Raw genomic sequence first — 59,560 nt, 5'->3', positions numbered from 1 at the left:
CAAATTAATTCAAATTATACATGGTGTGAATTAAAAGCAGATTACTTAAACTGCACTAAATCCCAGTACAGATGCTTTCATTAAGATGTAAGTGGTGTTAATATGATATACTATAATTTACTTTGGGAATGAAATGGAATATATAAAATGTAAAGTTAATCCAGGTTAATCTTCCATGTAGTCTACCTCCATGTCTGTTTCCTTCCTGTCCCTAGTCATTGCTTTTGAACCACGTCACCAGCAAATTGTTCCAGTCATGTACTCTGTCCAGCTCTGCCTACCCCCTACTGAGACAAGAGAAATGAGCAGGGACCTTTGGTTATGCCTTTCTCCCAGCATTCCCCAGGGAGACGTATCCTGCACCTCACAGCCTGGTCTCAACCAGCACCACACGCACAGCAGCTTCTGCTCTATGCCCAACACAGCGGTTTTATCACCAGCACTGCAAGTCCCAGGATGTTAAAAAATAAAAGCAAGTGCTAAACAGGCTAAGGAATAAATAGATGTGAGGACCAAGAAGACAAGAGCTCTTATAAAGACAGAGAGCTTTGTCTCCAGGTCAGCCAAAGACCCTGGTCATCTGAGCAATGTGTGAAGGCAGTGCCATCCACACTGAGCACAGCTGGCTCCATCCCAGAGCTGAAGATTATCTATAAGACCAAAGGAGGGGTTTTTATAAATCTGAGGCCATCCATTTATAAAATGGTTGAAATAGATATTTGGGGGTTGCTCTGTTGCTCATGCTTCTTCTCCAAGTGTGCAAGTGATCCCAGCCAGGATCGCAAAACCACACTAGAACTGTATTCCCCACCTTCCTTAGGGGAGACAGAGCCTCCTGCGGAATAGAAAAAAATAGCAGGATTGGAGAGGGAGTTTTAACAGAGGGCCCTTGAAGTGCAAGGTTGCCACAGCAAGCCACTACCCATAACAGGTCATGTCTGGCCAGGTGCCTGCACAGCCGCTACGCTTTCGTGGTGTCTCTCTGCCAGGTTTCTGTAGAGTCTTTACACGGCACAAATAGGGGTGAGGATTTAAAGTATATATTTACTGTCAACTTGAAAAAGAAAGTTATACTGACCAAGTCTAATAGCATGTATTTGATTTATAACTATTAACGTGCCATTCTGGACTCCAGCAAATGCCACCTGAGATAAATATTCAGCATTTTTGTTCATGCACTGGAAGAAGAATTCAAACATTTTGTCCATGACATATGCAAAGTAACTAATAGTTCTGATCTAGAATTAACAGTAAATATAGAACCTTAAACTTCACTGCAGTATATTAATATATATGATTTTAGGTACTCTACTGGAAAGACAACTCTTCTTTTTCTTTTTTTTTTTTTTTAAAAAAAAAGCTTTGTTCAGAATGCAGTATTTACATTGTCCTTTGACCAACACTTACATTTTTACACAATATATTTTGGCTACAGACACACCGTAGCAAAAGGCTGTGTGAGCCACCTTTACACACAGCTCACTCTTTCGCTTACAACATTACAGCTGTTTATGGAGACCTCTGAAGTCCCTGGTTGCATTTCAAGGCCCTCCTCAGCTTCGTCTAGTTCCATGCTATTGAGTTCATTGCCATTTCGATAACTAGTTAAAGTCAGATCTTTCCCATATAAAGCTGTTGAAGCAACATTCAGACACTGATTCTGCCGCAGTCCTGATTTTTTACTCGTCTTGTATTGGCAACGGATGTAATTGGAAAAAGCCCTGCGGTACGTTTTATTGAAGAGTGTGTATACAAGGGGATTAACCCCAGAGCAAACGTACCCCACCCAAACAAACACATCAAGGAGCTCACTCAAGAGGTCTTTATCGCAGGCTTCCTTGCAAAGGACAGACATGACATTAGTGATGAAAAATGGGCACCACATGATGAGGAACAAAAAGAAGACAATGCCCAGGACCTTGGAGGCTCTTCGCTCATTGTTGATGGACTGCATTGTTCCTTTCCGAAAAAGCACTGCCTCCTTATTTACAGGAGAGTTCAAGTGGGATGCCCCCTCGTGATTGTGAAGCATTGAAACGTTCTCTGTGTTGTTTTCCTTCTTGAGGCAGTTTACGCTGCTCCTCCTCTGCTTGGGCACCTCTCCACACATGAACACTGTTGCCTGTCTCTGCAGCACCTGGACGGTCAGGCAATATGTGATCACCATGATGATGAGAGGGATGAAGAATGCCATGAAGGATCCAATGAGGACGAAGTTCTCATCATTGAGGACACAGGTGCCATTTACAAACACTCTGGAGTCATCCTGCAGACCAATGACTGGAATGGGCATAGATATCCCTAGAAGGACAACACGAAAAAAAAAACTGTTACCTGGATGGATGAGGCTGCAAAGAGGTAGCAGAGATGATGCAGGTACTGCATGAATTCAGCCCGCTGCCTAAAGGTGTTCGAAAGAGAAGTTACTACTCCCAGATGGAAGGGAAAACCTCGTGTAACAACACTTCTGGGAGCACAGTTCCAGGGCATGAACACCCTCCACTGGGAGCAACTGCAGCTTTGTTGTGCTCCACCGCTGACAGTGAATGCAGCATAACTCCTTTATCAAGTTCTTTTTCTAGTACTAATTGTGATTTCTGGGTGTAGAAAAGGCAGTCATTACCCTGCTATATTTCAGCTGGTCACTCCACACCTGGCAGTTTGGGGAGGTTTAAAGTCACTGATATGGGGGAGATAGTAGCAAATTTTAAGGAGGAAGATTATCACAATGCAAAAGAATTACAGCTATGAAGATTTAGAAGCAAGTTTCTTAAAAGACATTAAAATAACACTGGTAGAAAAGTGGCTGCTTTTGCCATGGCATCATGGACACATGGAAGAAATGCTCCTGGCTTTCTGGGTCCTTATCGACTCTCTCGGTGCCAGCAGACAGTGGTCTCCGCAAGCTCTGCCTGCCAAGGCATTTCATCCACAAGCGATGTGAAACTGAGAAGTACCACAGAGGCAGTCTTGTTTGAATTCTTAGAGAAGGCAATTACACAGCCAAATGAAAAGGCTGCAGCACACTTCTGTCTGCTTTCTATCCCTCTGTCTTGAATACAGGGCTAAAAACTGGAACAACAGGCAATGTGAGAGTAGAAAAGGTGTAACTAAAATGGTAATCAGATTGACATGATGGTCTGAAATCAGAACCCCAGCTGGCAGCAATTTACTGTGGGGAGAGAAAGAAGAGAGAATACAGGACTCATGCCAGAGTACTGGATCTCACTTGAGTATTTTTCATGTGTACTGAGATCCAAACTTTGTCCCTTGATCTGTGGAGCTCAGTCCCACACCAGGACAGACCTGAAACCTTCCAGAGAAATCTGTCTAGATACAGCCAAAACCAACAAAAACCACAACATATTTTGGAATACCACAACCTATGTGAATGTGTGAACATGAAAAAGATATGGTGGGCCAGATCTCGTTAGACCATCATGGGCTCATCTAGCCCTGTCTCATGTCTTTGGCAGGTACTATAAGTTCAGGGCCATGGTATAAAATAAGGCAGCTGTCAGCATTACATCTTAGAAAATTCCACAGCAAGAAGTTGCATCCACACCTTGTTTTTAAAATAACCTTTGAGAGACCTATTTTCCATGAATTTTTGATCTCATTTATAACTCCACAATACTCAGTGGCACTCAGTTCCACAACATGTCTGTGAACATGTATTTCTTGCTCATTTTAAATTTGCTGCCTGATAATTTCCTTTGACTCCCCTCAGTTCCTCTACTGTGACAAACTGAATAATCACTCTCTGGTCACCTTTTCCACCTGCTCAGTGATTTTATCATCCCTACTGTCTGACATCTCCTTTGAAGAATGCTCTTCTATTTACTCTCTCCTTGTGCCAAACTCATTTTATGCCATTGAGTACGTTTCTCCATTTCTTTTCAAATTCCTCTCTGTCCTTTTAAAGAAAGGAAGAAAACTGCACATCCCAGCAGTTAGAGAGCAGCAGAATGTCTTTTGTTCTCCCCTTCCTACCCTCTGGCCACACAGCTGTCCATGAGCATTCACTCCACCAACATGTCTGTGGGACTGGCCATGCCCTTCCTTAGCTCCTTCACCCGAGAAATAAATGCTGAGGCCACTGTTGGGTCTGGATTTCTCTTTTTGGGTTGCTGTGAACTGCACAGGTCCTGGAACTAATCCTGTGGGATTCCGAATTTCTAAACAGAAAGAGTAACATGCTAAAGAGATTAACCAGGGCATTCTTCCCATTCTAGCTAAGTGTTTTCCAGGATTCTGGAAAATACATCTGCAATTTGTCATTATCATAAAATTACCATTTGCCAGTAATCTAGTGAAGGAATTTCTTCTGAAAAGTAATGATTATGAATACCATCTGTGACTACAGCATGTGATTCCTTAGCCCAAGTGATAGTTCCAGGATTCAGTCTTCTTTCCTTCTACATGTTAATGTTCATCAGCTTATCCTTGGCAAGGCAGTTGCCTCCTTTCTGATATATTAACCCCTGTTACCTTGCCTGTGCCCAATCCCTGTGACTGCAATAACCTTCATCTCATCAAGCCTTCGACTCTTTATCATTAAAGATATCTTTCTAATGCCTTGGCTCCATCAAACCACAGACATTCAGGAAGTGGTGGAAGATGGACAAAGCAGTTTTTACAGAAAGAATAAATCTGAATTAGATTAATGGCATTATGCTGGGATTATATTTGCATGGGTAATTTTATGCTTTAGAGCCCTCTATAATAACACATGCCCGTTGAAATAAAACTCCAAAATGAATAAAGGTTATTCATGAAGTACTCAACATCGAATTTAATGTCATTGCTTTAGCCGAGGGAAATGAAATGAGGTTTCAGGATGTCTTCATGGTCACAGACATAAAGTATATTTGGGAAGAATAACCTAGTTCTGGGATATGACCAATATACCAACCAAGGGCACCGATGGCAGACTGGAACTCTACATGAGCATGAGATACCTTAGCATTGATGACAAGGAATGAGAAGGTAGCTGCTGTAATGGAAAGTGTCCCTCACCTCTCTCATAACAAAGTGGGATTTCAAACTGAGAAAGTACAGAAGAGAGGTCTTTGTTTGCTCTTTCCTCCAATGCAGGCAAATCCCATCGTTAACAGCAGAAGGAAGAAAGATGCCCTCGGAGGTCCTGCCAACACACATTCATTCAGCTGCCAGCTAGCCTACAGCTCTGCTGAATGGGCAGCATTACCCTCATCTCAAACACCTTTTTCTGACTCGCACTTGTCCTTTGTAACGCATTCTTTAATACAAGATTTATCACTGATCCACCCCACAATCCAGCCCTAAAGGGAACTAAGTCGGTTAAACAACTTGGGCAACAGAGACTAATTCTACTGTACAATTTCTACTGCCACAATCCCAAATGCACAAATACCTGCTTGCAGACACAGCTCATACCCTGGCCCTGATTTCAATAGGGTTACCCTGATCAGTACATACTGTGCTTACCACTAAGCACTCAAATGGTGCCTGGACATGGTTAAACATGAATGCCTGCCTTGAGTTCAGCTGTTTGAACAAGCGTGGAGAAGGCATTCAACTCCACTTGACTCAAGCAACCCACAGTACTAACACTACGGTTGTAACTGTCCATAATTTAAGAAATAAGGTCAGTTGATCAGAAAAAGCCAAACTCACTACACCAGCACAAGGATGGTGAGTGCTAAATCAAGGAAGAGGCTCCAAAGCCTACTGCTGTCCAGTCTTACTGCTGTTCAGCTTCCTGAGCCCCAGCACAGAGCATTTCATGAGCTTTTGCCTCACACCCGGGCTGACACAGTCTTCGTTAACAAATGTCAGGCTGAGGTCTCCATCCTTGGAGGCATTTTCCAGTTGTGTCAAATAACCCGTTCTAACTAAGGCGGCAGCGAATTCCCAAAGAGAGGTGGCGCTGTTCCAAAAACTTGCAAGCTAAAAGTTTTGCAAGCTTTTTTTACATATCATACTTTGCTCTTCAGAGCAAACTTGGTCCTGCTTGATGTTTCAGCAGTGCCTAAGGCAACTGGTTTTGCCCCAAAAAGAAGAGACAACCAGCCACCAACAGCCAGCAAGCCACGAACCAGGTCCCTGCTAGACTCAACACGGGGAGTTCTGTGCACCCTTCTGGCAGATGGCAGATTGAGCAGGACATTCCTTTTCACCACAGCAGTTCACAGGGTAGAAGATGAATGTGATTTATTTCTCTTCTCCCTGCCTTTAGCTTCTGTCTGATAGAGCAGCAGGAAGCAAGGCAGAGAGAGATCCTCCAGATTACAAATCCAATTACAGTTGTCCTAACTGATTCTTGTCAGCTTTAAAGATGTTATTAAGACAGCAGAACAGTTCACCAAATGGGGCTGAGATGATGCTGTGGACACAGAGTAACAGATGCTCTTTACAGATTCTCAATTAATAAAACAAACCCCAAATGTCTACAAATACAGCTTTGTAAAACATTTACTAGCTTGCTCCAGAGAAAAAGCTGCCCAAATTGACATTCACAGCATTTAGACTTAAACAAAAAACAACGATGTTTTTGTGTTTAATATCTTGTTTTCTTCTAAGAAAGCCCACAAGACTGATAGAGATTACTGGAAACATGGAGTCTTTGATGGTTTCCACTAAGAAAGGAAGTAATTTCCATTCTTTCTCACAGTATTCTTACACAAGATGACATCTCATTTCCTTCAGGAACAACCTCACTAAAGAAAACAGGCCTGCATATGGCTTCACTCTGTCTTTCCATGTGTGGGATTCTCAGGGCTGAACACCAGAGGGGTTACATTTTGCTACAGGTACATGAACTTGGGAATGCCATGGCCCACCTCTCCTGGTGTCAGCACTGGATTCAAAGCCTGCTATGGTCCATGGCAAGGACTTTGCTGATGCAGGTGGGCTTTGGACCTCACTACCATTGTCCTGACATTTACACACAATTGAAAAAAAAACAAACCAGCAGAGAGAAAAGCTGTGTGCCAAACAAGCCTGTGGCTGCCACAGAAGCAGTCTACGCTTCAAAACCAAGAACACTGCTGTTCATACTAAACACTGCGTGTTTAAACACGTATCTTGTACCTCATATTTATTATTATGCAAAATAAACATGGGTTACAACTTTAAGAGACATTCTCCTGAATGTTAGCAGCTTCTGTGACTATGCATTAGCATTGAAGTCTGTTAGAGGAAATAGGAAGTGACGCCCATACCCATCTCAGAAAAGGGAAAAGAAAGCTAAAACAAATCTACTTGGTTTCTTAAAAGAAGTATCTCACAAAGGTGCCTGCACATTTGTCTAATAATAACTAACAGACAGCGAGAAGTAAACCCCAACAGACAGTAGCCTCCTGACTAACATTGTGAAAAAAAGGCACCACTGTCAGGAAGCAAAGCTCTTCAGACAAATTGAAGAACGTGGGTCTTTTGAAGTGTTCAAAACCACAAGAATTCCAATTATTCCCCATATGCTAGCAGACTAATTGCAGTGCATTTCATGTGCTAATAGAGAAACAATGCACTTTCAGGGCTGGATTAGGTCTAGTTTTATCTAACTGTTCTAATAAAACAACAGTGCCAGCTTTGTATTCGTTTAAAGTCAAAGATAAAAGGGGTCTGAACTTTGAAGGATCTCCCTGCCTGCAATGAGCACAACTGCAAACAGATCAATGTAATTACCGACCGCACCTCAACAAGCTGCTGACCTTTACTTAAACCTTGCGAGAGCACTGAGCAACTCAAGCCTAGGTGGAAAACCAGCAAACAACAGTAAAAGACAGAAGTAGTAAATTATTTTTCCACCTGCCCTTCTATTTTGCTAAATCACTTCTCTTAGTTTGCTCAGCTACGTTTTTCCAATGGTGCATTTGAACAAACTGGGATGGGGCTACTGCTCCTGCTTGCAGCATACCTCCTACCAGGGCTGGGCTTCTCCAAAAAATCAGAGTGATGCCTGAACTGATGCTAAGTAGCAGTAATCTCAGACAGGAGAAACAAGCATCTCCCTTGCCCCTTGGGAATGGATGTGGTGGGATGGTCAATCCATCTTCTGTGCAAAACCCTTCACAGAATCACAGAATCACAGAATGGTAGACGCTGAAAGGGACCTCTGGAGATCATCTAATCCAACCCCCCTGCCAGAGCAGGATCGCCTAGAGCAGGATCACCTAGAGCAGGTTGCACAAGACAATGTCCAGGCGGGTTTTGAATATCTCCAGGGACGGAGACTCCACAACCTCTCTGGGCAGCCTGTTTCAGTGCTCTGCCACCCTCAAAGTAAAGAAGTTCCTCCTCATGTTTAGATGGAACTTCCTATGTTCAAGTTTGTGTCCCTTACCTTTTGTCCTGTCACTAGGCACCACTGGAAAAAGACTGTCCCCATCCTCCTGACACCCACCCTTTAAGTATTTATAAGCATTGATAAGATCCACCCTCAGTCTTCGCTTCTCTATTCTAAAAATGCCCAAGTCCCTCAGCCTCTCTGTGTAAGAGAGATGTTCTAGCCCTCTAAACATCTTTGTAGCCCTTTGCTGCACCCTCTGCAGTAGTTCTCTGTCATTCTTGAATCGAGAAGCCCAGAACTGGACACAGCACTCCAGATGGGGCCTCACCAGGGCAGAGTAGAGGGGAACGATAACCTCCTGAGGCCTGTTAGACACACTCTTCTTGATGTACCCCAGGGTGCCGTTGGCTTTCTTGGCCACAAGGGCACATTACAGGCTCATGGTCAACTTGCTGTCTACCAGAACTCCCAGGCCCTTCTCTGCAGAGCTGCTCTCCAGCAGGTCAGCCCCCAGCCTGTACTGGTGCATGGGGTTATTCGTCCCCAGGTGCAGGACCCTACACTTGCCCTTATTGAACCTCATTGGGTTCCTCTCTGCCCAGCTCTCCAGCCTGTCCAGGTCTTGCTGAATGGCAGCACAGCCTTCTGTGTGTCAGCCTCTCCTCCCAGTTTTGTGTCATCAGAAAACCTTGCTGAATGTGCACTCTGTCCCTTCCTCCAGGTTGTTGATGAATATATTGAACAGGACTGGACCTAGTACTGACCCCTGGGGAACACCTCTTGTTATGGACCTCCAACTAGACTCTGTGCCACTGATCACAACCCTCTGAGCTCTATCTTTCAGCCAGTTTCCAGTCCACCCCACTGTCCATTCATCTAACCCACACTTCCTAATCTTGCCTATGATGATGTTGTGGGAGATGGTGTCGAAAACCTTGCTGAAGTCAAGGTAGGCAACGTCCACTGCTCTCCCTTCACCTACCCAATCCAATCATGCCCTTGTAGAAGGCTATCAGGTTGGTCAGACATGACTTCCCCTTGGTGAACCCATGTTGACTACTTCTGATAACCTTCTTTTCCTCCACATGTTTTGAGATGACCCCCAGAATGAGCTGCTACAACATCTTTTCAGGGATGGAGGTAAGGCTGACTGGCCTGTAGCTTCCTGGGTCATCCTTCTTGCCCTTTTTGAAGATTGGAGTGACACTGGCTTTCCTCCAGTCTTCAGGAACCTCTCCTGTTCTCCAGGACCTTTCAAAGATGATGGAGAGTGGCTTAGCAATGACTTCTGCCACCTCCCTCAGCACTCATGGGTGCATCCCATCAGGACCCATGGACTTGTGGATATCCAATTTAATTGCTCTCTAACTTGATCTTCCTCAGCCAAGGGAAAGCCTTCCTTCCTCCAGACTTTGTTACCTCCAAAGTTTGGGACTCCTGAGGGCTGGCCTCAGTAGTAAAGACTGAAGCAAAGAAGGCATTCAGTAACTCTGCATTCTCTGCATCCTCCACCACCATGACACCTGTCTCATTCAACTGTTGGCCCACATTTTCTCTCATTTTCCTTTTGCCTCCAATATACTCGAAGAAACCCTTCCTGTTGACCTTGATGTCCCTTGCCAGGTTTAACTCCAAGGAGGCCTTGGCTTTCCTTGTTTCATCCCTGCATACTCTGATAACATTCTTGTAATCTTCCCAAGTGGTCAGTCTCTTCTTCCATTTGAGCTTTTTTGGAAGCTCCCTGGTCAACCAAGCAAGTCTCCTGCTTCCCTTGTCTGATTTCTTGCTCATAGGGATACACTGATCCTGAGCTTGGAGGAAGTGGTACTTGAATATCAACCAGCTCTCTTGAGCCCCTCTACCTTCCAGAGCCTTGGCCCATGGGATTTCTCTAAGCAGTTTCTTGAAGAGGTCAAAGCTAGCCTTCCTGAAGTAAAAGTTTGCAGTCCTACTTGTTTTGTGCCTATTACCCATGATCCTGAACTCTATCTTCTCATGATCACTACAGCCAAGGCTGCTGCCAACCTTAATGTCCTCCACCAGTCCCTCTTTGTCAGTACTAAGTCCAGTAGCACACCTCTTCCTTGTTGTCTCCTCCACCACCTGAGTCAAAAAGTTATCATCGATACACTTGGAGGAACCTCCTGGACTCCCTGTGGCCTTCCCAGCATATATCAGGGTGACTGAAGTCCCCCATGAGAATCCTAATCAGGAGAGAAACTAATGCTACCCTCTCTTAGGCTTTACTAATGTGCAACGATTTCTCTCAGCAATAGTATTACAGTCCTTCTACCAAAGCAGTGCTTGTAGTCAGGAGTTTTTATGCTTTTCCAGGAGGTGAAGGGTGCCTGTCTAATCTTTGCTTTGCCAGCAATAGTTGTCATAACACTGCTTCCTTGTCTCCAAGTGATGAGCCACAAACAGAACCAGACTGCTTGGGGGAAAGGTTTGAGCAAAATCCTGGTAACATGTTTTGACCTTCCATTTGTTGTCTTCTCCATTAGCAGTGTTTTTGCCATTTTTTTCCGTGAAATGTGTCCAAAGGTTTGTTTGCTAACCAGGGCCTCAAGCCTTCAAAGAAAATCATGGGTGTGTGCTCCCATCACAAAGCACCATCTCTCAGGAGTGACTACTGCCCAACACAGAACAGAGCGTGCTCAGGAGCAAACAAGTCTCATCAGAAAGCACACCATAGGAACAAACAAATGCCTTGCTGAGAACTGATCCCAGACACACACCTACAGGCAGAAATGCAAACCAAAACACTAAACATGCTCTAAAACCACGACCTGAGAAAGGCTACATTAATTACTCCAGTCCACCTTTACCTCCATCCACAACCTGCTCTTAGCCTGTAAGGAGACTACAGTTCCTTTTAATATCAGTGGTGCTATTCCAAGCACGTTCCTCAAACTGAGTATCATTTCCCACTGGGGTTATCCCCAGCGAGATAGCAGAAGGCTTAACTGATACCTGGAGGCTCTTTAAGGACATCATTAGGTCAACTCGGATGCATTGGGCTGCTCAGCCTGTGTGAGAAAGGAACATGCAGGGCAGAAACAAAAAGCTGTTAGACATAAGGTAACTTAATCTGAGATGAGCAATTACTGATCCTTGCAGCACACGTCTTTCATACGTCTATAAATAGATCTCCTCAATAAAACAATGAAGTAGTATGAAAGTTAAATGGGGATGTAAAATTCCTTTTTAAAGTTGAATGGTTTATTGGCAAACCCAAGATACCTACCTGAAATCAAAATTATAATATCATTAGTGAGTCAGAGAGAGAATGAAAAGAAAAAAGTCCAATTTTGACACAACACATATCATGGTATTACCATAGTTCAACCTTTTTTTGTTACTTATTATGTTTTCAAACAAACATTCAAAAAAAGACACGTGGGGCCTGCTTATGGCACTGATAAAAAGAGCAGAATTTAACGGATGGCCTTATCTCAATCACTTATCAAGTAACTTGAATTTACACTATTACTAAGGGTGTAAAACTGTGAGCTGGGAAATTGGTAGCATGTGTAAATTTAGCACTCTCTAGTAAATGACCAATCTTGAACTTTCTGGGAAGCAGAGGAAAACCCCTTTTGTGCTAGCAGGCACACAGTTGGGCCATGAGGAGCTTAAGAAATAAAATGTCTGTCTTATTTTCATATCAGAAGCAATGTGTGTGCACCCTTCCACATCACTGAAGTTCTTTCATTCACATTTCCAGAGTGATATTTTTTTTACATTAATATAACACAGTTAACACTTTCTCCTGTATCATACAGTGTGCATCTAGAGTTTGACTAGATCCTCATCACTCTTGCTGAGAGCTGCATGGAAATCTCTCTGGGCCAGGGTGGTCCAAGGCCACTTTTCCTCAGAGCAGGGTACAGGGAGTCCAGTGGGATGGTTAAGTCCACTTGCAACTGTGCAAAGTCTGAGATTTCTGTTGCCTACGTTTCTATTTTCATCCTCAGCACAGTGCTATCTATCACAAAACTCATTGTTACAAGCTGAGTGCTTCACAGCACCCGCTTTTTCTCTAACTGAACACAGAAAGTCTTGCTCAGGTTACATTTGCTAAAACACTGGACAATTGGTTGTGATGTACTTTAATCCGGAACAAAGAGGACTTTGGAAAAGACCCATTCATAAAGCAATTGTCAACAGACAGGAGGACTCTGTTATGTTCCCCTGCTTAAAAACCTAATCATAGGTTTAGGCTCATGCAACCTGCCAAATTCATAGCTCAATGAGCAAAGAACCTCTATTATATATTTTGCTGTCAGCATTAATACTTTAGGGAAATAGAATAATAAAGCTACTAAATTAAGATAAATTACATGCTTTTTGCTTCCTATTTTAAATTCAGGAACTGAATTCAGGATTTGGTACATGGGATGCATTTAAAAGTTTCTTCTGTCCAGCTGAAGCAGGATTTAGGAAATGCAAACTGACCAGCCTGCTTTGAATTTGATACTTAATCATGTACAGAAATGCACAAATTCTTTTGTGATACTTAGTACTGAACCTACTTCATCCTCTTGAAAATTGCACAGGATTTCACCAGGCCTTTTCAAGGGACAAGTAGGTAAAAGCCAGAAGACAGCAACAAAACACTTTGGGTGAGTTCTCTTTCATTCAATGTTCAGTTTATTCCTGTGTCTGTCACATTTATAAATTAATTTATAAAGTAAGGATAGTTATGCTAAAACAAGCTAGATATATACCAAGAGTACTTTTCTTTCTCCATTTAATGCAAGCCTCAGTAAAAGGGTAAGCCCTATTGCATGCACTGGGGAGGGTGGAAACCCAACAGCACTTCAGTGCCCTGAACAGACTCTCTGGGGAGTATTGATTCTACCTATATCTTCAAAAAAAGTCATGCAAGCAAAGACTCCCCTGAGCCAGCCGCATCTGCATCAAAGAGAACAAACAAAACATAAACAAAGCCCAGACATGATGTACACCCTCTCAGCTATGATTCCAGCAAAGGAGGGCACACAGGTACATCTGTAATGCATCTCCCTTCCCAGCCTGGGGAGGGAAGTGCTACTGGGGGCAGTCCCACAAGGCATTGTGCACTGCAGACGTCCCACTGAGTGACTGCTCACAGCTTCTTCCTAAAGACTTTTGGATGCTGGGGAATGAATGCAGCACCCTTTGCCTTATTGAGGGCTGATGAGCCACATGCCTGCAAAAGAAAAGCACCATTCCATCTCCTTTCCAAGCTGTTTCTTTTAGTGTTCATTATTTCACCTGTTTCACATCCTACTATAAATGCAGACTTGTTAAACATCACCTGAGAAAGCTGTGCAGGGGTGATGTGTTTGCACTCTACAGCACAGAGTCACTGGTTTGGGTGCTTTTTTTCTTAGGGCACAGTATAACCCGTAATGTTCTATTTTCCATTGTCCTGAGCCTATTCCCCATCCAGTCACTCCAGGAAGAGGTAGGCCTGTGGCTGTTTGGTCATGCCCCAGATTTGGTTCCTAGTCTGCTTACACAGTGAACCATGCATGAAGTACTTACTGCCTTACTTTATTCCTTGGACCCATAGTCCAAACTATGACTTAGGCCTCAAGGCACTTGTGTAGGCAGCCACATTCAGCACTAGTCAAAATTTCTAAGGATACGTCTGCAACATGAAGGCAGCACAGGCAAAAATCTGCAAGTTACCTCCAGAAATGGAAGTAGAACAGTCTTATTGCCCAGGTTTTGCAATGTGCTACTTAACGCTGCTGACAGAGTACACGGCTCTGTTAGGGGTTTATACTGGCTGCTCCCTCTGCATTACAGTGCAACAGAGTCTGCACCGACTCTGAACTGCCTATGCAAATCAAGCCCAGGCATCCTGCATGTGAAGTTGTTCTTCAGGAGGACTGCTTATGCACTGAATTCAGCAGCTTGCTTTTCTATGTCAAACAGGCAGCACAGAGCGTTTAAAATAATAATTAAAAAAAAAAAAATCTTACAGGAACTGATTAAACTCAATCCAATTTCGCTGTGGATTGTATCACCTAGAGGAACCATAACAGGCCTGTGGCACATGGCAATTTGTTTCTAACAGATATTTGTGTTATATTGATGAAGAAGGAATGTACATTTCCCCTATATTTTTTCTTTTTTTTTTTTCAATAGCCTTTTTCCACGGCAAGCTTCTTCAAAAGTGGCCCCTGCAGCACCCAGACATCCAATATCCCATTCCACTTCTAAAGCAGGCAAAGCCCAAGAGAAGTTCAACCACCTGAAACATGCTTTTCCTTACAGTACAGCGCTGAAAGTGACAACCATTTTACAAAAGAAAATTTAAACATTAAATCTTTTTAAGACTGCATTTTATTCAAGCAAAAAAGGCAATACAGCAGAGGGAAGTGTCCATACAATTCTTCTGACCCTGTCCCAAATGTCTTTTTTATAAAGCACATTGAAATAATTCCCCAAAACCTGTTTTTCTTCACATAATTCCTGATACTACAGTCATCTTGCTATCATTTTGCCTTTTCTTCCTTATTTTACCGCTGCTTTATTTATCATCTTTTATCAAAGTGATACAGAAGTGTAATCTTTTATGTCTACTCCTCATTCACTATGACTTCAAAGTTGCTAGCTCAGTATTAGCAGCCATCCAGCTGTAGTAGAGTATAATACAGGCTATAAAGCCTGCGCAAGAGCAGTAAAAACCTCGCTGTTAGCCTGCCTTTATTTCTGCACTGCTTCACTTAAACTACTACCACAATTTGAGCAAGTTTAACTGCAGCAACTGCAGTGTAGACATGTCATTTGTACTGGCTGGGTTTTCCTTCCAGGGTCTTTGCTAATGCTATTTTCTGCTTTGTTTACACAGCAGTTTTATAGCACCATTTGTCTGTGTTACTATAGTTATCGGCATATTGATATGTACACAGCAGCAGTGCTTCAGCATTGAGAGTAGTGGTATTCTGAAAAATGACTGCTTATTTTGGTTACTGACCAACTGCAATGAAAGATTTCTATTTCCCAGCAATCATTTATTATACTCAGGCATGCAAGCCAGGTAAATTAATTTGAGTATCCTCTTAAAAAATCCTAAGTGAAAATTGGAGTAACACTATTATTCATTAAGACACAGTAAGATCATGAGCTGCATTGCTTACCTATGGATATGGTCCAAACTGCAGCAATTTTCATAATAGCCTTGGTGCGGGAATTGAAGCGGCTGTGCTCAATGGGATTGCGTATTGCTACATACCGATCAAGAGAGATGGCACAGAGATGCATAATAGATGCGGTTGAAAAGAGCACATCTAGGGAAATCCATATAGGGCACAACTGTTTAGGCAAAGGCCAAGCATAATCTGAAACACAGAGAGAAAAGAAATGAAAGGAAAAAAGAAAAGGAAGTAATTTGGGAAGCTAGGCCATCATTTCTGAGAAACTGTTGGGATATTTTAACCCTACAATACCAGTAAGTGGCATGTGCATGAGGAGTGGGCAAAGAAACCTCTCGCGGGGCCCCTCTCTGGGCAGTCCCTGGCTCTGGATGCTCTATAAACCTGTAGCCAGTTCCCATACCTGTTTTCCATGACCAGTAGCTAAAGGCAAAGGAACATTAATTTGGCAGTGCCTCCAAGTGACCATTCTAACTCTCTGTTCCTCTGGAACAGAATTCTCATTCTTTTCCTCTCTCTTAACCTTTCTTCCATATCTTTACAAAATCAAATACTACATTCATTTATAATTGGCTCATCACATACTTTTCATGGATTGCATAGCACTATGTGGCATTAACTTCACTCAGATCCTTTCTAAAGCTCTCTTGATACATATTTCTCAGTTTCTGTCTGCTGAGGAGGAAGGTAGCAGACAGTTTTTCTACACAGTCTAACAACTCACTAAATGACACTACTTCACCTTAAATATTCTCCCCAGGCAATGTGCCTTCATAACAGAGGAATACTTGCCTCTTTACAGAGCAGCTGGGATTGAGTGGTTGAAATTTGAAAACTGTTTTGAAGGTGGAGAGAGCTGAGTATTATTCTTTACAGAAACAAGTATGCCAGCAAACCGAACAGACTAGATAGCTACATCTGACAGCAGCTGGCATGGAGCTAATTTGGGTGCCTGCATTTATTAATCAGTTTACCCAGTGCTGAAGTACAGCTTGAGAATAAAAGTGGCCCAGAAAGATCCTCAAGGGGCAGTGGTATTTAAATTAAAGCTCAGAGAAAATTGATTTGTAACTGATACTCCCATGTTAATGCCCAGAATGGATTGTGTGAGATCAGTAACGTGTCCTGTTGAGCTCTGGGCTTCTAACACACTTATCAAAACAAATCAACAGTATCTATAGCAGCTGAAAACATGACAGACTTCATAATAGTTGAATAATGAGAAATTCTTGTATTTTCATTTGGAACATGGGTATATAAAGCAATCTTGAAGTTTATCCCAAGGATCAGAAACATCAAGCTGCAGAATCAATGTTTTATTAAGAACGATGCAGCTCCGTCCTACTGATTTCAAATGGAAAGGGAGAAATATTAGCCTCAGAAAGCATACTTTGAAACAAATTACCCAGCCAAGAGAGACTCAGGATACCTTACGTGCAAAAACCCAAGATGAACTGAACCAGAGCAAATTATTAGGAACTGTGCCAGCAAAGCCCAGGAACCCTTCACAAAGAGCACATCAGAACAAGATGGACACATTAACTCATTTTACCAGTGGGAAACCCACAGAAGAAGTGCTAACTAACTCAGGAAACCCACACAACAAGACCTCAGCTCTGGGAATATAAACATTTTATTTCAGCAAGTTTGTACTATCCCTGCTAGGTGGACTGTAAGTGGACTGAAATTCAAAGCACCAAGCATTTAAGAGGTCCTTGTCAAAGGAAACTAAGTAAAGCACTTCGTGGGTGGAGTATCTTTAAAAGGCACCTCCACTGTACAAATGAATTGAACTTGGTTAAATTACGACTCAGCCCCTTTGTGAAGCTACGATCAAATTCTGCACCTCCTGCTCTCATTCACACTTTGCAATAGCTTAGGATGTCATTGACATCAACCTGCAATTGAGCTCAGAGCTCCAGCTAAGCACACCTCCGATTTGCTCGGTTTTTAATGATGCCTCAGTGAATGCTCCAGGGAAAAACAAGTCTGATCGTCAAGCGGTACATGTGCTCTCTGTACAGCCCCAGGCTTTTGCTGCCAGTGCAGGCTAAAACACATTCAGTCATGCTTTATCCCTCGCTACTTCTCCCTCTGAGTTGCTAGAGCCACCTTTCTGATACAGGCTGAATTGAGCTATGAGCACAAGGCCTGGAGAAAAGCACCAGGGAGTGTGCCCCAACAGGTGAAGTGGTCCTTGTGAATATACATGGGTCAATCGTGACTGTGCAGAAGCCTCTGCTCAGGGGAATGGTGATGGTGATGGCTGCTCCCCTCATCAGGCAGATGGCCAGGAAATCTCCAGTGTCTCCAGAAAGGGACTCCAGGCCTCCAGGCTCCCTGTGCGTGGGAGCATCTCCAATCTGATCTGTGGTGCTGCAGTGGGTACAATCTGATTCTTGACATTTGCTAGACCTGGAAGAGGTTTCTACAGCAACCACCTTTTCAGCATTGTTGAATGATGAACAGCCTCACTTACTTCCTCCTTTGAGCTACCCGAACACTTCCCGTGACTGATTCCCCCTGGAACAACTTCTGCTATTGATGTGAACTAGGCAACAACATTACAACCAAAAAATCAGCAGAAGCAAAAGCAACAGTAAACATTCATACCCACGGTGTCAGGTTAGGAGGTGTCTCCTGCAGTCAGCCCTGGCACTACAGGAACCACAGCCACCAACAGATCAAAGTAATGCTGCCCAGAATTACTGCCTGGGCAAACTGTCAGGGATGTCTTTGAGGATAAAAGTGGTATGAGAGCCCTCCTAATCCTTTTAGTCTTTACTGTCCCAAGGCACTCTGTTATGCTTCTAGCTGAAAAGGCAGTATGAGGAGACATTTTACTTTCTCAGAAAGTTTCCTGGAATGATCTGCGATAATAAAACATCACTCTGGAAATCTGTAGAATGGCAGCTAGTAACGCATGACTATACCTTGATAGGAAGGGCATAGTATATATCCTATCTCAAAATGCAGTTACTTTTAAGTAAGCATGGTGTGTGTATTTGAAAAACACCTACACAGCCTACAAAGCCCAGTAATTTGTAAAATAGAAAAAAAATTATTCTAATTTTGCTTCAAATAAACCTACAAAACCAGGAAATGTGCCCTATGACTGTGCCAAGATGCAAAGAAACAAGGATTAAAAAACCAATTCTGTTAACGATGTTATACCTTCAAAACAATCTTATCCTCAGAAACACTCTATCTGCAGAAAGTAAAATTTCTCTAGTTTGTTCTATTTTCTCTCATTTCACACACAAAGAACAGCAATTACCATATATTTAGAAGTGAGATGACTGAGTGAATTCTTGGACCCCACCACTTAGTAATTGCATTTCCAGTGAAAAGCATGCATCTCAGTCCAAATTTGGCTCCAGAAATGCAACAGTACTAAACACTTGGGTAAGCAAAACCCAAATTCTTTGTAAGCAGCTCTGATATCCGTACCTTGAATTAATCTGTGCCCTTAAAATCAGTCACATATTTAGTGCACTGGCTGGTAGACCAGATGGTAGCATGCTGAAGGGAATCAGAGAAATCCAGCAGGTAAGAACAAAAGGTGGTATTTCTTTACCCAATGTATAATCAAACTGCAGAATTTTTTGCCTCCAGACATTTTGTGGGTGCTAGAAGTTTACACTGGGCAAATTCGTAGAGAAAAGCATATAGAAGACTATTACAATGATATCACTTTTAGATCAGTGTCGGCTCTGATCCGGATAAAAACACCGTGTATGAGATCCTGGAAGGAAACTTCTGCAGAATGCCTGTGTATATCTCTTCAGCCTAACACTGAATAGCATCTCATGGAACCTGAGATGCTGTCATTCTTGGTGGGAAACATGGTCAAACACTCATATTTAAGCAGGAGTCATGGTCCATAGGTGGGATTTCATCTCCTGTGCTGGGATGAAAAAGCAAACCACAATTCCTGTGTCACCGAGCAGCTGAGATGGGCACAAACTGTTGGCAGCAAAATACAGAAACTCAAAAGTATTTTGGCAAAGTCATAGACCATCTCTGTGTGTAGCTAATTTGCTGTCAGATGAGAATTCCCTTAATATTTTTGTGCTTTCCATCAAGAAAGATGGCAACAATGACATTTAATCACTTTTGTCAGAGGTTTTATGCATATGGGTAAAAAGTGTTGTGTAACATTGTTATTATGGTCATTGTGCTGTTAACTGCATGAGAGTCAGAATTACTAGCCACTGCAGAGAAGGTGACTGAATAATCCAAAACACAGCAAACAGAAGCAAAATTAATTATGTTGCATAGTAAAACAGAATTACTCCAGATTGTAGGTAAATGGCTGAAAAAGAAAAAGCGTGAGAATCTGTGGCTGAAAAGAAACTGTGGGAAACTCCAACAGAATAGTTGGAGGCTGTTACAAAACCCCTTGCTTCTCCCTAAAGCCTCAACCAAGATCTCATTGAGTTTTACTCAGCTTTTAGTGCTAAGCTGGAGTAGACAGGAGTTGTGTGTACACATACAGACAAACACATCTCACACTACAAATAGACTGGCTCAACTATATTTACATTTTAAAAAATGACTATTGCTTGTACATATTTACTACTTCTATAGTGTAATCTGCCCCAGGATACCTCCTGGGAATATGCAGTGTAATATTCAGGATGAATCTCGAACAATAGTGACAAAACACCTGCTTACACCACAATAAAGCTAAGAGTTATGTAAAATTCATCCCTGTAGCTTCAGAAATTTTTCATGGCAAACTCACAGTAATCTGCAGCAATCATTTCTTTTCCAACCACGAACAGGAATTTGGAAAAGGCTTCAGAACACATTTGTTGGGTTTAGTCAGTGCTTTGTATCTGTCAGGATGGATGAAAGGGTAAAAACCACTCTTCAAAATCCACAAGAAAAATAAGGGCATGTTTTCTCTTTTAGGCTTATGATGATATATATACACACACACACATACATGTACACATATATATAATGTATAACACATATGCATATACATAGAAAAGTAACAAGATCTAAGAGGTGCAGAATAAGAACTAGAGATGCTTACCTGTTCTTATATACCCTCTTTTAACATTGTTCATTGAGTTGGCCAAAAACTAAGATACATGTAATATTTCTCCTTTTGAGGTTCTGATATTTACCGTATTTACATCTTGCTTTAACTACTAGTAGGCCTTGAATGAATCGAACTAAAAGTGGTAGGAAATCATTATGTTTGAGTTAATCTTAAGCCCCAAACAAAGCACAATTTCCCGGAAGTTAACATGGCAACACAGCATGTGCTTGAAGCACCTTTTGATCACCCTCTAGCTGCCATGGATCTGTTCCAGGCCATACACTGATCTACTGCTCTGACCCTCAGAAAGGTCAATGACAAAAATCCAGGAGATGCCTCACGTAATTCCCTGAGAAATGGGGATACAGCCTTTCAAAATTAGAAGAGTGCAGTATTCAGTAATGGCATTTGCTCAGGTTTCCTTGCTGTAAATCGGAGCAGCATGCAGATGATGGGAAACAACAACCCAGAAGATGTACCCAAAAGCAGTCACTTTCTGACAGATTTTGCAGCTTTTGAAGATTCTTTCACACCATTAACGTATTGCAACTGTGAAGCATCTTCCACTAACCAGACTTACCAGTATTCCCTTTAAAGTTTCATAGCTGCCACAGGGTTTATGAAAATAGAAAGTAATTACATACAGTCTTAAAATTACTGCATTGCATTATTCCTAAGGGAATGAAAGAATTTAAATGATTCTCTTGTCTCTCTCATGTAGGAATTCTTTCGTAGTCTGAAATTCCACATAAATAAGTGTAAACCTATGTTATCTATTTTTTGCTAGTTTCCTTCCTTCAGATTTACACAGAGAAATGACTCAGAGACATCCATGTCACCCTAAGAGTCACACAACCAAGAGCATTGAAAATCTCCATCATGCCTGAGAAGTATAGAATGTCTTGCTTGACCCACTGCAGTCCTCAGTGGTTACCAACACGTCCATAAAAGGGATCATGCACGTGCAGCCAAGATTCCTGGCTAGAGGAACAGCTGGACTCATGGGCAGCACTGCCAATGCTTCTGATTTTATCATCAATGGAGTTGAATTTAATGTTTCTCTGACATATTGAACTCCTGGGAGCTGGGTTACATGAGAAATTGAGTTTACCTTTAAGTTCCTAGCCTGCATTTTTCTAGAGGAAAAAAAAAAAGGCTGTCTTAAAGCTATCTGGATCCCTTAAATAGCACATATTCTAGCACAGCCAAGCACAGGGACATAAACTACACACAAAGAACAAAGATGCCTTTTAGGAGAAGGACTGTATTCTTGCATGCTGCAAATACAAAAAGGCTTGAGGGTCCCAATAGATGCTTGGCAGAGGATGGGCTGCCAGGTGATATGGTGGCTAAAAGGATGGAAGCGACCACCAAATAAGAAAGGGAGGGTGACACTATGTCCAGACACAGAGTTGGTGAGACAACTGCTGGCACCCTGCGTTTGACTTGAACCTCTGTGCCTAGAAGATGCTGTTTTGCCATAGTGGAACACTGCACAAAGGATTTACTTGAGTCTGTGCCACCATTCCTGACCTTCGGTTTTCCTCTGAGCTATTAGTTTTTCACCTCACGGAGCCAACGGCATGGCACAAGTGGCTCTGGAGCAGGGAGCCACAAGGCAATGGGCACAGAACAGTGTAGTCTCCTTTGGAAACCACCCACCATTGAAGGAAACCCAGGCAGAGCTGGATGTGCCTCCAAAGGTCTTTTAGTTTTTGTCTCACAAGTTATAACGATTAATTGATGTGACTGTATTTTATTGCAAATTAAACAATTGCACCCATTAGGATGTTTTGAGAATTTTAAATGACCATGTCAGATTTTGCTTTCTATCCCTGTGGTGTCTGGCGGGGTTTTGGTAGCGGGGGAGGGGGCTACAGAGGTGGCTCCTGTAAGAGGCTTCAAGAAGCCCCCCTGGCTCCGATTTCCGACCTGCTTCTGGGCAAGGCCAGGCCAATGTCGCCTCTGCAAATAGCTATTTAAGAGTGAAAGAACCTGTGGATTGTCGGCTTTTGTTTTGTCTGTGTTGGTGACTGGGTGAGAGAAGGGGGATGGGAGAGGGACAGCCCTGCGGACACCCAGGTCACGAGGAAGAAGAGGGAGGCTGTGCTGGAGCAGAGGTTCCCCTGCAGCCTGTGGTGGGGTGGCGGCTGAGCCCCTGCAGCCCCTGGAGCCCAGCGGTGGCCCAGAGGTCGCCCTGCAGCCCGCAGAGGGCCCTGGGCCGGAGGGGCAGGGACCGGGCCCGAAGCAGCCATGACTCCGAGGCAGCCCGTGCTGGAGCCGCCTGTCGGTGGGAGGGCGGCAGCCCCGGGAGGGACCCACGCTGGGGGGTTCTGGGGAGCTGCGGCCCCGCAGGAAGGACTCGCGTTGGGGCATTTGGTGGAGGAATGTCTGCTGTGAGAGGGACCCCGCGGTGGGGCAGGGGAGGGCTGCCAGGGCCCCTCTCCCTGAGGGGGAAGGAGCAGTGGAGACATCTTGTGCCAGATGGACTGTGACCCCCATTCCCTGTCCCCTGCACTGCTGGGGGCAACGAGGTAGCAGAGCTGAGCCTGGGAAGTCCAGAGGGGGAGGTGTGTTGTTTTTAAGACCTGGTTGTGTACCTCGTTATCCTTGATGATGGTGATTGATTGTATTAAATGTATGTTGTTATCCCCAAGTTAAGTGTGTCTCTTCCCCATGACCATAACTGGTGAGTGAGCCCTCCCTGTCCTTTGTCTCAACCCTCAAGTCTTTTGGTTGTATTTTCTCCTCCCATCCCTCAGGGGACGGGGTCAGGGTGAGCGAGTGGCTGCTTGGGGCTTTTGTTGCTGGCTGGGTAGGCTCAAATCACGACAATCCTGTATGGCAATGACTTGCAGTCTTGACAGGACTTGTGAGAAAGAAGCAAATTTAAAGCCAGAATGGAGGTAATTATCTGATCTAGGGAAAAGGTCGCTTGAATATCATTTAAGTAATATTTTAAATGCAAGGAGCCACCTTTATCACATACTATACTGAAAACAACCCTGCTAATAAAATGCGGTGTTTCCTAAGAAGAAAACATAGAGAACACTGTTGTCATCCCAAAGGCAGCGTTTCTTCTCTTTGGGAAATATTAAATTATTCTGGTGCGGTCTGTCATTCCATGAATCCATATGTCATGTTCAACTTTTAATTTTTTGGCGGAGGCTAAAACTATGTTTGAAGCAGGGAAAAAATTTCTGGGCTTAATAATGTTCTTTGCTCACAGTTTAAGCATCTGTAGCTGCATCTGGAATTTTTACACTAAGTGATACAGATAGTTAACGGGGCAATGGTACAATTAATTGAATTGTAACACCAGCTTCGCATGAAGGGGTCCTTACAGCATTTTAAATCCTACAGAGGTATGATCTCTTCACAGAATTCTGAGATAGAAGTTCTTCATAATATTTTATCTAAACAAAACCACAGTCTAAGAAAATACTCACACCAGTAAACATTTTATTTTTTCTGATGTTCTGCATGTCAGCACAATGGCTGGACATTGGCCTCTCCTTTACTTTCCTTCACAGAGGTTATGGATCAGCCTTCACCCATTATTTAAACAACTAATAAAACAACAGTTAAACCAACACCACACTGGAAAACAAGCCCATGAGCAAACACAGATTCCGGATAAATACCTTCTAAATGTAAAAATATAAATATTTTCCAAAACACTGTTTCATAACAAAGTGCACAAACATGTGACAATAACAGGTGGTTTTCCCCAGTTTTGATAAAATTGAAAAAGATCCATTACCACAAGAATAGCTGCCAGATCATTTGAGGAAACAGATCGTTTGAGGAAACTAAAATTCAGAACTAAAATGATGTGGCATTATTCAGATTACAGCTGTCTACTGAGAAGTTACCTTAGTTAGAATAAAGAAGCCATCTACTTGAACCCAGAGTTTCTAATATCAAATAAAGTTTAGACTATTGCTTGTCCCCAGGACTGGCTCTGGGACTAGCAAGAAAACACAAAACCATACATGAGGGGATTTTTTTTAGGTCTTTTGTTTGATTTCAGCGTAACTCAGTGGCAATTCAGATGTCCATGCCATCCAGACAGCTGTCTAGGAGCCTACTCAGGATTAATCCTCTTTCTCAGCTCATGCTCCCTCCTGGCAATGCAGTTGAACAAACTGGCCTTTGAATTCTGATAAAAAGTTTGATTTCGGAAAAAGAGATAATAAGGATTTCCTTCATTTGATGTATTCAGAGAGCACAGATCTGTCATCTTTAACTAGCTAATGCTTTCACTAAATACTCCAGGAAGACAGCTAATTTAATAAGATTTGATGTACTCTAAACTGACTTCTGCAAATCATTAGCATTAACTTTGAGCATACAGGTGCAGATGTTTTCAGGAGTTTTGTTAGTTTGGTATACCTCGCATGCCCTGTCAGTGGGGGTAAGTAAAAAATTGTATCTGGGGGTATAAAGCATAATATGAGGCCAAAACAACATCTGAAGTTTGAAAGCAGCAGTGATTTTGCCTCCCATTTCCTCACAGGCTGCCAGATGCAACCAGGATACAACTATCATTTCAGTCCTCGTTCAGTGCAGTGCTACCTTTGCACCGGTCTAATGCCAATGGAAAATGCAAACCACACTCAAGTGCTTTGACAAATTTAGGGATATCAAAGTAGTTCAGTGAGTCAGCCTTCCTTCTTGCTGTACAGTGCACCTTCCTCAACAGCAGGAAAGCTATTAGGGACAGTGGGTTAATTGTCTGGCTGAACTTCATGCCAGTGTGAATCACAGTTTGATTGTCTGCTGAGGTTAAAAGCCAGTACAAGCAGTCGGTGAGACTGATAATGGCAAGAAAACGCTTCAAACAAGGGCAATAAGCCATATTTTTTCATGCTCACAGATGTTTATTTCCATTTCTGAAACTTCTCAGAGCAGAGGACTTGCAAAATGCATTCCCTATTTGATTTCCTCTAAGTCAATGGGCATCTCTGGTTCTTTGTGATTGTACAAGTAGCAATGTCAGCGTGAGAGTGCTCCACAGAACCCACCGTAAAAAGCAGTTATTTGGGGGTTGCTAAGAAGCTTAGAAATTCTGCTCCACATATCCTTGAGTGCCATCTACTGTCCTCCTCTCACTGAATATCTTAGATGCAAACCTCCCACTTGCAAAGTATTTCTGCCACCCTGCCTAGGCTGCTTCTGACCAAGAACAGATACATCTTGCATTATAGAAGCATCAGGCTGGAGTTTGTCACACTGGAAGCTTTCGCTGTGAGAGTCTGAAAGGTGACAGAACAGCACCTTCAGTGGCTTTCTCAAGGAAATAATTTGCTAATGGACACTATTACATATGCAGTAATCCCAAGGAAATCTGTGAACATGTGAGCAAGCATCACTGTCTTCTAGGAGTTTAATGGCCACCATGTGCCAACTTGGTACAGTAACCTAGCCCAATTTAAAGGGAATGCAACAAAGAATCACTGTCCTTCCCTGAAACAGGAGTGGCACAGAATTCATCTGGTATGTAAACAAGATTCAAACATTTCATTAAATAATTCTAATAGCATTCTAGAAAATGCATGTATTGCTAATCAGTTCTATGCTCTACAGGAAGTGTAAGCGTGCAAACAACCCCCAGACTACATCCAGAAAGGCCCAGTTATCCACCAGGATTCTTGTAGTGGTAAAATCCAGACTTACACTGTGGGGGAATTTTGCTGATAACTTTCTTTTACCTGAGGAATAGGATGTAGAAATGAGATGAAGCAAACAAGTGAAGTTAAACTAGATCACTTTACTAAAATCTTGCACAATACTTGAAAAACCATGTTTCAGTAGCCTTTACCTTCCAGTACAATGTTTCAAAGTCTGGAGTCCCTTTCCCTCTACAGTCAACCTTAATTACCTGGGTGTCTTTCCCCATTTCTTCCCCCTGTTATCCCATGATACTTAAGATGTTTCCCCGTTCTGCCAGTCTGTAGGAACTCCAGAGGCTTCTTTCACAGGCCTGGAAAATCATTTTCCACAGCAGGACTAGGTCTGGAAGCTTTATTGGCAGATAAGCCAGACAGCATGGTGCCTGCTGGAAAGCCTATTTCTCTGTCAGCGGCACAGCAGGCTTTCCTAGACAGCCCAGACACCTGCAGGACATGGACAAGCAAGTGGAGAGCCCCTGGTGTGATCTGGTCCACTTCTATCGCCACAAGAAAGTATGAACTTTAAAGGCTCATGTTTAATTGAACCTCTCTGCAGGGAAGTATGGACAGAATCACGGTCTGGGGATGTCTCTACATTAAGCCGTGGAGGGAAGAAGGCTTGCAAACTTCACCTCAGCAGTATTTCTTCCTTTCTCATCTTCAGAGGCCTGCGAGCTGATTCTGTCTTCAGCCCAGGAGCAGTCAGTGCTATGGCCGAGAGACCCAACTCCTGGCCCTCCTGTAGGATTTGATTCATGCAGCCTTGCTAGGGACGAATCTCTCATCAGGGTATGATACTCAGAGGAGGCTGGCTCGTCCCAAGCCCCCTTGCCATGAACAGGGCAGGTCACTCTGTCACAAGCACCCAAACATCCAAAGCAGCCCTGGGAAGGCAGGGGTCTGGGGAGGCTGCATGTGGCTAAAGCTGCACTGTCCCTCTTGAGAAACATGGGGCTTCTGTACACCCGCCCACCCCATGCCTTCCTTGCAGAGCTGATACACCCCCAACTAGCCTGATGTAGCATGATTTTAAATCAGCCCTTTACTCCAAGCAACCAACTTGTTATTTGGTGTGACGACCCAACTTGTAAAACCACAAAACAGACGTTAAGACTTCGCATTATTGTAAGCATTTTGTACACAACTTGTTACTTTTAAAACTGCTCACTACTAACAGAGTCTACTATAAAATACTTGAAGTTCGAATAAGATTTAATCTCAGATTATGGTGCTTTCATACTGCAGCATTTACAGCCTATGAAATGCCAGATTGTTGTTAAACTGCTGCATGAGGACATGTAAGACTCAGCTCAGCACAGCTTTATTTACATATCCAAAGATTTAGAAACACCTCAGACTATGCCAACACATGTACCTTCATCCTCGCATAGAATTCAGGTGACATCCCTAGTCCAAAAAAAACCAAACAGGCAGCAACATCAATCCTGCCTGACTTTATGTCCCTCTCTGACAAATTATGCTGGTATGCAGTTTTGAATCCTGAGAAGGTCTGTGTTGAAAACCACAATGCAGGACGAGGTGATCCTGTTTCCCATAACAATGTTTCAGCATGTGGAACGTATTCCAGGTGGGTAACATTAGAGGCAAAGTGAAGCTTAGCACATGACAACTATCTGGGTACAGTGGTACTCCTTTATTTTTTAATTTTGCAGAAATTTTAGGCCTACTCTAAGTTCTATTAACATGCAGTAGAAGCTTAATTTAATACGGATAAATGAAGTGTGGGCATACTAACATATTAGAAAGAATACTGTTACCCAGAAAATTATAGTGGTCTCATGAGGTGGAAAGGGAAACTAAAGAAATGATATTTAGTTAAGTTATACCATTGGGTTTATTGATAGACTTGGTTTTGCTTTGTAATCAAGTGCAAAAAAGTTATTTTATTATCATGGTTATACTATTATTACAATGTAATCTTGTACTTGATTACAAATCAAAACCGGTGATAGCTATGATAATAAAATAATATGTTAACATAATAATCTAGCAAAACGTAGTAAAAAAAAGTGATTTAACCGTAGATTTAACAAATGTAAATGAGTAATATGGGTGCCACAGTAGAACTAGTTACTCCCAAGATAAAAGAGGTACTTATCCTGATATGGACTCGAAAAAGCTTGGAAAAACCATTATGGAAATTTGATAAAGTCAGATGTAAAGCCTGTGTTTAAAGGACTTAACTTGAAAGTTAATTCTCCTGTGTCCATGCTTGTCAACATCAACCTGCCATGTTATATCAAAAAAATAATCTTGTTCTGCTGTTGTGCATCTTGGATGGAGACAGTTAGCTAGATTTTAAGAGTCAAGTAGCCTCACGACTTTTGGGTTCTGCTATGTTAGAATGCAATCTCTTTCCATTCATTTCAGATCAGAATCAGAAGGAATCACCAAAGGCTTAACTGGCAAATTCAAAATTTTACCCAACAAATTCAAAATTTAAGTAATGGAGTGAGAAGTAGTTACCATTCAGAACAAAAGTGCAGACACAAGGACAGAGCTCTGCTGCCTCCCAAAACCAGCCATCAATATTCATAGGTGTCAGACACGCATTGACAGTCTTCTGCATCCCAGTGGGTGCCAAATAGGTATGGTAAAAGCCTGTCATATAATTTCCATATCTCAACAACACCAAGACTTTTTTCTACATCCGCTGCCTCTGATTGGGGATGGAAACAGACATTTATAAAAACAAGAGAAACACCCAAAGCTTACCTAAAATAAACACATTGCAAAAATATTATACATCAGAAAGTGGAAATGGATTGGTCATGGTAACAACTGGTCTGTCATGATAACCGCAGCACAGCTGGAGAAGAGAGCCCGCTGCCAACATGTCAACAGGAATGGAAATCAAACTGCCTGAAAAAACCCAAAAGAATCAACAGAACCTTATTGACCATCCTGCCTTGCCTATAAAATCTCGTACCTAAGAGTTGATAGAAGAACTAGGTATTTCATGTTTGTGCATTACTTGTTGAACTTTGTAGTCCTGAACCTTTTTCATCTAGGAACAGAGACAGCATCTCAGAGGAGAGATTCACTCACTAGACCCACTGCTGTCACAGTGCTTATCAGAGTTCCTGCAGGAACAGTAAAGTTTTCCAACAATGAGACTTATTACAACCAGGACACACAGAGGAGGCTGGAAAAATGGAATATACATTTGAAACTAATGCATGAAACCAGAATGTTGATATAACACACATTGGTAACCACAGCCTAGGCTCTGTGACAGGCTTATGCACAAATTCCCCTCATCTCATTAGCGTCTTTAATGACAATTTTGGCAGAAAAGCTAATGAGGATCCATTCTGTTTCTCTTGTGAGTTGTCCATTCAGAAAAGGCTTGTACTGCATTAATGAGGTAGCGTGTAAATTAGTGCAAGGCAGAACAACTGGCATGTAGCCTCTCTTCCATCAATGTAATTTCCATTTAATTACCATGCAAGCAGATGAATCACATCAGAGCCTCTTTCCCAACATGTGCTGATAAAACACAAATTGGGAACTTAATGCTACACTTCCATTAGATCTCAGAGAAGTGAGCTAACCTATGAGGGTATTTGCACATATTTTAATGAATATTAGACAAGTCTAGAACCAGAATTACAAGGGTTATGCCATATGAATTGGAGAGAGACGTTAAAATCGTAATTTGCTGCATAGTATTTAATTATATCAATTCAACAGACAGATGTGAAAGGAAGTGGAAGAAAAATTTGAGTTATTTCTGAGTTAATTGACCCAATCCTGGAAACATTCATAATTCAAACTAACGTATTACACTGGTATATTTGTCTTACTTATATCTAAGTGCTTTTCAGAGCTACCACCTTAGTTCTTTGCATTTCTTTCCATCTGGTGTAAAGTAGCTGTCTATGTATGTATTGGCCTGCACAATGACAGAGATTTTTCCATACTTTTGAGGTCAAAGGCTGGGTTGGCTCATTACATGCACCTCTTCTAAAAACGCAGTAGTCTATTGAGCATTTAGGCAAGAAATTACGATATTATTGTATTAATCACATAAAGAACATTAAGGTTACCATATGCTGAAAAGAAATCATACTTATTTTCACAAAATGCTGCCCATAACACAATGCAGTAAAAGCAACAAATATGATAGGATGTACACAAATATACCAAACAGCAAAGTGCTGACATAAGGCATCTATCTGCATGCAACAACAGACTTCCTGAGTAAATGTAGAGCATAATTGCCAAACACAATAAGGAAGAAAGAGTTTTTCAAGTACATGTTAAGTCAAGACAGAGTACAGAAATATAGCTGACCATCTTTGGAGTCCTTCTGCATTTCCTCTTACATTCTCCAACATCTGCAGCTACAGCCAGCAAGGAAAATGGACCATATGTTAATCTTTACAACAAACTGCAAGTAGGACCATTCCTGGAAATTACAACTGCTCATTAGCAAATGCAGAGAAACACGTGCTACTACCTAGTTCCTCATCCCAATTTCACTCTGATAGGGTGAGGGAGAAGAGACAGCAAGTTCTCAGCATGAGATAATACGTCCTAGATATTTGCTGTGTGAAAGTGTTGCTAAGTTTAGCTGCAGGCAGCTTCTAGGAAGGGAAGAAAGAGCTTTTATGGGTAAGAGAAAACAGAAGTAAAAGTAATAACCGGTACGGGATGAAGCCATTGAGATGCCCTCCACTGTCAGAGCTCAGACCAGACTGCTGTGATCACATCTGTGTTTTAAAATTCAGGTCACATGTATGATGTTCCTAAACAGAGAATATTTTATGTCCCCTAAACAGAGAATATTTTATTTCCCACTTTCCTAAGTTAATTTAATGTTTGGGTAAAGATTAAAAGGAGTTGCTAGTCTTTTTGCTCTGCTACTCCATGGAATTTACTATTCCTCTCACTCTTTTTTTTCTTCTCCCTTTCTTTTTTTTTTTTTTTTTTAAATATCACACTGTTTACAAAAATCAATAGACGAAAGTGTCAGTTCACAGGCAGCTCCCTTGATCACTGAGCAGATGCTACCTGAGTACCAGGCTTTGTGGTGGGATTGGAGAGGCAGTGCATATTTTGAATGGGTCTTTCACCAGACGGCCAACTTTTTTGGTTGGGAGAATGAGGGAGGCCCGAGCTACAGTGAAGGCAAACTCAGGCAAGTTTTGCAAAGGGGCACCTAGGCTGGGACTAACATCCATGTCTAAAATAATGTCCCTGTAAGAAGCTATCACAGGTAAACATGTATATGCAATGACATAGACTAAAATTAACTCAATCTTGGTAAAATGTCTGCAACTCTGGTTAAATCCTTTCTCTTTATTTTAAAATTTAAGTTTAAGAATGGAGGATTATACATACCTAAGGAAGACCCTAGTTGGCTGTGTCTCAAATGGCCCCAGTGCCCAGAAGTGATGCTGTTCTTCCTTTCAGGTGAGGCTAAATCTGTCTGTGGGAACACATTCGCTGTCTTCATTTTACTTGTAATCTCAGTGATCCACCTGGCACCTTTATAAAGCAGCAAATTTATTGCTGGAACCATTTATCATCACAGGGTCTTTCTTTTTATATATAACAATTCCAATTTTCTCATTTCTTGTATCAATTTCTGATTTGCTACGAAGCATGTAAGTTTATATTTCTTTTCAACTAAACTCATAAAAGTTAATTACAATGAGGCAACGCTCTTACAAAGCTACTACAGGACCTAACAGGCTACTATCATAAAAACTAAACAAAGATTCATGCATTTTAAAGCACATTTAACTTCACTGATCTAGAAGCAAATTGGGCATGAGAAGATTGCACTGACATGCTGTATTTAAACCAACATCAATGCTCCTGTAAAACAGAAACATAACTATACACACTTCAGGTTTTGGGGGCTTTACACTGCTGTAAGTTTAAAAACCCATTGCATCTTCCAAAAATTTTTAACAAAAGGATGAAATAAAAAGTATAATTGTATCTAAATCTCTAGTTGCATTAAATAACAGCATTTAAATGTGTGCCATTCAAAATCACTCTAATGAGTCGTACTTGAACATAAAGGATTTATTTTAGATGGGCAATTCTCAATTACACCAGGCAGGCAAGATATGCCTGTCCAATTTAGTGTCTAAAACATGAAAAACAGCTCCCTGATTGGATGCAGCATACATGCTGTAGGTAAATTAGAAAACTATAAGGCCATATGTTCAACCAGTGTTAATTAGGAGTTAATCCACTGAAATCATCTATTTTAACATTCTTCTCAAGAACTTGAGAGAAGAACAAAGGTGGACTCTGTTGGTCTTTTCTGCCACATTTGCAGAGGCTGCGTCCAAGGATACATCCTCACTGAGGTGCCTGGGTGACATTTTACATGGCTTACCTAGAACTACTCCATGGTGTGTTTTAGGGTGAGACCACATCTCAAGTTGAGCTGTGGAGCTGCAAGTGGTGCAAAAAACCTGCCTGCACTTAGCAAGTGTCCACTGAGGCTTTGTTACAGAAACCTGCTCTGCAACCTGCTGTTACTACCAATCAGCTTCTGGGTTTATTTCAGACCACAACCTTAAATGGTTTAGAGATGATGGGCCTAACTGATCTAGTGACGACTTCTTGTGTCCTGGTATTGCTGTGAGAGAGGAAATACTGATAACAGATTCCCCTGGATAAAACTGCAAATGGGAAGTTGCCCAGTTCATCAACTTTTGAAGGAAAGTTGAAAAGCATATTTGCTTCCTACAAAGTACAAAGATACACGGAGGCTCTGCTTTTTTCACAGTGCAGTGTTAGGATTTTCTATTTAAAAACTGTTTCTTGCAAGAAAGTCGAGGTTGGCAAAGAGATGAATTTTTGATTTTGTAGTACAGTGCTCAGAGATTTGTCATTGCTTTTTGTTGCTACACACTGAAGCATACAGATCCGGGCTTTGGCATTGCAACAGCAGGCAGACCTGAAAGGAAACAGACTCTGGAAGATGTAAGATATGACTGCAGTAGCTCAGTGTCTTACTAATACTTGGTAGCAAACAACAGGACAGAGCAAGTATGAAAGTCCTTTTCAATCCTGTATTCCTGTGGGATCAGGAATCTCTGTGATTTCATTTTCCTATTTGGATCATTTGCTCAGCAAAATATGATTTCTTTCTCTAAGGCGAATTTGCTTCCTCTGCCTTTTTTAAATTTTTATTTTTTAACCAAAACCAACAAAATAAACAGAAAAACCTCAACAGTCTCAGTCAACCCAGAAGAGAGGAGTTCACTCCCTTTCCAGCAGGAAACACAGAGCAAGAGAGAAGCGCCTTAGGGAGGACCAGCCTCAGAAAGCCAACGTAAAGACAATCACAAGAAGCTTTTAATCCCAAACCACATTAAGCAAGTGAACACCCACTGAAACACACTTTAGGATCAGGCCCTGCACAGGCTAGAAGCATATTTCAGCACCAAGGTGTATGTTTCACACCACGCAGCATTAGGTCATCTTACTTGGACAAACGCCAGCTCATTCCTCTTACCTGTATGTACCATAAGGCTTTAACAGGAGAGCTGCTCGTGCTTTGTGTGATAGTGCTGAAACTTAATAAACGGGAATGCCATGAGGGTAGCTGCATTGCAGTGGCAGAATAGATTTCCTTAGACTCAAAAGAGAGCAGCAAAACGTCTGGGACCCTTCTAGATGAAGGATGCTGCTGTAGTTGTGCCAAGAGCTACAGTCACAGCCAGGCAGGAGGAGTGTAAAGAGGGTTGGAGGAGGTAGAGAAGTGCTCTGGCAACAGCCCTAGCCTCTCTGAACTTGCTGTCAATGTTCCCACTGACTTTAGCATGGTCAGGATCTTTCCTGGTACATTTTGTAGGAAACCATTCCCTAGGTCCACCTGCAAGCACAGGGTAAAAATCATACTATGTACCTACCTGCAGCCTGCTGCCACTCATCAAAGCAAAGGAGGCAGTAACATTTAGAAAATAAGATCTAGGGTGTGCTTTAGCATTCCTGTTTCTCATTTTTCTACCTTTCAAAAAAAAAAATAAAACCACCACTTCTCTACTTGACAGGTCACCTTTAATCTCAGAAATATGGATTCATGCTTCCATGCAGCATTTTCCAAATTAGTGCAACCAATTTTGTTCATGCCTTTCTACAAGACACTCTGTGAAAAAGCCTGTCAAACACACAGGATAAATGATGAGTCTCTGCAACATCCCTCACAGTCTGTGAAAATCAGGGCCCCAAGCACATTTTCTTGAAAAAGGCCAAGATTAACTTTCAGCCTAGCAGTGCTGTAACATGTCGAGACTATAGAATGGTGCACACGTGGCTCCCTCAGACCACTGCCAGGCTGGGATGCTGGCACAGCCCCCTGACCTGCTGATGTGTGCCCTGCTCCTGAGTGCATACCCAGGGGCTCTGTGATCTCCTCAACCTCTCCAGAGGGGTGGTGTTTAATTAAATCTGGCACAAGCTCATTCAAAGCGTGTTCAATCAATAAATGCTCTAGCAGCCAATAGAAAGGAGCCAGGCAACCTTCTCCACAACCAGCCCTCATAATGGAAGCTACCAGAAACAGAAGCTGTTGGAGGAATTTGTGCTGTGTTCATCTGTGCTGGACTGAGCAGCATAAGCTCCATGCGCAGCAACATCATCCCTGGCAGATCACAGGCTAAAGGCTCCATTAACCCACAGTAGGCAAAGTAGGTGGTTGCTTAACAGCAAGAGATTAGGAGAAGTAAAAAAAGTATGTTTACAAATGTGAAAAATTTATTGTTCTCTGGTGTTTTCTCCTAAAGCTGGCATATTGACAAGATCCTCTTGTCAATGAGAATGAACATAGGGAGGGTAATAAAGAATGCCTCTGCCTACACTGAGAAGCAGGCTGAAGCTAGAGCTGAATGATATACAGGCAGCGCAGATTGAAGAAATAACAAGAAAGAGGCAGGTGGTAAAAAAATAAATTAGTAACAGTTCTGTGTCTGTATCTGACAGTAGGAATTGGTCTTCAGAGTCTCATAAACTGATGCTCCACAATGTGGATTATAGCTGAGCTCAAATTAGTCATAAGGACCTGGCACAAAACTGCCAGGCCCTACCCACAGCAGGTAAAAACAGTACCATTCAAACCCTCTCTTAAGGCTGGGGTTGATTTACTCTGGGGGAAATCCTCTTTGCAACAGCAAACCCTTCACTATGTCATCCAGAGCTCAGCAGTATGGGAAGCAAGATATGAGAGTTAAGGCAAGGGGCTGCCTTTTTTTTTTTTTTTTTTTAAATTAGGAAGACTTGCCACATGCAAGAACCTGAGCAATGCTGAAGTGACAGGCAAGAAGCTTGTAGGGAGCAGCTAATATGCGAGCTGGTACCTCCTGGGGGCTCAAGCATAGCTGTCTTCATCATTGTTGGAGATGGATGCACTGAGCTCCTTCCTTGGAGGAAGGCACTTGCTGATCACAGAAACTGGCTCCTGTGTCCCACAGGCTCCATCCAGAGAGCTGCCTACTTCACAGTACACACCTGCAAACCCCAGACTGGATCTCACAGCTTCACAGCCCTGGAGCGGCTTTGACTGTTTGAGCATGAAGGACAGCATTTGAGTTTCTCATCAATGTTACAGTATTGGAAATTTGTTTTCATTCAGCATTAGAATAAATGTGAGATCTTCTGAAAATTTTTCCAAGAATAGAGTTATGTAAAAAAAAAAAATACACATTTCCAGGACAGACGTTCTACTTTATAGCTTGAAATACAGTCCAATACACCCTAGTGATTATTATGTTACTCGCTAAAGTTTTAATTTTTGTGCAATAGATCATCATGAAGCTGGCAAAACAGGGAGTCTGACTCTCACATGCTGCAAAAATACTTCACCAGCAACAAGAATAACCCCATTCCTCTTCCAGGTTCCCAGAAGCACTCTAGACATGGATAAAATTCTACAGAGTTTTTGGTTTTGGCAACACACTCTATTTTAATCAAAAACGTAATTAGACAAAAGCACTCTGAGTAGTTTTATTTGCCATGACACGCTCACTCAGGATGCTACGTGTCTCTGGAGCAGTGGCTAGAGAGAAGCCCTTGCTCCTTGCTTTTCTGCAACCCGAGGCATCAAGTGGTGCGTAGCATAACAGAGTGCAGGCTCCCACAAGCTACATCAGAGCAGCTGCAGGAGAGTGGGAGCTTCACTGAGTAAAGCACTCACTTCCAGAGCGCATAATAAAGAATAACAGCATTCGTTTTCAGAAGGAAAGTGCAGAGCAGTATGCCTTGTGGGACGTGACCTTCATGTCTGTAACTGAAGTTAATGAAGCCTTGCTGAGAGCCCAGGAGGGATACCTGTGCATTCATTATAGACAGTTATTAACACACAGTTCACTTGTCCTACCTGGAGTGACAGATGGCAGTGCAGGCAAGATGGATATAAAAATCTCTGAGGCTGGGTGATAGTTAACGATTGGTTGCAGGTGTGCATTGTGGCCCCACAATATTCGCTCTGACTTTGGCCCCTACATATTGCACACAGCAAAGAGCATGGCCTGGGCTGGGGTTCGGTGTGGCTGCGTGCTCTCACACAAGTTGGAAGACTCAAATCGTCCTGCCAGACAAATACAGGGGGAATCGCTGACACAAGAAGCTGCCTGCGATCCTTTCTTGGGGGGCACAGGATCCTCAAGGATGCAATTCATATGATACTTGGGGTGCACCACCAGCAAGCCCCGCCTGCTCCTCTCCCTCCCAATATTCTGAAATATATTCTTGGCTGGCACATCCCACTTGCTATGATAATGATGCTATTGCTGCACAGAGGCCCTGCTATGGAAGGGACAGATTTGTGCTGAGAGACAGAAAAGAGCTTCCATACAGAAGATTTACAGTGGGTCCCACGGAATTTTTTAGGAGGAATTTACAATGCATGCCAAGGTTTTACTAAAATCTGAATTTTTATGGGGCTGGTTCCTATTACATTAAAAGTGACAAGCTTTCTAAATCTGTCCTTGCAGCTGCAGCACACACAGAAAAAACAGCTCAGCTACTAATAAAGGACATTACTATCTGCCCAAAGGAGTGATGGGAGGTCAAACACTGAACACTGTTATAATTTAATCTACTAGAAGAGAAGAAAGACAGAGCCTGCAGATGTTAGAAGTGATGCAAAACTACTTTCCAGAGGAACTAAGTGCGCTCCGTAGAACTTCTTGCTCTAACTAACTTTAGGCTGAGACATTGTTCAGAAGAAAAATCCAACTCAAAGTAATGCTTTAACATAATTAAAATAAACCTCCTAATTCACAGCAACCTTTCTGCAACCCACAAAGTCTTCCCTGATTTACTTCCTTGAATTTATAAAATTTATTCATGGATTGTTCCCTTGCTTGCAAGCCTTGAAACCAAAATCCGTGCATTGTCTCACAAGGAGAAACACAGCAGAAAGCAAGATACAACTTTGACTGGGAAACTTTTCACTGTCTCCTTCCTAGAGTGGAACCTCACAGTCAGTGCTGTCTGTGTGTCTTGTTTTACATAGCATGGCAGCAGCTCATCAGGGAAGACAGAGACATCACTTCTCCAGTTTTATGGGACACCCATTTTTATCTTTCTCTCACTCAACCTGATGAGGGCTAAAGTGTCAAGAGGGCTTGGAAAGGAGCTTATGAAGAAGCCACTTCAGTAAAATGAGTGTTCCCAGACAACAGAATGATCGGTACAGATGTTACTAGTGACATGTTTCATTGAAAACAAAGACAAGTTTAAGGACTGCGTCTCTATTGGGGAGTAGCTGTGCCCACGCAAACACCTTTTGTTACTTAACTGCATTCATGGTTTCACAGCATTTGTGCTTCCTTCTCATTCCTGGTCCACCCAATATTCTTAATTCTCTTTGAATTGTTGCATAACCTCTTAGAAAGGAAGACAACAGCAACAACAAAAACCTTAACCCACCTTCATCAAGGGCGAAGCCTTTTCTTTTCTTTTTTTTTTTTTTAAACACATCCTTATTTTGCATACCTACTACAAGACTGCAACACACTTCTACAAGGGTGTCCAGCAGTTTGGTTTTTTTTTTTCTATGAAATTGTATGAGAAAACGAAAGACACAGAAAGACAGACAGGGCATTCATGCTAATTTCATAGTTGAGATAAATACATTATCTCAATGGAGAACACTGCACTAGAGTCATGCCTCCACATTGGTGCCATTCTGCAGATATCAAATTTGATTTCTTACCTCTCATTACAAAAGAATACAAAAACCTTGAGGGAATTTTATAAAAACCTTGAGGACATCAATGAAAAGACACACCAAAATAATGAGAAAGAATAACAAAAGGTTAGAATAAGTTAAATTCCTGTCAATTTTTAAAAACAATTCTGCCTTAATAAGAGTAGCAAGAAGATGACTCTGAAGTTCCACAGAGCATTATGGTCTTTATTTCAAAGTGCACTGCTCGGATGATGACGCTTTCCCCTCTAGACTGTCTTCCAGTCTTTATTGTGCAAAGTCCAACATTAAAAAATTAACAAAAACCAAAATGAACAAGACAAAAAGCTAGAAACAAGGTATGAATAATCTCAGATGAGATCAGAAATGAAACAAAGAAGACATTTGTGTATGGAGCAAAGCCAGCTTTCAATATAACAAGTAAAAGCTGAATGCTCCTACTCAAAGTGTTTTGGAAGAGGCTGATGCTAATATAAGTGACCAAATTTAATCACTGCTGAGAAAGGGCATATAGCATGACTCCCTCCTCTTGTTGGGTATCATGACTTTCCAGTCTTAAGCACCTGTGCTGATTTCAGCTCTTCAGCCTTTGACTCTCACTTGTCAACAAGGTACCAGTTTTCCCACCAGTGCAATCTAAAGCTATGTAGGGGCCTAATGTGACTTCAAACACAATCAAGTAGAGCATCATCATAGGGTGCAATGTTTTCAGGGCCTCTAGAAAATCATGCAAATTAACATTTAGTTGACTCAAAATATTTTACAACCAAAGTCCTGTATGTAACAGGATACAGATAGTATCCAAGAGGCTATTTAGTGTTCCCTCCCCCTCCCTTCACTCTAAGCAAAATTTAAACCTTGCATAGTAGAAGAGAAGCTTTTACATGGATTCGGGGCACACCATACTGAGCTTTCTTTCCCTGACAGCAACACAGATATGCTGCAATTTAATCACATTTGTCACACTAGGTAAACAGGGAGTTGTTCATATGGAAAAAATTCAGTAGCAAAATACTCAGTATCTGAATTAAAGTTTCACGAGTATCTAATAATCTGGAAAGAGGGTGAACAATGATGTAGCATGGCTTTAGATTTCACAGAATTATTTATGTTATCTAAGGTTACAAGAAAGCTGTGGGGACTTCAAAAAGAGAATAAATGCTGCTGGATGAGCATATAATGTAGCAGCCAATGGATTTTACTGATGGCAAAAAAATAAACACATATTGTTATTAATATAATTATTGTTCAAATATTTATTAATATATAAATTTCCTTGCACACATCCTGGGTACAAGGTGTCATTGGAGAGCAAAAAAAAATCCCATCTCTGAGTTTATGACACTGTACATAGCACAAGCACAGCCTAGGTGTTTCCATTTACTCACACACTAGCAGAAGAAAAAATTGTAGTGGTTACGCAGTAGAAACAGAAAGGCTGTGTATTTAAAATTAACATGCATGAAAAATCATTGCTGAAAATAACACCATCTGGAACCTGGTGCAGTCAAGATGCAGTTAAGGGCAGGATTTTAAATGACTGACCATTTCTAGATACCTGAATATCATATCACAAAGTGTTAAACAAAGCCTTGAAACAGATAACAGGAGGTATAATTTTCATAATACAATACAGAAGTCAAACACCAGCCAATACAGTCTAGGAGGAAACTTCTCCCTTGAGAAGGCTTTTCTGTAACAGTCTGGCATAGGAAAATTCATTGCTTTGCTCAGGGCCCTGTCAGAGACAAAATATTAGCCTAGTTGGACCTCTAGGCTGATTTGGTCTAGCAATTATATTCCAGACTCGTTCTCCAGGGTTTTCTGTTCATTAAGACCTTTGTCTATACTTTAGATAACAGAAATTGTTTACATTTTGCCTTTTTTTTTTTTCTCTTACTTTCATTGCTGCTGGTGGTAGGCTTAGGGTCCCTGTAACTATATAGGTTTTGTTGTTGTTTTTTCCCCCCAGAGATTTTAAATAATTCCCACTTTCCTTTCATTATTGTCTCTTCTGAAGGGAAGTACATCTCACCAGCACCTCCTCACATGCCTGCAGCCATCCCCAACAGCTCCTGGACCATCTTCAGAGCACCCATGCCCACAGCAGAGCAGATCCTGCACTCTGAGCATTACCTGCACAAGATATCGGGGCATGTATTCAGGCCAACAGCATTTGCCTCTGTGGGTTGGAGAACTAAAGTCCATTCACATCACTAAAAATAATTCCCTTATAAACACACTTGAACTGCTGCTGAAATACAATTTTCTTAGGGCAGGGGTGAATGTTTATAAGGCTCTGGGAGGCTCAGCTGGCACTGGCTCACACCATGGCTAGGCTGGCAGCCCACAGATTTTACCCTCACCCTCAGAGTTGTGCTGCAGGCGTTTGCCTTGTCTTCACCACTCTTATGCCAGTTTCTGGCTTTTCTTTCTCTTTTCTTTTGGCTGCTCTCCAAGGATCTTGAAGAGAGGAAAAAGAAAACCTCGTTTTCCCGCTGCTCCTTCCCACCATCCCAGCTCACTGATCAGAAGCCATGAACACATACAGGAGCTGGCACTGCTCTGTACCAGCTTCTTTTGTACCTCTGGCATCATTTGTAAGGGCATTACTTTAACAAGGTGAGATTTCACCTTTCTCCTAACAGTAATCATGTTAATACTTAATATCAATCATAAATATTTAAAGCCTCACTAGACTATTGAGAGAAGCAATTAATAAGTATCTGTGCAGCCCTAGGACAGCCCAAATACTAAACCTGATAGATATTCATGTTAAAAGACCTCCTTGAGCTTCTGCTGTGCCAGGAGACACTGCCGGTGCTCCCTGGGGATAAAGCCTTAGTGATACTGTGTTTGTTTTCACTCCTTTTGTCAACATGGTGATTCTGCTTTCCACTGCCATGACACCAGCCCTTGCTCCAGGCACCACTCTGCCCATCAGCCAGGCTGGGAGGGCTCCAAAATCCCAGAACATCTGAAAATTTCAGCTGACCCCATCGCTAGCAGAGCTGAGCATAAAGCAGCAGTTACTACTGGCAGTGACACAGGCAGTTAAACCAATTGGGAGAGGAAAGGGGCCCCCTCAGTCCTCCCCAAGGTGTGCAAATGTACACCCAGTAGCCCAGAACCAGTGGGACAATGCTGCCCTGGCTCAGTGAGGCACCCGGGGTAATGCAGCACAGGGAGGACAGGGCTAAAGCCACGTGATGGGTCACAGGTTACGCACAAAATGTCCACCGCCAGTTCACAGATTTAAGGTTTACTTTTTCCTAGACCATTGATGGATTTTAAGCACAAACTTGTTATGTTAAAATAATGCAGGGTGATCTCACTAGTTCGATATATCAATTGTAAGGCTATGATTAGATTATACAATAACTAGCTAAAAAGTAAGCCAGGAGGTTGTCAGAAAAGGAAGAGTTAATTAATCCAGAGGGACTGACACAGTCACTTGCACATATACACGACTGCAGTCATTTAACTCACAACCATGAATACACTAAAAGAGTTAAGGAAACTCCAGCATAAGAAACATCACTTCTTGTTTCATCTTTTTCTTCCTTTTTTTTTTTTTTTGAGAATGAAGATCCAAAGCCACAACTGTAATTCCTTGTATCCTTCCCACACAGAATTTGGGAGCAGGTGCCTGTAGCTGGTTGGCAGCAGTAAATATTAAAGACTAACCTGCACCTCAAGAGTCAGTACTAGAAATTGGCAGGGAAAAAATTAACTTAAAATTGAAAACAATAAAAATAATGACAGAGCACATGGCCCCAGCTGTTGAAGGAGCACATTGCTCCTTGCTGCAGCTTCAGAAAATAACCAGCATCATCAATGTGTGCAGCATGCCCTGGCACTGCTGAGGAGATCTGCACTACACACACCTCGGGCATCCTCCATTTGCCCTTTCAGGTATCAACTGTGCCCAGGAACTTGTTCAGCAACACCTTGTCCTTGTCTCGCCCAATAAGGTCTCTCTGCAAGATGTTTAATGCTGCTAGAAGTACCACCCTAGAAAGGCAAAGCAAGGGGGGTAAGGTGAGATGAGACTACAGAACAGGCTGTTTGACTGACAGCTTTCTGCTCCCCCCCTTCCTCTGCAGGGGGAATAAACAGCAAAGTCTGCTGCAAGTGCTCAGCACATCTCTGTCACCACATAATAATGATGATAATTATCAAGAATAACAATAATTGGGATGTAAAGCTGCTCCAGCAGTTGAGGCTAATGAATGCTGCATGTAATACTAGCCTTCCTGGAAGCTGTGTCGGGCCAGTCTAGCCTTACAGTGTTTCTTGAAACTCAAAGAGAAAAGGGAAGCTTGGGCACCTAGAGTTGCAGATGAGCGTGCTGGCTGCTTGTTGGCCACACTCTGGAAACTTGTTAGCAGCTGTGAACCTCCTTCATTAGAACAAAGAAAATTTAATACCTTCTGTAATTTCCACACAAATCAGCTGATGATATTCTTTTGCATTCCTTCACCAGCACTAGTAGACAAAAAGCATTCTTTTTTTTCCCCATAAATACTAAACATGATGCAAACCCATCACTGCTTGTCCCTAAAATATTTTGAGGAGAGGAGACGATCTCTATGTGTTGTCAGAAGCTCCTGTACATGCAGAATACCCAATACCCTGTGACACCAGTATTTTTAATTAATCAGAAGTTTCTCCATTGAGATTAAACACGGTGTTAATTTTTCATTTATTCTCCCCAATACATGCTTATTATTAATTAGCATACTAATCTGTTTAGCTCTTTAGGAACTGCATGCCATGTAAAACATTAAGTTGTCAAATGCAATTCATTGGTTAATCCAATACATTTAAGAAAGACTAATTAATAAATATATCAGAAGACTGACTAATTGCTGGAAAATCCAGCATGATGCATCCTGCCACCCCTTCCTTTGTAATAAGATTCTTGAATTAACTGAAAACTTGATTTTTCCTCTTTTTAATTAAGAAAACCGATAAAAACCAGAAGTCTTTGTGGAGGGTGTCTATTCAATTTTCTGGTTATGCTTGAAGTTAAATCTACTTCATCTACCTCATTAGCTGAAAAGTAAGGAGAGAACCTACTCTGCAAACTAGAATTTATCATTGAGGCTGAGAGCACTAATGTAGAAAATTAGAAGCACCTTGATCACTCTTTATTACATGTATTTAAGGTTCCTTTCCAATTAAACGAATCAAGTTACTTCTACAAATCTGGAAACAGTATACATTTCTCTGTACAGTTTATGGCAGCTTTTGAAACAGCCCAGTATCATAATATGTAGACTATATACAACGCACAGAGTCAAATATACAGAGTAAAAATGACAGAACGTTCACAATTACGTTGCCAAGCAGAAACAGTCTCCCTGCTCAGTCTGTGGCCACAAACCCTGGTTACCCTCAGAGAAATTCTGCTAATGTGTGAATATTTGCCCCTTTAAATCGCTGACACTGGTTTGTGTGCTACCGTGTCAAACAGAATACAAAACCTGCTAAAGCATTTGTATACGTCTGTATTTCCTGACCTCTAGCTCTTAGAAAACAAGATCAAGTCCACTGTCCTCCTGGTCACTGTGGCATCCAGAGTGCTTGCAGGCTGCTGCAAGAACCACCATTTTCCCAAAACCTATAGCTCAAAGGAAACTAAGACAAGAAACCCCATGTTACACGAGGGATTTTGTCCTCAAAACTAGTGTGTGCAATGGCTCAGACATGCTACTTATGACACCAGATAAAACACTCAGTAAGCGATGGATCTCTGGAGGCTATCCGTTATAATGACAGTATTTGTCAGTGTTGTGACTCTGCCAAGAGCCTTTCCAGCTGCTGTCTCATGTTGCCATAAAAAGTGGTCCACCAAGCTGGATCTAATACACTCCCCTCTCTGCCAAAGCTATAAATAGGTGTAGGACTGAAAAGGTTGATAACTTCAGCACACGTGAAGCTGAGGAAGACACAGCTGTGTTTGGTCCAAGTTGTATGCAGTCATGAGCGACAGGTTTAACCTGCTTTTCCTCTGTGCTGTTGTATGCATGTTTAATTTACATGAACCATCAAATGCTGAGGTTGTTCATGTGCACTGTTAGTCTTATATCCTAAATGATTTTTCTAGATGCTCAGAAAAGGGCACCTGTGTATTATGGTAGATTTAAAAAGGAGCAATATGCTTGACACAACCTCAGTCTTTTTTCTTTGTAATTCTCTCAGACATACCTAGTCAGTCCATGTCCTTGAGCTTCTGGGTATCAAATCAAGCATTTATTTCAGGAGGAATTAGCAAATAATCACTTGGGAGAAGGGACAGACTTTCTCTACTCCCTCTGGCAGCCTTCCCCCTTTGCTGCTGCTTACTTCCACAATTAGTAGCTTAAATATAGAAAAGTGATTTCACAGGGTTCCAATTCAAATCAGTCCACAAGATCCTCTGAGGCTGTTTTTCCCAAACGGAGCCTTTGTTCCTCCTCTCACAAAGCCTGAAGGCCACATGCCTGCTTTGGTCTAGCCCAGCAAGGGCTACAAAACCAGCCCAAGGGAGCAGTACCAGCACCCAGCACAGCTCTGGCGGCCTCCTGGCTCCCCTGAAATAACAACAGATATTCTCATTTCTTACCATATTTCCACAAATTTTCCACGCCTGTTCCGAAATCATAACTTTTGCCAAAAAAAAAATTTTAAAAAATTATCTATTTAGTGCTGTTTCCCTGTGGAGAAGTGTTTGGGCAATCAACAGCAAATACTGGTGCTCTGGTAGAAGTGGGGAATAATTACAATTTCTCTTCAGATCAATAATATTTACTTGCCTCTAAACACACAGCATGCTTTACACCTTTAAATGACCTTAAGTAATCATTTTCTAGACAGAACAGAAAATCTATTTCCATTAGTTTCCAAAGACTCAGAAAGTATGTTTATAGGAAGGCCACTTCCATAAATTCACCTTTTTAGAGTCACTGGGTAACCTAGAATTTATGCAAGTGCAGGTTAATCAAACCATTCAGTATTTATATGCTCCCTTTCAGGCTCCAGAGAGGAAGAGTAAAATGCTAAAAATAAAATACATATGTTGTAATATGCAGAAGATTTAGAGATGGAACTATTCTGACAGCCCAAAATAAAAGGCTTTATGCATAAAATCTCAATAGCTAGGTCTGTACCTAAATCACATATTGATTTAATTCACTGTAGACAAGTTATATAGGCTTTGGAACTATGTATGCTTGATCAATGTGTTTTAGAAATGAATCTCTGTGACTCAATCATTTAGGCAAGTAAAGAAGTCACATAAACATCCCTACATTTTACTTCATAAGACAGTAAACCAATTTCTAATCAAATTTGTAAGTAAACAGCATTATTTGTTTCTAAGAAATATCAATATTAAAATACTTTCCAAAGAAAATCTGAAAACAGACTTCAAAAATTATTGTTATCTATTAAGCACACACACATTCTATTGATAGTCAGTATATAAGCACGAAGAACAGAGATACAGAGGTGAATGCAATACCCCTTCGTAATATCCAGGGATGGAGAGTCCTATATGAAGCACTATACTGAAAAAAAAAAAAAAAAAAAATCAGATTCAGAGTCTCAGACAAATAAGAAAGCTGGATGTGTTTGATATTTTACTCCTTTGAAGCACCAGTAGTGATTCTATGCTTGAGCGCCAGAGGAATGCCCGCTTCAGCACAAATACACATTTGTGGGTAAGGGAGAAATAAAGGCTTACACCTATACATGCAGATCTTACAGTGTTTTAAAATGGAGGACATTTTCTCAGATTAGGAATAGGAGAGGTACAGAAAGGCAAAATGACCCCCTGAACGACACAAGGCAAGCTCAGCTGTACATGCCAAGAGCGAAGGCTTTTATTTGAATGCCAAATCTACTAGTGCAAACCTCCTTTCTTAACCACAGTACCTCTCAAATCCCGCTGATATCAGTGGGAGCTCAACGATCGATTATGACCTAGCTTAGAGCTGAGTCAGTCACAAACACACTCCCCAGCTTTTTCCTCAGCTCTTGTGTCCTAGCTAATTTTGGGGCAGTCCAACCAAAAGGTAAAAAGCCAACTCACTGTTGTAGTTTCTCTGGGTGGCCTCAGCCATAATAAAAAAACCCAGTGCTGACACCATTCACGGGTCATTCCCAGCAGCTTAGAAACAAGCTCTGTTCCCAGCAGAGCATCGCTCTCACCCAGCAGACTGTAAACCTCAGCACAGACCCATGGTCAAGTCCACACAGATACTCCCCAAGCTACAGACACATGAAAAATTGGGCAAAGCATATTGCTGCAACCTCAGGGGACTGATTCCCTGCAGAAGTGTATAGTCAAACAAGGAGGGAAGCCACTTACCATACAGGACTGTAATGAGCGACACAGGCATGACCAGGATACCCACCAGCATGTCTGCCACTGCCAAGGACATCAGGAAGAAATTTGTAGCATTCTGCAACTTCTTCTCCAAGGACACAGCCATAATTACCAATATGTTCCCCCCAATGGTCAGCAGGATGACAACCAAGATCAGGAGGGCTGGCCAGTTCTTCTCCCTCATGGACATTCGAGAGACTTCACCTTTCTCAGAGGCATTAAGAGGATCAGACGTAGTCAAACTCTGATTCAGAGTCAAATTGCTGCTTAAGGACCAAGCCATCAGACCACCATGCAAACTAAAATCCAGTGTAACAGACACTGTCGTTAAGCTGAGTAATATTCCAGTGCTACTTAAAGTGCTCATCGTCTGGGACTGGTTTTTCTGTCTCTTAACCGTGCCTCAGAGATGATTCCTTTCCCAAATTGCAGGTCCAAGGCAGATGCTGAACTTCAGAAAACCTGAGCGAGAAAATAATTTGATCTTCCATAGTGAAACAAACCTTACAGAAGTTAGCATGGAGCTCTTCTAGTTTCCTTGGGTATGGTGGAAGATGACCACTGACCAGCAACCTTGAGGGAAAGGAGACTTTGCAATCTCCAGCTGGTTTCCAGGTCCACCATTCTGAAAAGGAAAGAAAAAGTATATTCTTCACTGAAATTGCAGTGTATGCAACACCTCCTTTATCCCCACGCAAATGACATTCTTATTCTTTTCCTTCCTGCTGGCTAAGATGTTCTCCAGACTCCAAGTAATTTATCTTATGGGTACAGACTATGCCTACAATTATGGGGGAGAGGGAGAGAATCACATCAGTGTGCTCTAGCTGGCTAAAAGCTGATTATAACTAATGAAATGTTTTGTGAAACCTGCAGAAGCAAGTCTGAAGAGCAAAATATGTTTTAATTGATAGCCACTTCACAGATACTCTGCTGCTGTGTAAAATAGTAATTGCACAAAATTCCAACCAATCCAGATAGTGCAGCCAAAGCACAGTGTAAAACATCACCTTAAATGGAAGCGTTTGGATATATTTTGCATATTTTGAGGTAAAGTGCAGGTGTTGTAAAAACCCTCTGATGTTAATGATTAACTCTCCTATAATAATGAAGACTATATTTTGGGGTTTATAGGGAAATAAATGGTGGATAAGATGCAATATATATTAGGTAGCATTATACAATACTGTGCTGTAAAACTCTCCAAACAGACAAAGAGTTAAAAGAAAGAAAGGACAAGCTTGCATAAAAGCTAAGCAGATATTTTTGCTCCTCTTTATCTGTTTTTGTGCTCCTGTGCATCCATGCTGATCACCAGGATGCAGCTGGGCCAGTAAGACCAGTCTCACCAGCCTGCTGCCCAGGACTACTGCCCAGCACCTGCAAGTATCAGCACCCTCATCACACACACAGTCAGTAGGATAGATTTCCTCAGTGTCCCACATGATTTATGCTTCTTCACAAATTAGTTGAGAGTGAAGGCAAGTCAGATTATGTCCCCTGGCTGCCCACGTGCTACAGGCCAGAAAGCATCACACTGCTGCCTCTGAAGGAGTCCGTTAGCCTCATGCACTGACCTAATTCAGAGAATTAAACACACTCTTAATTTCAGGCGCATGCCTACACTCACTGACACTAAGGGCATGTATCACCAGTCCTGGCTAAATCACACGCTCAGGAACTCAATCGTTTTGACTGCCAATCCTGTACAATTGATGGAAGCAACAGCTTTGCTTTGCATTTCTACTGCATCAGAGTGAGGATCCTAACAACCATGTACAGCATAGGACTAAAAGCATGGGAGGAAAGTAGTCAGCAGAAGAACAAACCACACACACACACACCCCAAGTCAACCAGTAAGTAGAATAAAATCAATAGTGTGCAACTTATTTTGAGCATATCCTCAACTTTTTGTGTAGTCCACAGGAAAAGAGCTGTTCCACCACTGTTAAATAAATAGCTAAATAAGAGACAGACCTGAGCCCTTGAATGTACCCTGGCACACATGTGACACAGCAATTTCCTATCCAGGGATCAAAAGCTAAATGTAATTCATGGGATTACATTAGATTTTATGTAACATTAAAAGTGCTCGGAGTCCTATAATGAAATATTTAACATTCATGGAGGTTTAGGAAACTTACTAATGGACTTCGTACACAAAAACATTTCTTAAATGAGCAACACATACAATGAACCCAGATTTTCTTCTGCATTATAGTTAATTACTCCCAAAGGGTTGCTAAACCTCACATTTAGGAAGAAGTTTCGCACTATGTGCACAGAAAATAATTTTGCAGCTGCATACGCAGATGAATTAGCAAGCAGTTGCTGGACCATTTGTTTTTCCAACTTAGCTGGTCTAAAAAAAAGACTCTAGAAAGTTTCAGAATACCTCAAAGTTGTTGGGGGTTTTTTGTTTGGGTGGTGGTGGTGGTTCCCCCCCACCCCCCAAGTCCATTTTTACTTTAAATCTGTGAACAAAATTAACCATTTTTCCAAATCACTTTTCCACAGTGAAGGAGACACTAGGCAGCTTTGTGGTATTTGAGCTTTGCTGTGCAGGACACCCATATTAAAGCCAGTGAGAATTTCTGGGTCTCCAGAAACTCTTTCCCTTTGGCCCCATGACTCTTAGGCACTCATGATCATGCCACAATAATGCTTTGACAGGATGAGCAGAAAGTTCATGCCCAAACATGAGGACATGGCCAGACAGCAGGACACCCAGCCTTGGTCTTACTTCTTCCCAGGTCTGAGCTCTTGGAGAAGGGGATGCTACAACTACTCTCACCATAGACGCGAACAAGCTCGATGTTCCTGGCACATGCTAGTTAGGGTTGCCGAAGGTACACGGGCAGGGAGGTGCCTTAACTCTAGAACATTAAAAGCAAAAAAAACCCAAACAACCAACCACACCCCAAAAACAAAACCAGAAAACATCCTAACTGCAAGATAAGATTTCTGAATTAAACATGTCTAATTCTATAACTCCTCAGGACTGAATTCTGGACAGTGGGGTCATTCTCTCTTGCACTTCACATATGTGTTTGCAACGACACTTTCTTCTATGAATGATGTTGCATCAGAGCATGGAGTTAAAAAATCAGTAGGCAGAGTTATCACTTGATTGTTCATCAGTTTTATTATTAAACCAAAAATGTACTGCAAAGCATAAGGTTCCAAAGTTATACTAGTCAACAAATCCAATTTGCTTAGAATCGAATTATCCTCAGGAGAAAAATCGGTTTTGTCAAGAAGGTCTAAAAAAGGGACACTTCAAATTTCATCTGCTTGCTCTAAATGAGCAATTTTTTCAAACACACGCAGGCTTTGAGCAAAATGCTTTCTACACAAAGTAAATTCTGCAAATCTGCACACATTAACTTTTCAGCAAGAAAATTACATTTTCTAATATTTAACAGATTTCTCAGTAATCCTCCCCCCACACTCCTCTCAGTAGTTAAAAATGTACGTGTTCTATGTCCAAGAATAAAATTATGCTATGATGTTGAGAAAGTAAAATTTTTGATTTAGGACTAAAATGGTAAAAGTAAATCTCAGACTCCAAATTCCATCTTTGACATTAGAAGGAACGAAGATTTCTTTTAAAACTTGACCCATTCATCTGTCTATTATTTGGAGTTACTCATGACAAGTCACTATTTTTGTGCCAATACAGAACTAAGAAAAGAAAAGGAAATCAAAGACACCCAAAAAAGCATTTTTAGGTACACTTATGGAAATGCAGTACCTGAAGTAACTGGGTACATAAGTAGGAGAGATGTGTGGAAAAAACCCGATGACACTAGCAGGAGCTCTGCCTTATCCTCTAGCCCCCTGGTTTAGATGGATCAAAGATGTTAGCACTACCCTGTATGTCACCTTGTCCTTGACAGTGGCCAGAAAGAAGTTGGCAGCCTTTGTTCTTGCTGCCACCAACAGCCATTCCTGGGTGCAGCCAGGTCCCAACACCTGGGAGAAAGAGAAAGGAGGAGCCAAACTCTCAGAGCAGAACATCATCACTTCTCATTTTGGCATTCCCTAAACTCAGCCATCAGCAGCTTTGGCACAAACAGTGGCAGACCTTCACCTCTTACCTTAGCATAAACAGAAATAAAAACATTACATGGAAGAGAGGCAACTCTTTGGTCTGAGCCAATGCTTCTGGCTCCATTTTACCACATTTCTGTGAAAAACCCTGTGCTGGATTCCTTATCAAGAATCATTGTCCCCCTTTTCTCTACATTGCTTTTATTTGTTGTTTTATTTTCAGTTTTCACTGCTCAGAGAATCATTGTTATTATATCAGAATAGCATTGGGTTCTCTAGTGGAGAGGACATCAGGATAACAAGGGTTTTCAAGAGTGATGTAGGTTTTATCCAAGGCTCTAATTGTTAAAAAAAAAAAAACAAAAAAAAACCACACACAAAAAAACCCCAACAGAACCAAAACCCATCTGTCTCAACTGCCTTAAAAATCAATAAAGGAAGCATTTTGCATATTCATTTTGAAAAATGATACACGGGAATTTGACTACAGTAATGCTCAAGAGTGGGCTCCACCTTCAGAATTAACTATTCTATTGCTTTGTTAATACTTTTATTATTTTACATGGATTCCGGCTTGAAGTCATCAGCTTTCTTTTTCACTGCAACCCTTGGTCTCCACAAGGTAAAACTTTATGACTAATTCCTTCAGCTACAGTCTTCTAAGCACCTCACTGTACCAGAAAAATAATTCACATTTTATTCATGAATTCTGCATATATTTAAGAAATATCTCCATAAGTTTAAAATACGTGCCTACCATAGATTTTTTCCAATACCTAAATTCAAAGAACACATACTGAATTTTGTGATCAATCATCAATTCCAGTTCAATCTACTAACAACAATCCTTGTAATTATAATTTAAACATTCAGCAAAACCAAGTTCTTGTCTATGCCACTCTCACTTTTTTATAGATGTAAGTAATGAGTTCTTTGGGCATGTTTTTTTCCTTCAGTCTTCAAGTCCAGTTTAGAATTAACTGAATATAGAAAAACATTTTTGTTTCTCTTATCTAGAACACATGAATTATTTAAAGCAAGAGTTTAGGATGCTCAGGTTTTCAGATATTCCAGAAGGTTAATTTGAAGGGAAACAAAACCTATGGTGGTTCCTAAGTCTGTACTGGTGGGGCACTGGGGGGTTCACATGCCTTTGGGAGTGTTTTACCACCATTACTCTTCCTAAAAGGAAAAGAACAAACAAACTTGTTTTTTTTGGAATAAACGCAGTCATTTTTGCTTTTGAATTAAATTCATTTGTCTTTAGCTGTTTTACCCTTCAAAGCTCAGAACATTTTTTCCTGGAGAAAATCAGCCACCTGCTGAGAACTTGAGACATTCCCCAGCCAGAATCCTGCCTCTTCTGGACAGACTGCAGAGCTTCTGTGCTCTCGTAAATCATTTAATATAATTCTCAGGGACACATAGCCTGAATGTTAACAATACGCATTTGGAATTGGGTAAGAAATCAAGGATTGTCAGTTTAGCCCAAAAAAAAGAACATAAGTCTCAGGCAGACTCAGAGAAGAGAATTATACATTAACTCAGTTAAATCTTGCTGTTAAAAACAAAAATACTTAATTGCAAAAAAGCAATGACTTTCAGCAATTCCCTTCCCACAAGAAAAACAAGCAACATCCAATGGCTTGTCAAAGGCAAAGGCCATATATGAGCAAACCAGATTTTTTCCTCCTAAATGATCAACAGTACTCAATTCTAAGTCACATTCACATTTCATTGATAAGCAGATGAAAGCCATCAAGTTGTTAAAGATCAAACATTTTTAAAGTCAAGTTTTTCCTTCAGCTTTGGCTTTGATGGTACACCTCCATAAGGACAATAATAAATCTGAAGTAAACTGAACCGCAAGTGCTGTAATTTTTGACAGGAAAACAGTTGCAGATAGTTCACAACTATTTGAGCCAGATAGTCAGCTGGAGTAAATTGTTATACCTCCATGAAGCCCTCTGCAAACTGGCAAACAATTTTGAGTTATATAATAGTATACACAGTTTAGGCTTAAGAAGGCAGATTTAAGGCTTCATTCTTCACTCTAAACTCCTAAACTCTGTATTTCCTGCTATTTGCCTTTTTTTTTTTTTTTTTTTTTTTAAGGCATTGCCAAATTTGTTTTCATTTTGCTTTGGAACAGAAGGTTGCATTAAAATACATCTTTTCATGACACCCTTGCAAAAGCCTCTTTAGTTTTAGTGACTGAAATAGTATTTTTATATTTACAGAATTCTGTATTTTAGGCACTTGCAGCTTATCTTTCTCCTTTTTGTAGCAGCACTACAATGCATCTCTATTTCTGTGCAGATCTATTTTTAAATGGTGTGTGAGAACACAGCAAGTTCAATGGAGAGCACCAAGGTGACTGGGGCTAAAGCACATTAAATATCATGTTTGGTTTAGCACTGGGTTTGCTTCAGCCCAGAGAAAAGGCATTGAACCGGACCATATTTGTTGTCTACAGCTACCTGCTCATGCTTACAGTGAAGGCAGTGAGACTCTTCCAAGGAGTCCACAGCAAACTGACAAGAAGCTGCTGTCAGTGATAGATATAAGGAATTCATGTGTAAAACAGGAAAAACAAAAAAAAAGACAAAAGAAATCACAGCAAGGGTGGTCAGACAAAGGAAGTGGGTCACAGAGAGACTGCAGGATCTCCATCCTTGGAGATACTCAAAACACAGCTGGGGATTATCCTCAGACAGCTAATCTTTGAAGCTAGCCCTGCCTTGAGCATAGGGTTGGACTAGAGACCTTCAAGAGGTCATTTCTGGACTAAATTAATCTACCATTGGATCACAAATGTGCTTCTGAGCAAAGCTGTCCAACCTGGGGGTATTTTTGAGCTCCTGTGCCTGGGTACACACACTATGCTTGTCCCTGCTATTCAAGCTCAGAATAAGACCAGCAGACCCTGTACCCTTTCGTTTCCCCAAGACCAGAAATAAAATTGCATGCCCAGGTGACAGCGCACAACCGTGAGGAACCCAGCCTGCACAATGAGGGGACCAGGACCCTACAACTGCACCAACACACATCCGTATCACACTGTGGAGATGCACACAGTGATGCCAAGTCTTCACCTCTGGTCACCGGCACTTGAGGAACCCACAGTTCAAGTGTATTCTGAGAAGTGGCAATTGTAGAAAGCTTTAATTTTTTTAGTCACTTGGTAGGATCAGGAAATCTTCTTGCCTTTTGAAAGCAATACATGCACTATCACCACAGAAGCACCTTTTCACAATCATTTCAGTGGGAAAAGAAAAACCAAACCCTAATGATTATTCTGCAGACACCCACTTCAAAATTAACTGAAGATGCAGACCGGAGAAGTGCTTATGCTTAGTTTTAAGTATTTAAATACTTTCCAGAGCCACTCTTGAACTGGGGACTATATTACTAGCATTGTGATTAAGGACTTTCTTTCCAAGGAAGTATTCAGTACCCCCTCTTCAATTTCACCAGAAATTCTGGAAGTTTTCCCAGCAGGTACTGGAGATAAATCAGTGTAAAAAATACTTAATAAAAACTTAGGGAAACCTCCCAAAACACAGCTTTTTACAACACTTTTTTTAAATTCCAACACAGAAAATAACTATTTAATTACTTGCAAACAGAAAAAGGATAATTCATTTTTTCACAGCAAGAGGAAAACGGATTTTGTAGGGTCATAATCATGAATCACTACTATTCTGTCCAAAACCAAATAGCATTAGTTTCCCCTCTCTGTACCTTCCCTCATACTGAGTCAGAAAGGCATTAGTATCTCTTCCAGACATTTCAAGGCAATACAAGCACACAGAAGAGATCTTAATCTACCTTCTGGCAGTAAAGCTAGCATCCTTATTTTTTATTTTCCCTTGGTGGAAGAACACCTGGGAACCTCTCAAGAAGATGTAGTTAGTCTGCCGCTCCTTGAAATTATAAACTTGCTCTCTCAGCTCAGACATACAGAAATACTACTACAGAATAAATGAGTCTCATCACATACTGTCCTAAGTTCTTGGAACGATGACACCATAGTTATTCATATTTTCTATGTATAGATATCATTCCCAGCTGCCTTTTTTTTTTGAATAAACATGTTCCCATTGGCTGAAATTCACCTTTTTAAAAAGACCTGATGGTGTTTTTACCTGAGCACCCATCAGCCTCCTTGGCAGGTGTATATTCTCGGATCCTTATTATTGTGTGGGATGTTTACCTGCCACTGCGCATGAAATGAATTGTGAATTAAAATTTGGATTTTGCTTCGTCCTTCTTGATAAATAACTGAAAGCATTCAATACCAACATTAAAAGGTCAACACTTGCTATAGGCATCATGCACGCTTGCTCCCTGGCACGTGGAGGTTTGAGAGTCTGCAGAATCCACCAAGGCAGCTCTTGTTTCCATAAAGACCCCTTTCTGGGGTCTGTCACTGGGGTGACATTCCCTTAGTCCATTTTTAATTCAGCTGTACGATGTAGTAAACATCAAATGTAACATAGGTGGAAAATCTTATCTGGTAGGTTTTTCACCCTCAGCTTTTCAAGGTTGTGGTAGTAAAGTACTACTAAACTCTATCCTGCTTGCAAGAAAACCAATTTTTCCTCTCCTCTCTTAAATGCTTTTGCGTGACAGCTCTTTGGTTACAGCATTAAGGTCTGGAAGTGAGCACTTGCAACATTTGCTCCCAAAATAAAACATAATAAACCAGAACAACAAAAACTATTGCCTGGCTTTCTGTAGTTAACTTTGAGAATTTTAAAGCCACGCCTATTTAGAAAGTAGAAGATTCCACAATTTTTAGTAGATTTTGCAGCACAGTGCTCTATCCCTTGTGCAATTGAATGTCTTCATAGTTCTAAGTTACCATATGTATGGCATTTGTTACCAGTATGTATGCACCCGTAGGAAAACACACCTAAATAAAAAATAATCATGAAGTGATTTATTTTCAAATTATGGTTTTTTTTGGAAATTTCACATACAATAAAAGTGAACCTGACGTTCTTAAGTTATTGTGTACCATTTACACTAGTAATAGAGAGCAGCAGTCAATCTGGAAGGAACAAACATGAATATTCACCAGACCAGATCATGAGCCGTGGCATAAACATACACACACACACACACACACCCCATTACGTAAAACATATGCCCATTTTAGGGGAATGGTGGTGACCTATCTGTTACTTAAGCCAATCTTCTTAATCAAGCAAGAAATCCTTTGATGTTGCAACCATTTGTAGCTTTCTTTTCACTAGAGCTCTCTGTCTACTGAAATTACACAAGTTTGGTAATGTCACTCATTTTCTAAATGAGGAAACTGGGATTTATTTTGCAGTGACAAGGGGCACACCTGCATTACATGCCACATGAAATAGATGGAGAATCTCCCCTTTGCTGGACCCTGGGCTCAGGCAGCTTGACCTGTCATGCCTGTGAGCAGCCTGGTACGTCACCAGGTGTGGCTGCTCACCATGGGGTTTGTGTGCCTGAAATCCCTTCTCACTTAAATTAATTTTCCCAGTAAGCACCTGAACCTGCAGAACTCTCTAATTCAAAGTTCAGAGAGTTATTTACTTGAAATTATAAGATGTTTAATAGAGGCCTCCTACCTAATGCAGTGGTGCATTATTAATATATGCCACTGAGTGCCTCTCCTGTTGTCAGTGCTGCCTAAGTGTCTTTAGAAAAAAAAATTTAAAAATCACAGCATCAGATAAGCTACGGAAAAGCAAAACAAAGGGCAAAGCATAATAAAAAGAATCCCTAATGAACTGACAAACTGCTCAGGGCTTTTACTATAATAGTATAATTAAATATGTGTTTTCACATACCTGTACAATGTCAGAGGAGAGATTATTGAAATATTCATGAGTTACTTATCTGTTACTTATACATAACAACAGTTGATATAAGAACAATTACATAGAAAATCTAGCTATTCATAGCAAGAATAGCCAAATGTTACTACTGTATGGATAACACTCATGGAGTGATTCACACCCAGCTCTTGGCAGTGTGCACCCTTTTACACACCACAGCTCTGATCCCACCACTGCACCTCTTCTTTAAGGTCTACAGAGATGCTCTACTGCCTTCTCCAGCAGAAAAGGGGACCATGACCTGGCAGATGTATTTTTCCTCCTCTTTCAGTTATATAGGCTCTCACATGGCTATTTAATATATGAGGAATACATTGGATCCTAGGAATGTTAGGGAACAAAGACTGATAAAAGGTAAGTTAAGTAATTCCTTAGAGAGATTAAAAGAAACCAACCAACCCAAGACATCACAAAGCAAAAATGCACACACACTGAGCCCCCAAAGAACACTGCAAAAATGCAAAATTTTTTTTTTTTTCCTTTTCAGTGTGTGGTTTTTTTTTTTTTTCCTTTTCTCTTTCTTTCTTTTCTTTTTTTCCCTTGGAAGGCAAATCCATACAGATGACCTGAAAGGGGATGACAAAGTATAAATTCAGAAAGCCAACCACCTCTGGTCTAAGTAGATCACAACTGGATGTTTTGTTAAAACAGTACTAAGGGAAACACTAAAGACAAATGTAGGTAGAAAACTCTTAACAACAGGTGTTAAAAAATAAAAAGGACAAATAACAACATTAGGCTGAAACTATTAAAAGACCTGGTCTGTGTGATGTCTGCATTTAAAGATAGAAAATGATCCACACAATTATAAACCTCTTAGTTTGATCCTAACCAGGCAAAATTTCAGAAGAGGAACATTTAAAAGGAAAATTAAAATCATGAATATACATGAAGAGTGCTATAAAATGTGACATGAGTTTCCCAAATGTATGTTGTAAAAGTCTTGATTTGGTGTCTTGAGATTTTGTTTCTTTGTTCTTTAACACCCCATTCTCTGGGAAAAAAAAAAAAAATGCAGTGGTTCTAATTTACACAGACTTCATTAAACCATTTGATATGGTGTCACCAAGGAAATTATTAGGTAAACTCCAGAGAAAGAGATGAACAGAGCAATTGTGAAACTGCCACGGAATTGGTTGCAGAAGAGATGAAAGTGGATTAGAATGAAAAAAAACAAACCCTTGCCTGGATATGAGTTTTTTGTTAAGGTTGGCAAGGTTTGGTCTTGACAGTCATTTCACTCTGATATTTTTTTTTTTTTCCCCCTCCAAATGATGCTAAACCAAAACATTTACTTTGGGAATTAAATGTACTGATAATTCAAAACCAGGATGAAACCAGGATGCAACACCCACATCAGGCAAGGCTGGAACATCACACAGCAGAAGCTGAATGGCTTTGAGGACTGAACTAATCACAGAACTAATAACGAAATGTGATAATACAAATAACTAACAGAATTCGGCTGTAAACTAAGAGTGTGTCAGTTGGAAACAAAGATAATTACTTCAGGGTCAGAACCATATATCAACACAAGAGGCACATGGAAGAGACAAAAATAATCTAAGCTATACATGGCCAAGCAAGGGATTACTTGTAAAGAAATAAGGAGGATTAAGGAGGAATTAATGCCACTGACACATGACACTCCAGTTCTAATACTTGTATTTTTATTCACTGATCTTCTATTTTCAAGAAAAATGATTCAAAGAGGAATAAGCCTGTACATTCATGGGCAGGAGTCACACCTGTGAGCCAGGTCCAGGCAGCAGGCCATGGATATGTTGCACCTAAGACGTGTTAGCACACTGAGAAGTTGAGTAAGCACCAGAGATTACTGTGCCATATGGACATGGCCGTGTAGACCAGCACTGGCACATACCTAGCCAGCTCAGAGGCTGGGCAAAGTGAGCATGGTTGGGCTGCACTCATCCAAAGACGAGATGCAGAAGAAGAGAATGATCTAAGAAGAAAGGAATAAAAGGCTTGGCTTGTTTAGCTGACAATATGTGGTGGACTCCAACAAAGTGGAACTCACCACCACCACCATCACTGTGTCCCCATTATATTTCTTTCTATAGGCTCCACTGAGGCAGGGTCATAGTCATGACTTGCTTTGACAAAAAGAGACTACTTGCACAAGCAGGTTTGTGATATCTAGGCAAAGCACTCGTAACACATTTCTGAATTCCAAGTATTCCTCTGAATTTCTTGGTAAGTTCTGTGTTTGCAAGAAAGTACATTTTCCTCTTCAGCTACATCGATCATCTAACTGATCTTTAGCACCTAAATGATCACATGGTTCTCTGCGTACCAACTTGCTCTTACCCCCTTTTCCTCACTCCCACACCATTAGACCTCTTGCCTTGGTTGTCTCCATCAGATTTTGCCCTGCTTCTTCACCTGTGGCACCACAGAGTGGTAACATGGGTTATCTCCCGGTAGGTCATCCATAGGCCTGCTGACCTTGCCGTCCCATTGACACACACCCAGACTAGCCCTGAGGACTGATCCACAGATTCAGCCCAAGAGGCCATGAGCACTCCTCCCTCAGGCCAGCTTTCCTCCAGAAATCCAGGATGCCAAGTTTCACCCATTTTCCATTTTCTCTTCCTTCTCTCTCTGGTCAGATGCATCCTTGCACACGTACACAGGCATCTTGTAAGCCTGCTTTCCCTTTTCAGAATTGGATAGGGACAGTTTGATGCCTTTTAAAATTTGTTCTAACAACATGGCTTTTTGATTAAAACTAATTATCTAGACTTAAAAAAAAAAATCTTATTACTTTGACTTTAAAAGAGTATTTATTTCATTTCTTTAATTCTAGCTTCTTTCTTTTCCCGGGCCAGGAAAAAAGGGGCCAGAAAGAAAGAAAAAAAAAAAAATAGGAA

General features: G+C 41.3%; 1 protein-coding gene across 1 annotated transcript; it reads right to left on the bottom strand.

Moving 5' to 3' along the window:
* Positions 1-1,428: 1,428 nt before the first annotated feature.
* Positions 1,429-47,201, bottom strand: HTR2C (5-hydroxytryptamine receptor 2C). The gene is made up of 3 exons (XM_086469826.1): positions 46,713-47,201; positions 15,412-15,612; positions 1,429-2,301 (listed from the first exon to the last, which is right to left on the bottom strand). Exons 1-3 carry the CDS (start codon positions 47,095-47,097, stop codon positions 1,469-1,471), a joined length of 1,419 nt encoding a protein of 472 aa, XP_086325952.1. The 5' UTR covers positions 47,098-47,201; the 3' UTR covers positions 1,429-1,468.
* Between the last annotated feature and the right edge of the window lie 12,359 nt (positions 47,202-59,560).

Source organism: Leptosomus discolor, chromosome 9, assembly GCF_034619465.1.
Source record: "Leptosomus discolor isolate bLepDis1 chromosome 9, bLepDis1.hap2, whole genome shotgun sequence".
NCBI lineage: Eukaryota > Metazoa > Chordata > Aves > Leptosomiformes > Leptosomidae > Leptosomus > Leptosomus discolor.
This window is presented reverse-complemented; position numbering and strand designations above follow the sequence as displayed.

Coding starts and splice junctions, on each gene's coding strand:
- HTR2C (XM_086469826.1), bottom strand. CDS start 47,097: ATGAGCACTTTAAGTAGCACTGGAATATTACTCAGCTTAACGACAGTG. Junction 15,613..46,712: donor GCTCATTACAGTCCTGTATG/GTAAGTGGCTTC, acceptor TCTGTGTTTCAG/ATTATGCTTGGCCTTTGCCT. Junction 2,302..15,411: donor AGTTTGGACCATATCCATAG/GTAAGCAATGCA, acceptor TTGTCCTTCTAG/GGATATCTATGCCCATTCCA.